We start from the raw sequence: 54371 nt of genomic DNA, 5'->3' as shown, positions 1-54371 counted from the left end.
TGGAATTCTTCCTAAGATTTAATAATTTCTGACGCAGCAAATCATTAAATCTTAGTTGCTTCACAAATTAGAGAGATCAAACAATTACAGATTTGATATCTAACCCAGCAGTAAATTGCAACGAATAATAAACTTGTAGGCCTTATAGTAATTAAACGAGACAATCATAAAAATAGACACAGAAGAATATCTGATACTCAAAGCATAAATTAAATAATAAAAACAAATTAGATCTCATAATTTTATTGATTCCGAGGCTTTTGTTTCCTTTGACCAATTATGAAAGTTTAGCCGCACAGGGCTATGATTAAAACTAAAATGAGAAGTTAGAGAAGAGGGAAGAGAATGATTTCTAGTCTGATGATTCTCCCACTTTATGCACATTCATCCCTCATATTAGAAGCCTACAAAATCTTCTAAAAATATGCTAAAGCTTATCCCTTATCTTCTAAAGATATTATAAAGCTTATCTCTTATCTTCTAATGATATTCTAAAACTTATCCTAAAATAACAATATCCAAATCTGACTAATTAAGAAAAATATTAAAAATAAAATAAAGTCCTAATATAACTAGGAATGTGGTATTTTCAGCTGAACTTTCGTGAACAAGATCTGAAAACTTCCACACATAGATCGTGTATTAGAATGTCAACTTTAAGCCCAATTTCTACCTTGATGCAATCAGTATCTCTCAAAAATTAAAACATGAAAGTTGTATATCTTTTTCTTGGTGTTCCATATCATCTTGAATCATCTCAATCGGAGCTCGGATGAGAGAGTTATGCCCAGATTACAAAGTGATGTTGAAACTGTCAAAAATCACCCAATAAGCTTTGTTTTGCATTTAACGCATCCATTTTCATCCTAAATCAAAATATAAGAATAATGAGTACATTTAGGAACCAAATAAGGATAAAAGACTAAACATTAAGGGAGAAAAATATGACATTTTGAATTCTCATCAAGAGTGCAATGTCTGAACGAGAGATTGTATGTCATAGTTTTAGGTTTAATGAAGTGGCCTTTCAATTAGTATTTCACCGTAGTAGGTCGCCCTTAAACATTTGTGTTGTATCCAGCATTAGTTATGTGAACTAAACTTTTGTGTGTTGTAGTTAATGCGATTTCTTTCTTTCAAATTCAGCTCACTTTTTCTAGATGTAGTTACTTTTATTGAGCCAATTCAATGCCTTTCTTTTTCTTTGTTGCTCATATGCATTATTTGGTGTCTTTTTTAATGCATTTTCTAAAATGTGCTTTCTTTCCCTAGAAGTCATAACACAAAACACAGCAGAGAAAATATAAAATGAAAACAAGTGAAATGATTCACTAATCTTCCATTCCCTCCTTGACATTTTCTCATGCTAACTCAGTAGCATATACTTTGCATTATATGTTGCAGTTCCATTGTCACTGAATACCATTTTTGAAGAGGCAATGAAGAGTGAAGAAGGGCGTGGTATGACCTTAGACCGCGTCAGAGCTTCCCTTGTCCAGTTGGGTTGTTCATCCTCTGCAAGAGGGACAGACGAATCATATAGTATTAGTAACCTATTCCCTGTTTAATTTTAGTCTTTATATCTTTGTATTATAAGGTGTTGCCATATTAATGAGTTCACTCAATCTTTATCTTTAGTTGATTTTTGTATTATTTGGTTTCTATTGACTCATTCATATTTCGTCTACAAATTTGAATAAAATTGTCGAATTAGCACAGAATGATGAGGTTTCTTGACAAGTGTTGTTTCAATAGGTGAAATCCATGTTTTGGTCACTAAAAGATGTCTTAAACTTTCTAAACTACAGGTGGAGTCAATTGTGTTGAAAAGATATGGAAAGGACGCTTATAAAATGTTCAGATTACTATCAAAAATTGGTTGCCTTGTTGAGACCAATAAGGTAATTGTGAATTTGTATTGATAAATTTTCTTTGAGTTCTGTACAAGTGTCCCAAAATTACTAATCTTATGTTGGCTATCACTCCACATGAATTCCTATGTTGACAATGTGTTATCTTAGTGATGGACATGGTTACAATTTTTTCCCCTATGCATTGAGATGTTGGATATGCATGATATACATTTATTGAACAAAAGAAAGCAGAGACTTGGCAGATTTGTAATTCCTTTTTCCTAAGATTAGGTTGTTATTTACCTCAGTATGATTTTGTTGCCTAGCAATTTTTATGTTTCGCTTTTCATACTAGAAGCCAGCTTACACATACCTTTAACTTATCAAAAAGTCATTGCTCTCTGCTTTGCACAATCTGATCTTTTTTTTTTTTTTTTTTATAAGTAATAAGCTTGTCTTACTAAAAGGGTAAGGCGGTCCTAAGTACACTAAAAGAGTACAAGAGAGCACCTAACTAGAAAGCGAAAAACGAAACAGTCCACAAAAAGAAAGAAACCCAACAAACCCAAAAAAACCAAAAGTCCTCAAACCCTCAAGAAGCACACCATTCTATAACACATGAGCCCTTCTACAACACGTTAGCCTTAACTTTCCTATGCTAAGAGGACGTGCTTGCAACACCAATCTGCAAAACTCCCATCAGGCAGGAGGGAAAGTCGATCCACGAGACTGCCAGATTCTCTAGCTCTCGTAAAACCGGGACCTCCGACACAACCAACTCGGCAGAAGGAGACTCGACAACTGGATCGAAAACACACCCACCGGCGAAGGGTGGGTGTGAATACAATGGACCCAGATCCACCCTAGAAACAGCCACTGAGAACGAAAGAAACGAATCTAGAATTGAACAGGGTCCAACCATCAGAGAACCTAGATCCAGCCTCACCCTCGATAGCCTCAGTAGCTGCTTTCCTAGTTGTGTCACTCATTTTTTGATCGTTTGCTGCAATGTTTGTCTATATCCAGTGAATTTGCGGTGAAATTTAGGTGATTATCAGTAGTTTCATGGCATTCCGACGACTTTGTATTGTTTTCCAACGCTGTCTGGTTGTCTCTGTTATGTGCCTGGGCATTTGAGAATGTAATTTCTAAGGATACCATGATAAAAGACAATAAAAATAATATCTTTAGCACTTCGAGGGGCTAAATCCTCCTTTTCACTCTAACACGCGGTTAAGAGATGAACCTTTTGATAATTTTCTGGTTACTTTCATCGATAACAAAGCTGAATTAAATACAAGAGACAATAGAAGTTGACTAACTACCCACTAACCCATAACACTGAAAAGGATAACCGCTAACCATCCACTAACCCATTACATAACTAGCCAATGATAACTACCCATTAACCCCATTACATAACTGACCACTAACAATTAAAGGCACATACTAAACACTTACTAATAAATCACAATAATAATATTAGGCCCATAACAAACTCATATGCTTTAGAAGACCTTGCCCACAAGGTCGGTAAATTAAAATTTGCAAGCACACCCCTTAGCAGTCCCAATCTGCCAAATAGCTTCTGGAAGTATTCTACTGGGACATAGAAAAGAAATTGATGATCGGCAGTCACACACAAAGCAACCCTTGAGCTGTTGGTAACATCACGGCAGATGTGGAATCCCTACTCATGTCTGAGTTGACAGTAACACCAGATGGCTTTCGCTCAAACAAGTCCCATATTCTTTCAATCTCTTGTTCACCAATTGTGATAAAATGAATTGCAGAGGACCCACTTGTTTTCTTCCCACTTTGCTCATAGAATGAAGCCACTAATGAAGTAAAAGAGCTCCCAAAATGAATTAAATACAAAGCTTCAAGTACCTCATATGATGGTACAATTTTTGTGAAACCATAATCATAAAGGTCCCACAAGTGCACAGCCTTGTCTCTTCCAGCATTAAGCAAAATTTGTCCATCTTTAGATATAGCCATAAATTTGTCCACTCTTATTAAGGTGTCAGCAGCTGCCAACACGTAACCCCAGCATGCACGAGGCCCGTGTCTCCCATCAACAAATAGGGAGCACATATTGTGGAGCACATTTTTGTCTTTTACAAAGAATAAACATCTTTTCATGGAGTAGGTGGCTAGAATCTGTAACTCTCCCTTCCTCACATGTGTTCCTCTGTCCAAGACCCTCGTGCTGGCAGAGAGCAGCTCCCTCATGCTTAAAGTCTGGTTTTTCTTGTCTTGACCTGCAACAGAACCTCCTCTCCGATAAAGAGGGCGATACCATAACACACATGCTCCAGGGACTTTTGATAAGAAGTAGATGATAACTAGAAGCCAATTTCTCGAGCCTTTTCCTATGATCCAGGATATGGTCATGCAAAGGCCACGATATTCCACAAAAGACACAAAAGAAAACCCAAATAAGTTGTAAAAGTAACATACTGAATTCTTTCATAACAAATCCAAAATCCATCAACTGCATAAGTCTCTTCACAAGCCCAGCAACATCTGTCTCCATGCTCCTTATCATCTTCCTCTTCTAAACCTTCCTCATTCTCATCAAAGAAAACTATAAGAGCTACAGAAGTAGCAGAGGACACATTCAACGAATCAATCCTCTTGAAAGCACAAAGTGGAACAAGAAATAGCACCAACACAACCAAAATCATCAGTTGACTCCAATCCCCATTTCCCAACCACTGATCGGATACCTCCACATGGTGAACCAACCCCAACATGACATCCCCCAATACAATTAAATACACTACCGTCACACCTACATTGTTAACAGTCAGGCAGTTTTCTGATAACAACGTCGCTGGCCTTCCCATTGCATATTGCACAACCTCACTGTACACAGCGGCCTTACATAACACCGAAAGCCTCACCAACAAGTTGGCACTAATATCCATTGAAATTATCAAAACAAACTCCAGAACCAATCCAAGAACCTTCATTGCAACCGGGAGGGCCTTAATCTCAGGCCCAATAATTGAAGTGCTTAAATTAAACACAGCCCCAGAATTTTCAGACCCAGTTTTAGACCCCCCATCACTAAGAGGATAACAGAGACTCTTAGCAAGACAGGGACTCTTACCTCTCGGAACTAACGACATGGTCCATCGGTCTTGTGTGCCGCTGTGGTTCCAAGGACCCACCGACGCAGCGACGACAGCTGACTGGAGTACGGGGTTCTGGGTTAGTTCCCGGGATGGAGGCATAGGCCTGGGCTTCTCTTTGTCGCAGAATTGAGGTGGAATCTGCTGATGAGTGTTTTGGCGGTGCTTCTGCGCCAACTGCGCAGCCTGGGTTGTAGCTACTATGGTTAGCTCACCTCCCATTTCAAGATCGTGCAGGTAACACAAAATCTTCCCAAGATCCGAGGTCGGAGTGGCCAATACTCGAATCCCTTTGTCCGCCATTGTCAACACCCCAACTGTGCTCTCCGGGGTAAACTGGGTTTCAGCACCGCAGAGGGGACCAACGGCGTCAGAGCCACCATGCCTTAAGAGCGGTTTTTCCTCTACGTTTCCTATTTTCTTCGCAGCTTCGCCCATTGGGTCCTTCACACATCCCTCTGTAATCCCTTCCTTCTCCCTATATTGATTGAGCACCGCAAGAATACCTTCCACCTTTTGCTCCAACCCATTGTCCACGAGCACAAGCCACTCCCTCGTGAAAGGAAAATATATTTTGTTCGCTGAAATGTTGACACTCAAGCTTTGGTACTGGTTGCGTCTCTTGACCATGCGGTTTCCGCCATTCACTGAATTGATACCCACTGGAAAGTTAAAGCCAATCAAGCCTTCAACGTTCAGGACATAGTCTCCCAATGAGATAATTTTCCAACGCCATCTGTGCTTTGAGGTTCCAAAAAATTGCATTAGCTTCGGCGCTACAGACACGCTTGCGAAGGGGCATAGATCAAATTTCCGGTGCTTATGAACAAATTGTTCATTATGCTCTAATTGGTCCTCCGATACTTTAATATTTGTTTTCACCCCAATTGCATCTTCATCAAGTACCGTAACAAGCTGGAACTCTCCAATCTGCAGGGCTTTTTCTCTAGACACTTCAATAATTTCTGTAGGACGAACATCTGAGCGGGGATCGGTTGCGAGGGCTGCTTCTAACTCTTGGACCTCGTCAATTTGTGGTTGCTCTTGCTCTTCTTCTTCTTTAAGGGCTTCTTCCACATTAGTGAGCAAAATTTCCTGCCTCTCCATACTCTCCGTCATTTGCTCTGTACTCTCCTTTAATTTTGCAAGAGTAATCTTAATCATCTCCAATTGTTTCCTGATTTCTTCCTCTATTACTTGATTCTGATTGTTTGCGGCTGCAAGAACGTGGTTCATGGTCGCAGGAACGCGGCTCTGATACCACTTGTTATGTGCCTGGGCATTTGAGAATGTAATTTCTAAAGATACCATGATAAAAGACAATAAAAATAATATCTTTAGCACTTCGAGGGGCTAAATCCTCCTTTTCACTCTAACACGCGGTTAAGAGATGAACCTTTTGATAATTTTCTTGTTACTTCCATCGATAACAAAGTTGAATTAAATACAAGAGACAATAGAAGTTAACTAACTACCCACTAACCCATTACACTGAAAAGGATAACTGCTAACCATCCACTAACCCATTACATAACTAGCCAATGATAACTACCCATTAACCCCATTACATAACTGACCACTAACAATTAAAGGCACATACTAAACACTTACTAATAAATCACAATAATAATATTAGGCCCATAACAGTCTCCGACTACTTTTCAACGACTTGTGGTGTTTTTCGGTGCTATCTAGTCATCTCCGAGGTGTTTACCGGCGACATCTAGCAATTAACAGTGGTTTTTGTGGTTTCCACGGCTGTTGTGGTGTTTTCCGACGGATTTGTGGCATTTAATGGTGTTTTTTGAGTTATCCGGTGACTTTTATGGTGTTTTAAAGTGTTTCCGGAAAGTTGGTTGGAGAAGGCGACATGTTTGGTTACTGGTTGCTCCTGATCTGAAACAGGGATAAGGCTATTCTCTTCCAGATTGAGAATATCTTAATCCTGGTTTTCTTTTGGATCTGATTCAGGCGGTTCAGCACATTCCACAGCTGGTTCTTGGTTATTTTGGAATGTTTTCTTCCTGTTCAGTCCGATTTTTGCTGTTTTGTGACCGGTTCAGCTTGTTTTCTTACCGGGTCAGTATATTTTAAGACTGGTTCAGTGTGTTTTAATACCGGTTTAGTGCTTTCCAGGTCCGGTTTTCAATGTGTTTTTCACTCGGTTTAATGGTTTTCTTTCTGGTTCAACACAATCTTTGGCTAGTTCTTGCTATTTCTTGACTGGTTCAGTGCATTTTCAGCCAATTCAATTGTTTTTCGGCCCGTTCAAGTACTTTCTTCATCGGTTCAAGTGGTTTATCTCTCGATTGGGCTAAATGGAGAACCCATTGAGTTTGTTGCTCAGGCGGATAGTTCCCATTCAAGTGTTCGTTCTTGTTGGTTGATCATGAGAAACGTGATCATTCTTGGTTATCGAGATCCGATTAGCCCTAGTGTTTTGTGGTAAGATCCGACCGGCCTAGGTGTTTTGCGGTGGCTTCCAAGTGATTAGTTGTTTTCCGGTGAGATTCTATCGACCTTGGTGTTCAGCGGTGCGATCCGATCTACTCTTGGTGTTTTATGGCGAGATCCTATTGATCTTGGTGTTTTTTAGCAAGATCCGACTGCCCATTGCTGTTTTCCGGCAAGTTTTCAATTGGCGTTGAAGCTTTTTTAGCAAATTTACCTGTTATTTTTATTTTTAATCAGTCTTTGTATAGTTTGCTTCAAGCTGTTCGAGCTTTAAGGGGACTGTTATAGTATGGTTTTCCAAGTGTTTTTGGTTGGTTGTTTCTTCCAAGTTGAGCTAATATGATACATATGATCCAACTTGAGTGGGAGTGTTAGAAGAGTTATTAGGGTTTGTGAGTCATTAGGGTTTGGGGGTATTTTGGTCATTGTAATGTTCCCCTAAACCTATGTAATAAGATGTGTGGTAGGCTACTGTAACAGAACAATAGCCTCCACCTTTTTAGTCTAACCCGTTTATGCAAACTACAACAAATATTAACAATAATATAACTAGGAGAGGAAATAAAGAATGCAAAGGCCATGAAATTTCTGCCTAGAGGTTGATTGCTGCTTATAAGGGTGTTTCTACCTACATCTTTACTGCTTATAGGAATTCTTGCAGAGGTTGAGCCATTCAAATCCTTCACTTATTAAGCTGAGTCATGTTGGATGTGACAAACTTTATCTCAAAATTGCGTAATAGAATTGAGAAACCATTTCTGGAGAAGAGTGCACTTGACAAAATAGTTTTCTGCATTCTCAATTCAAAAAATCTGATCTTAGCTTACAATGTTGATATTGTAGGAGATTGGTGTCTACACTCAAAACTACATTTGATGCACATTTTGCTTTTTAACTTCATTTGTCCAAGGCTCCCACTGCATGAGATTAAGAGTGGGATAGCAGGAAACGTACTGAGATTGATTCATATTACTTGCTTAATATGATTTGATCTCTATTCCATATGTGGTGCACTTTCTGTTTTCACTCTTTGCTTGAAACAATTTTTCTTTTCCAGTCATCTTTATTTTCTCCATGGCCTTTGTTGGAGCAATTACTTTTCAGAGAAACTTGTTCAGGTCAGAATATGTTTGGTATGATATTCAGTCAAATCATTTTTTTAATGTAGATTTCAGATACCACATTTGTTGAAAAGAAGGATGCACCCATGATTCTTTATAAGATGTGGAATGATGAGTACTTGCAAATGGAGGCAAGCAACTGTCATATTTTGCGTGCAGACACACATATTAATATTATATTATAAATAGTAAAATTATCTAAAAGTCCTGAATGCTTGACTTTCCAAAGGCTTGACTTATTTATTTATTTTTTTTATTTTTTAAATTTTAATGTGAGTTGCCCTTATCAGGATTTCTTTTTTGCGAAGTCATCATTCTAACAAACTTGGATTGCTACAAGCATTTCTCCAGCTGAATCTTCATGGCATGCACATTCTTTTTTTCTTACACCTACTCTTACTTAAATTTGGAATTCTTTAGTTGAATTACACTTGACTCTCCGAAATTGATACCTCTTTTGCAAAGACACCTTCAAACTTCAATTTTCAGCATTTGCTTCTTCAATTTACCATTTCGTTGCAATTTATACCATCCGTTAGATTTTGGTGTTAAAATTGATGTAAAGTTGCACATGCAAAATTTTGACTTGAAATGCCCAAATTGTCCTTCTAACAAAAAAAATCAAATAAAAAAAGTGCAGGTAACAAAAGGGTAATATAGGTATTTCAAGTAAAAAAATAGCACATTCGGGTCACATGTGCAACTTTTTGTGCATTTTAACGCCAAAATCTAATGGAGGGTGTAAAATGCAACAAAATGATATTTTGAATAAGGTAAGTATCATAAATGATAATTTGGAGGTGTCTTTGCCAAAGGAGTGTCAGTTTGGGAGGGTTAAGTAGAATTTCCTTCCCCTTTTTCTTATTTATTTTTTAAAATATTATCATGTAGGTGCTTCTTACTAGGGTTTTTCCAAAAAGGTATTGCTTCTTTATTCTTTTCGATTACCTTTTTCTCACTATCTCTTGGCATCCACATTCTCAAAATAATATCATGGGTACACACTCGTATGGTGTTTGGTTTGCAAAATCGAACATTCCTTTTGGCATCCATATTCTCTAGATTGTTGCCTCGGAATCTAGATTCTCTAGAATGTGATCATTATCACGTTTGGGAATGATTAGAAATATGGTAGGATTCCTGTTGGAGTTATTTATTCTTCCTAAAATATCCCTATGTCCATCACATTTGATCTATCTTTCTCACCTTCCTCACAGTATCCAAAAGGTGGCCTCCATTATGCTGCTTGCAAGAAAAATGTTTGCCTATACATCCTCTATAGGAAGTTTTTCTCGTAGGCCTTCTTGTCCTAGTGTTATAGTACTTCTCATGTAAATATTTATTGCACGATTATATTTCATTAGAAAAAAAGGATAAAAGTTTTCAAAACTAGATGAAGCCATGTAAGACCCAATCCTCAAAAAAGTGCCACGATGATAATCAAATATCATATCATGTTTCATTGTAGAAATTTCTACAATGATGATGGCTTTTAGTTAATTAGGCCCCACGTAACCCCCCTTATAGACATTCTAAACGATTCCCATTACATAAAAAGATATTACACACAGAAACATTGGCACACACGCATTACATTTTCCTACTTATAATGATAATTTGCTTTAGCTAATTCCTTATGAAAGGTTTGCCAGATATTGATCCCTTAATTAATATTTACTTTCAAGCTCTTTTAATATCATATTCCTTTTGCTCTTAATTAGCATTAACGAAAACGTATGTCATTTAAGAGAAAGAAAACATTCATACGGCCAAGGAAATGTGGATTCACAACTCTCCAGAAAGGAATCCACATTTCTTCCAAAAGGGGGTTGGGAGGGAACCACATTCTCTTGGGTATATGGATTCCTTACACTTAAGTGCAACCAAACAGTGTAGTCTTTTAAAGAAGATTACCTCCATTCAAATGCCCCACTAGCTATAAAGAATTTTGGCTTCTCTAGTTTTTGCTGGGGTTGGATTCAAAGTAATTACGTAGTTATATAAATTATTACCCCCTTCTCTCTCTCTCTCTCTCTCTCTCTCTCTCTCTCTCTCTCTCTCTCTCTCTCTCTCGTTTATTACTTAACAAAGAACCCTAATTATTTTTTAACTAAAGCTTATTTAAAAAGGAAAATCTGTAGCTTTAATGGAAAGCTTAAAACCGTAGTTCAATTATTCTCAAGGGCAACGCATGTAGAGAAAACACAACTATATGTGTTTTTGGATGCAATATGAGTTTAGGAAACATTTGTCCTGGAATCATCGTTGCGGGAGCTTGACGATGCTCTCATGCTTTTCCATGATTTTGAAGAACCATCACTGCTAAAGCTTGATGATTTATGAATGTAAGTCACATTTCTTAAAGTAAAAGAGGAATGCTGTATGGACATAGGTTGTTTGTCCCTCATCATATTATCATTTTTATCCGTAACTCATTCTCTTATTTCCTTCATTTGGACACAAAGCAAGAGTTATAGAACTTTCTTGTAAAGTATCTATAGAATTGATGAAGAGATAAATTGTTTAGCTTTGCAAAGTGTAAGTGTTGATCAAGGCTCCCCTCCCATGCCGAATCATACATGGATTGCCATTTTCCTCTCTTTTTCAATGGCTAGGTTGCATTTTCTTTTCAATTTTCCGTTACTAGGCTTCATGAAAAATGACTTCTAATTTAAACAAGTGTGCGCAAAATTGTGTGGAACAAAATATCAAAATGCGGAATTAAAGGAGACAGATATTTTGTTGACGAAGTGGAAACTCAGTTAAGAGAAAAACCACTCCGGGGCAGCCAAACCCAGGATATCCACTATTCAGAAGACAAGACTAGTTACTAAGTAGTAGCACTCATATACCCCTAATGCAGTGGTCGTACCTTGAACTCTAACGTGTAACCCAACACAAACGCCTCCCAACCAAGTCTCCTACTTGAAGGGGACTTCAATGAAATCCTTTACCCTAGGGCCAACTCTTAAGATAGACTTCAAATCAGCGCAGCAACAGCACACACAACAATGACTTAAGAGAGATTAACTCAGCATAATAACTCTAAAATATAACTCTCTAAGCACTAAGGAATTCAATACCGAATTCTTGCAGTTCTCAAGCCTAGGGACCTCTATTTATAGGTTGCAGGTTCAAATGAGCATCTGGCTTGAAAAACCTACGCCCTGTCCGAACGGTAGACAGAAGGCGTCCGAATTGACAATTGTGCGATCAGCTTTCCAAAATTTCGCTGAAATTCTTCCCTGATTTGAGCCGCGTCTAGACGGTGTTGCCCTGTCGTCCGGACGGTCGCACTTCCGCTGCACACAATTTCTATATCAAGGCTTCGCACTTCTGGACCAAGGGAATTGTCGTCCGGACGGTTGATCAAATGCACACAATTTCCATATAACTAGCTCGCGCGTCCGGACCATGAAGGCTGACGTCCGGACATCAGAATTTTGAATGTGATACTTGCCTTATGGATGAGCGCGTCCGGAGGGGAATCCACATTGTCTAAACGGTTGCAGTGATCTTCCTATATCTATGTTCTGGAAAGAAATCTCTTAGTTGGTCAAACATTAAGTGTCGTCCAGACGTGCTGCTGAAAAGTCCGGACGGATTCAAGGTAGAGTAGTTTGAAGCTTCTTGACACAGAGAAGGGTACAGACAGAAAGTTCTCATCGTCCAGACGAATGATGCATTGGACAGTTGGGCGTCCGGACGGTATATCATGTCGTCTGGAAGGCTGCAAGGGATCCGATTTCTCTGACTTGTAGACTGTGCAGAATCTTCTAGAAGAACCCTGATTAGCTGAATCCCTATTTAAATGCATCATTACAAAGAAGAGATTTTGTCCAACAAAATGTAGCCAATTACAAACTAACACTTTTGTTTTATACTCTTTGGTGAATTTTCCATGATGATAAAAGGCGTTTAAATTTGAAGGGGAAAAAGATTTAGATGGATTTTCTTTTCCTTGGTAAAACCAACGGAAGCAGTGAGGAAAGAATTATTGTAGGGAGTGTTGTGAAATTGTATATTTCAAAATTTGCAATTATTTTAGAGTTAAAGAGGTTTTTTTTTCCACCCCACAATATTCATAATTTTCTTACTACTTTTTCACTCATTCCTCTATGCGAAACCAAATAAAATAAAAAGCGTCTTTCAAAACCCACCGACAGAGGAAGAAAGAAAAAAAGTTGAAGTTAAAGAAGCAATTTTATGAGAAATGTTGCAAACAATTTCTACTCTGAAAGAAACAAATGCTGCACACTTTTTTTTTTTTTTTTGGAATAGGATCTCTTCATTTCATGGATGTTATCCATTTCAAATGGAATGTCAGGATTTAAAATTGATGTATCTAATGGTGTATATGACGTCAATGTTGGCACATCTTTTAAAAATTTAAATAATTTGAAATATGTATACTATTAGATGCATTAATTTTAAATCCTGACCATAAAATGGATAATAATAATTTCATTTGAAATGGACAGAATCCTATTCCATTTTTTTTTTATCTCTTCTTTTTGACATGACTTTTAAAATTATTATTGGATTGAAATTTAATAATACTTTATTATAAATTTAATAGTGATTTTCAAAGTCACATTAGGGAGGAAGTGTTGAAAAAATAATAATAATAATAAAAAAACAAAAAGAGTTTACTCGTAATAAACATATGTATACATCCAAAAGTTAACCAATAGATCAATAAAGAACGATGGACAGATGCAATTGAAGAAGAAGAATGAGGGAGCCATTCTCTACACAATGTTAGGGCCAAAACGAAAGACTGAAATCATAAAAATCGTTGTCGGACTATGATCATGTAAAATTGTCCCATCATCATCTTGGTCATCAAATAGCCGATAACAGTGGGTCTAATCTTTTTAGAATGGTGATTTCTAGGCATAGGATTCTACCTTAATTACATGCTTATTTAGTATACTTGGATCCTTCCATCTTCTTACATTGAAAATTAACCATTGGATCTGTAGAATTCACACAAGACTCACATTTGGATCCTACAGATCCAATGATCGATTTTCAAAATGGAAAGATAGGAAAAGGATATGACAATACAAGACAACATTTCTCAAAAAAGTAATAGCCAAGCTACAGTATAATCTAGTTATTTATGAAAAGTGTTTAATAGGAGGTTAACCATTACATTGTTCCAACCTCCATTTGATATACTTTTGATCACCTAGGAAAATAAATTCGGATAATGAAGATAAATCTTGAATTATTTTCTTTTCTTTCTCTTTTTTCTTATGGCAAACCAAGCTGAAAAACGAAACTGACTTCTAAAAATAAAGTGTGTGCATAAGTGTCAACAAAAATTGAAACACAGCGGAAAGTAAATGACACACAGATTTTTGTTGACGAAGTGGAAACTCAATTAAGAGAAAAAGCACTCCGGGGCAGCCAAACCCAGGAATTCCACTATTCAGAAGACATAGCTAGATATAAGACAGTAACACTCACATATACCCGATGCAGTGGTCGTATCTTGATCTCTGACGTGTAACCCAACACGAACGCTTCCCAACCAGGTTCTCCTACCTGAAGGGGTCTTCAATGGAACTCCTTACCTTAGAGCCGACCTCTAAGATAGACTTTAGTTGTAGCACAGCAACAGCACACTTTAAAAAGGGCTTCAAAGGAAATATCACGTCTCTGAGCAGTTGTGGAATTCAATACCGAATTTTTGCAGTTCTCACTGCCCATGGGCCTCTATTTATAGGCTAGGGGCTCAAATGAGCGTCAGGCAAAATATACTTGGGCACCGTCCGGACGGTGGACATGGGCCGTCCGGACGGACAACTGTGCGACAAGATTTTCTGAAAATTTCACGGGGAAATCTTTCCTGTTTAAGAGCCTCATCCGGACGTGATGACACATCGTCCGGATGGTCCTACGTCCACTGCAAGTAATTTCCTTATAAGGCTTTCGAGCGTCCGGACTAGGGGGGATGAGCGTACGGACGGCTATTCTTCAATACTCAATTTCCATATCTGCAATGCGCGCGTCCGGACCATGATAGTCGTCCAGACGGTCATATTTGAATTGCGATTCTTGCCTTAAGGAGACGCGCGTCCGGACGGGATACCACATCGTCCGGACGGTTGACTGATCTTCCCTTTCTTGGAACTTTGGAAAGAAATCAAAAACTGATCGAATACTGGGAGGCGTCTGGACGTGCAGCTGAAACCTTCGGACGGATGCAAGCTGGCACATAAATACATATGGGGTCCGGACGGAATGAACACTTTGTTCGGACGGATGATGCTGATCTGTCTTGGAGGTCTGGACGGTAGACACGTCGTCCGGTCGGAATAGTGGACAGATGGGCGTCCAGACGGGATGGCTCGATCGTCCGGACGGTTGACAGGGAACTTGAATTCTTCTGACTTGCAGACTCTGAATAGTGGAATCCCTGTTTGAAGCATCTTTACACATAAATGATTTTGTCCAAACACAGAATGAGGCCAAAATACTAACACAAGCGCATCAATATTAAAAGAGATTAACTTCTATAGGGTCCTGGCATAAACCATGTCTTTCATGTCTTCCAATAAGAGAATGACACGTCAACGTAGAACACTAAAACTGAAAAAAAAAAAAAAATAATAATAATAATAATAATAAATAAAAAATAAAAATTAAGAACACCATATTATTTGCTATTGTCTTCCACAGTGGTCTTCTAAACTCAAAAATCCCCCTTCTCCAAATTCTAACACTACCTCCCTCCCAATCTTCACCAAGATAAAACGGGTTGCCCAAGACATGCTTCAAAGAACTCCGTCAAAAGTGAGCTAAAATTTAATTGGAAATTACGAAAGTGATTTATAAAGAGATCTCTCTCATTTCCCATTCGTCTTGGAGCTCGAAAAGCAACCATGAAAATTGGAGACAAGAACTAATCCAACAAACTCTATTAATTCAATCCCTTTTCTTCTCTCTCTTCGGTCATGCCCAATAAGCAATTAACGAACCTATAAACTTGAGTTTATAGTCAAAATTACGAGTAATTCTAGACATTATATCCATGTCCCTCTAATAATGATGTGTCTTTTAAAATCACAATTTGATCAAAATTTAATAATAGTCAATCACAAGTCCAATGTTAATTTTAAATGCTCTGTTTGTTTCGATGTAAAATGTTTTTCATCGTAAAATATTTTCAACGAAATCATTTTTCAAAAAAAATGACTTCTCTAAAAATATTTTTTGGTATTTGGCTCATACGAAAAAATCACCAACGGCATAAAACGAAATCCGGCAACTGCTGCCGAAATCAGGCGATGTCTGGCCGCCTTCACCAGAATAGCCTAGTACGGCTAGATTTCAGCTAGTTTCGCCGGAATTTGGCATAGTTTGGCTGAAATCCGGTAGAAATTTCTGGATTCTAGCGGCCATCGTCGGAATCCGGTCAGTGCCGCCTGATTCTGACAATTAGATACCAAAATTTGGAGATCCCTGCCAGTACAATCGGGCTACCAACAAATTTCAATGTCCAATAATGGCGGATTCCCACAAACGTGCGTTCAAGAATGAAGAATTTAAATCTATAAAACGATTTACGGTTTTTAAAATCGTAAATAATTTCTATTGACCATTATTTTCGCCTCTATCAAACATCGAAAATACCAAAAACATTTTCTAGAAAAATTTTTACGTGGAAAAAAAACGGAGCATAAAATTAGACTAAAATTGCAGCAAATTTTTATTTGTTTGGATTAGAAGACGACTGTAGAAGAGAATAAAAAATAAAGTTTTTTCTTTTTCACGTTGACCTGTTTTCCTTTTTATTAGAAGGCACAAGCCTATAGAAGTTATTGTCAACCTAAAATCACGGCATCCCTAATTGGGAGATAGTAAGTTGGAGCCAATCCAAAATTTAATTGGGCTCACTTCAAATACTATGTTCAATAGCCTCATCTGGTCCATCAATCATTCTAGAGAAGCCCAGCCGTGTAGCAGCCCATCCAATTTTGCAACTCCATTGAATGACTAGAGCGTGAGCTTCACATGAAAAATTCTTTATCCACAAAAAAAAAAAAAAAAAAAAAAGAAAAAGAAATTTCCCCCGGCCTGTTCCTAATTTAGATATGTCCACACAAGAGGCAGCCCATCCAATTTTGCAACTCTATTGAATGACTAGAGCGTGAGCTTCACATGAAAAATTCTTTATACACAAAAGAAAGAAAGAAAACATTTGTCCCGTTCCTAATTTAGATATTAAAAAGATTTTTTTTTTTTTTTTTACATGTCCACACAAGAGAAGAGAAGGAGGATTTGAATTAGTGACATCTGCTTCATGAGACATAGTCCACAGCCGATTGAGCTACCTTTTTGAAACAATATTAACAAGAGATAATTCTGAATTGATATAACATATATTTGAATAATGAAATTCTTATTTTACTAGGATAATGTGGCAGTACCAATCATTTTTTTAAATGTTTTTATTTTTTTTAAACAAAAGATTGATTAAAGGGTTGATGTATACTCCCACATCACTCCAGTGTAGTATGTAGCAATACTTAATTTTTTATTTTTTGTTCGAATATATTATATTATATTATTCTATGTTTATTGTCTTTCCTATTAGGGTTTATTCCCTACCTTATGTGGTCTTAAGTTTCTTGTCTACTACTCATAACCTCTTTATATATAGAGGTCTCTTGTAATACAATAAGATCAAGACTCAATACAATGTTCTCTTTAAAAAAAAAAAAAAAAAAGAGAGGGGGGGGGGGGGGATGTTAGACAAGAAACCCTAGAATACATTAGGAAGGAAATAATACTAAAAAGAAAAACCCTAATAGGAAAGACAATAAACATAGAATAATATAATATAATACATAATAAAATGAAATGAAAATATAATAGGTTGCATTATTATAAATATATATATTAAAAAAATACTATATATTATAATTGGGATAAGTACACAAATTGGGATAAGTACACATATCCCTTCAAACTACCACACAATTGTTAATGTACCATCCAAACTACAAATTGTGTCAATGTCCCCCTCCCCAATACCAATAAAAAGACAAAAATAACCATAAAAATTTTTGAATAAAACAAAAATTTCTTTATAAATTTGAAAAAAAATAAATAAATATTAAAAAATTATTTTTTAAAAAAAAAAAAATTAATAAAAAACGACAAAGAAAAAGAAAAAAAAAACAAATGAAAAAATAACTGAAAATTATAAAAACAATTCTTTAAAAAACAAAAAAGGAAAAAAAAATTAGCTTTTAATTTTATATTTTGGTATAAATTTTTGTTATTTTAATTTTTTTAATAATTTTTTTAGTTTTTATTTTATTTTAATAATTTTATGAAGAGTATTGATCTCATTAAAGAGACATAGATATATATATTTTTTTAATAATTTAGGAAGAAATATTAACACAATTAATAATTTAAAAAAGACATTACTAATTATATTTAAGAAAATTATGTGTAATTTTTTATTATTATTATAATTCTATCCACCATTCCTTGAATAAAACTGACGCGGCGGCACTACTCATATTTTATAATAATGGTGGGGAGGATTGCGGCGCTCAGTCCACATGATAATTATTGGGCCTTTATGGCATAAAAGCACAGAGAAATGTGGTCCAATTAAACACGTAGTGAGATATACCCAACCTTCTGAATCTTGCCTTTCACGTGCTTTGCCCAAAAACTCATTTTATTTCCTTACCCATTTTTTTTTATTAACAATTTAACATGCCTGTGTTTCCAACGTGTTATAATTAGTTGTTGGTGTAAATTTCACCTAGATGAGACATTTAAGGAAACTAAAAATCTTCCCTTTTTTTGGGTCTTGATTAGTATTAGTAAATTGAGTTCTTTTTTGTTTCAATGGGTGAATCTATTCATTGACGGGGAAATATCAGAACTCTTTCTAGTGTCTTTCTATACTGACATGTCAGCTTGATTTTTCTATTATGTTTTTATTAAAAAAAATAAAGTGTCATGTCAGCATAGAAAGACTCTAAAAAAACACTAAAGAGGAGCTCTTGCATTATCCTTTTTCTTTTATTTAACGTGGTGAAAGTTTATTAGAAAATCAATGACATGAGATGGACACCGTCCAATTCATATCACCTAATCTGGAAAGGTAAATCTAAATTGGCTTACTACTTACAATGGACCAAAAGAAGAATTCAACTTTTCTTTCACTTCATTTAACATTTAACATTATATTTTAGAGATTGATACGTAAGGTTTTTGAAATATTTTCTCCAATGATTTTAGTTTAACGATTGATCTCTTCCCTATTTTGTGGTATATAGTATTACTCTTAAAGTATTGAACAGTACATAAGTACTCATTCTCATTCTGAAGCTTCTTGAAAAGGGCCTTGGCTTAATCGCATGCCTCAAATGTTTTCCTGAGGAGCATTACTCAAGTGAATCTTGACTAGTCATCCACCACCACCATAATGTATCTCTATTTTTCTATGGACCCATCAAGTCTATGTGAAGCAGTTCAAGAGGTTTGGAGGTGTGGATGAAATTTGTCTTCCTATGCTGAGATTTCATTTGCTTTCCCATCTGGGACCGGCCACAGCCTTTTAAATTTTCTCAATTTGGGCAACTTAACAATCTCTTGAATTTTCTTTCATTATTATTTAACAATGATTGATTTAAGAATTAGTTGAGACTGTTACATCAGCATTGTGAAATAAAAATGTAGTTTCTAACATTATTCATAATATAATAAGAAGAGTAATACTAGAAATTATATTTTTATTTCATAATTTTTCATAATGCTAATATGACAGTCTTATTCAACCATTGATTTATTATTATTTATTTTTTTAATAAGAACTGATTCAAAGATTGGGTTTGAAACTGTCACAATATTATTATAGAATAAAAATATAATTTCTAGCATTACTCTAATAAGAATGATTAATTGATTTCATAAATCACTTTTTCTTTAATTATGCATTGTTTGCTAACTTCCAACCCCAAATTCCACCACACATCGCTAACTTCCAACCATTGTTCGCTAACTTCCAACCCCAAATTCCACCACACACACACATATCCCCACAAATTTGAAGTCTAAATTCCACCACACACAAATTTGAAGTCCAAATTCCACCGCACACACACATATCCCCACAAAGTTGAAGTCAACGGCCACAATTCTTCCTATCCGAGTGTTTGACTGATCAAACGCTAAGAATCTTAGCCGCTGACTAGGGGTGTAAATCCGGGCCGGTTATAACCGGGCCGGAACCGGATCTGGGCACTAACCGGGCGCGGAAAACCGGAATCCGAGTAGGTACCCGGTTTTAAATAACCGGGTACCCGGGGTACCCGGTTCCGGTCCCAGGTATATGTTTTCAAAATACCCGGTTAAACCGGGTACCCGGACCGGTTGTTAATTATTTAAAAAAAAAAAAATACCCTCCCCTGGCAGCCTCGACAAAGTTGCTCCTTTCTAACAACCAGCTCTTTGGAATTATTCCAAAGTCAAATCCATGGCTTACGTTTGATGCAAATGGAAATAAGGATCTTATTAACGCTACAACATCAAACACTTCACCAAAATCAGCCAAGGGAAAATCGGTTACTGCAGATGTGGTTATTGGGTTTGCAGCTGCTCTTTTCGCCGTTGGGGTAGTCATTGGCGTTGCTATATCAATCTCAAGGCGCTATTACAGGGTTAATGATGAACAATCGCAATCAGAAGAAGATCTCCCCCCTCCTCGGGTCCTCCAAGGCAATCTATTAACTGCCAATGCGATCCACCAATCGAATATCGACTTCACCAAAGCTATGGAAGCAGTTGTTGACCCATCAAACATCACGCCAAAGACAAAGCTATTGCACGTTAAAAATACACTATGGTCTGATATGCTTTTCGCAAGTCAAATTTTTTTTTTTTTAATATTATTATTATTTTTTTAAAACCCGGGTCTAGTCCCGGTTTAACCGGGTTACCCGAGTAACCGGGATTCCCGGTTACCCGGGGTACCCTGGTCCGGTCCCGGTTATTGAAAATCCAATAACCGGGACCCAGGTTCCGGTTCTCGGTTTTGGCCAATAACCGAGAACTGGGACTGAATTTTCACCCCTACCGCTGACTGAATATTCCGACAAATCGATCGGTCAAAAATTCCCACGGATGAGCATGAGCTGCTGCATGTGAAAGTTTCGTTATTTCAATATTCTACGTACACTGCCATATATGACTCACTGAAAGGAGTGAAAACGGATCTTTTCTGAATTTAAAGTTGGTTTATAAATTTAATATTATCACGTCTTTTAAAAATATTTAAATAATATGAAATTATTTATACTGTATTAAATATACTAACTTTAAAATCTGATTATAATATAAAGCCTATTCATTTCGAATTGGTCGGAGGAGTTGGGAGGTTGGCATTTATTCCATGCAATTAACCAGCTTGTGTAGCTAGACGTGGCACTTGTGCTGGCTGCAGTCAAAAGGTGCATCCATATTGATGTTAGATTAATTTCAAACAATTTGGTGGAGTAAATTAACTGCTAGCTAGGAGATTTGACACGTCTCTGAGTTGTTTCAGACCCTCATGATTCACGTATATTCTCCTCATTTTCAACCCCCCGAACACAAAGAACATCCAACAACAGATCGATCCAGATACCGAACATATATAGATATATACACGTACAACAGATTACCAAACAAGACAACGATATTTCACGCCCATAAATAAGAATTTTGGTCTCGATCGGCCGGCCAAGAAGCAATTGCGATAGTTGTCGGCTTTTGACTTTTAATGATGACTTTTAATCGTTGTTAAAGACTAAAATTCTTATAGTGAGTGAGATAAGAGAGATATATAAGATTATCAAATTCCAAACGGTCGCTGATAGTTTATTTGTTAGTGGTTACAGCTTCATGTCATAGCTGATAAATTTGTACTTTTTTTTTTAATATAAATTTTGGATTTCATTTATATAATTTTTTTGTTAGAATATATAAAAATATATATTATATTTTTTGTATATTGATATGTGGTTGATACTTAAATATTCTTTATTTACAAGTTAATTGTAATTACATATTAGGAATTAATTAATTACCATATTGTATTTTGTATTGTAGACAAACAAGTGAATAAGCACAATGTCGCCACTAATAGCTTCTTGCTACAGCCCGCACATAAAATAATTCCCGCCAAGTTATTAGCGACGATACATTAATGAATACCTTTTTGTTGTTGCTAATAAGAAATATATTTGAAACATTAGCGACAACTATCAGCAACGACTCAAAAGTTGTCGTTGATAAGCATTCATTAGTAACGAGTACAAAAGTCATTGTTGATAAGCACTCATCAGCGACGACTAAGGCTGAGCCACCTCAAATCTCATGTCTTCTCTCCCTGCATATACTTTTCTCACATTTCCTATGTTATTCTATTATTTTAGCAGTGATTATGCAAGGTTGCATATATCCATATGGATTATAATGACAGTTTCTATTCATGAAATAGTAAAAAAATTACTTCAATTTTGAGGTTTTACATAAAATAAATATGTAGAAGGCCTAAGCCTCCTAATATATTTTGGTAAGTACCAAAATCATCCCCAATAGTTGTATGGATCGATCCCAACTTGTGATGCAATGGCTCGGACTGCAGGCGCATGTTCCCGTACAGAAATTTTCAGTGTCTGTACCCCCAACTGGGGGTCCTATATATTGTCCTAAGCGTTATATCTACAACATATTTAATAAAAGTATATAATTAAGGGCTCTAAACAAAAGTCAAAGCTGACTATGGCAGGGTGTGACACATGTCCCATTGTGAGGACAGAGGGAGAGGGTACCATTGGGTCATGGCCTCCCTGCAAAAATTTAGGTTGTTTTTGTTTCGTAATAAAATGATTTATGGGAGAAAATATTCTTAGTCGAAATATATTTGGAGAAAATTACTGATATACTATTGTTTGATTATAACCCTGAAAATAATATAAAAATTATTTTCCATTGTTTGGTTGGTAGGAAAAATACTTTCCTATTACAAGTGAAAACTTGTCAAAATTATCAAACAACAGTAAATACTGCCGCCGACTATATTTAACCAAAAAAAAAAAATTAAAGCATGCACCCTACAAAGAACCCATGGGCGGGGAGAGAGGGAAATACCATGGGGAAAGGGGAGTCTTTTTTTATTATTATTTATTTATTTGAGAAGCATTGAAGCTCATGACTATTCAATTTTAGACTATCGGGATCATTCGATCTTGTGTTTTGATATAGACCATATGATGCTTCTTAGGTAGATCCAATATTTGAATTTATTGAATTATCACTAAAGTAAATTATAAGGTCAAATTAACTTTGATTTAACAGTTAAGATTACATAATTATGATCAAATTGTTATTCTTAAATAATAATAGATAATTATTTGATCTGATAGTCTGAATTAAGTGTTTGTTTATTGTTGAATTAGCAATTTATAACTATTGACAGATTGTTAATGTTAAAATAGCATTTAGTGACGGTTGGATTAACAGTTAATTTTGAAACTAAGTGTCTGTTGGCGAAGACATAAATAACTGTTATTTTTAACACTATACATCTATTGGAGTCCAATTTTTAAAGATAAGAAAAAAAATTTCTCTAATACATTATGTACTTAAATTTTAAGTTTCTGTTTCTTGTTACAATAGAAAATATGAGGGTTTTCTAGTTTAGTATTCTAATTAGTAAGCGACAAGAGAATGTTAGAATATGGAAAATCGCTCTTTTGTGTTTGTGAAAGCTTTATTTATAACCTTTGATCTTTCATCACTTTTGCGAAAATTTACTCAAATTCTGATCAGCTTTTAAATGCTAACAAATTTTTTTTTAGGGGTATTTTGAGAATTTTAATAGGATTTAATGGAAAATTCTAACGAATTGTTGAAATTGAAAAAAAAAATAAAAAATTGAAAGATTGATACCCTAAATTGACACTTTTTAAAATTTTGGTATCTTTTTTCAAAAGTGATAAAAAAAAAATCAAGAGTTATAAGTGAAGTTTTCCTTTTGTATTCATTTTCTGCCGATTTCCACTATTTTCTCTTGTTTTATATGTCATCACAACACTTTCCAGAGAATACACAAATAATCCTTTGAAAATCTAAATAGTAAGTTTCTGATTAAATATTGAGTAAACATTGGTGGGCAATGTTTTCAAATGATAAATGGTCGTTTCCCTCGCGCGTGCTTCAACAATAGAACAAATGCATGCATGGTCCAATCACGTATGAAGAAATAACAACTACCTAGCTCGCAATATATTTTGACAACGATGTCGTCGTTTTCAGAAGCCTAAATGTTTTCCACGATAAAAATAAATCCTTTGCCATTGAAACCTACCCATGCGGATAAACATATTATATGCGAAAATGATCGAATAGTAGTCTATCAATTTTTAATATCATAGTTTATATATTCTTTTATACTTTTTTCTCTTAATTGATGGCGGACCAAGATTTTATCTCAATTTCAAATTTTGAAGGCGGACTAACACGCATGTAATGACAACTTGTCATATGCATGGTGGGATAAGAATTCTCTTGAAATGGAGAGAGCCGATAATGACTTTTTTTTTTTTTTTTTTTTTTTGCCAAAAAAACTAAAATTTCTAATCGTCACATCGTTAACGGTGCGTTTCAAAGAAAAGAAAACGATGAAGTTAACAGATCAAGGTTTCGGACGGAGCGACAACGTAGACGTATGGAGCACCAAGTATTAATTTTAAGATCGAGTTGAATTTTTAATGTGTATGCTTTGCTGAACTTGACGTGGTGCTGAGATCAGTATGACATTGCACAGGACGATCGTCAGATCGAGGCTGCCTGCAAGTGCACCCACAGTACGTCCACAGAAAAAGGCGGGGCATAACGATCGGCCACGTCCTTGGCCACCTCTACCAGCGCCCAAAAGACAACAAAGTAGAGCTTTTTGACACTTTTTTACTCTCCCAATCTATTCACACATTCACCGACATTCCATACTCGTTGTTTACGCTTACGGTTGACCCATGGCCCGTCCATGCCCATCATTTTTAATTCTTTTTTTTTTCTTTTTTTGTATTTCCGCCCACATATATATATGCACATCCTATTAATTGCTACGTAACCGGCCAACCTTTTGGCTCTTTCTCTGCCCGTTAAAATTTTAGAAGTAACAAGTTTTTCTTCACCTAGCTAGTTTCAAGACTACATATGATTTAATCATCTGAGCAGACCTCGCAGGCTAATTCTCAACCAATCTTTTTCTGGTTTGCAAATTTTAAATCCATAGACTTGCCAACCTTTTTCGGGTTCTCACTGTCAGAAGAATAACCTTATGATCGACGCATCACTATTTAGAAATTGTGTAAACAATACTATTACCCAAAAACTTAAACCTAAAAAAAACGTAAAATAATAATAATAATAATAAAAAAGTTTTATTTAAATTTTTAAATAAGAGCATGATCGGGAAGAGGCTTGAGAGTACTATATAGTATAGATAATTACCACGAGAAGATATTCGAGTGGATAACCTAAAAAATTCTCTTTTCAAATATATATTAAAAAAAAAAAGAAAAAAAAAACCTTCCCATAAAAGTAAAACAGAAAACACTGATAAGAGGTGGCACGTTTTCAATTATTTGACCCATATATTCATATTTATATTATATATGCTCACCTTATGACTTTTATGCCTGCACAGATTCAGATGAGCTAATTTTTAATTACAATAAAGTGAGTCAAAGAAGACGGACAATAAACCGCCGGAAGAATAAGCACGTACAGGTATCACTTTTTTTTTTTTTTTTTTTTTTTTTGAGAAAACAGGTATAAACCGCCGGAAGAATAACGTGACTTTGAAATCAGCTTAACGTACAGCTGGAGCAGGCCGGACACTAGCGCTCACTTTCCCATCTGTTTCTGGGCGGTTCTTCGGAAGGCAACCGACAATTGCTATATAATTAGGTTAATGTGGCATTTTTTTTTTCAACAAATATTAATGATTCAATGGCTTAATTTATTATCACACATCATCAAATGTGTTACAAGCCTTTGAGAAGGATCTCGTAACTGAACCTTGGACAGGAAAATCTACAGAATTTCTCAAGGGCGGAGCCAAGAATTAATTGGTGGGAGGCTGAACCTAAATAAATAAATATGTATATATAGTCTTTTTATATGTGCGCCCACTTGTAAAATAAAAGAAAACAAGTATTAAACAGTTAAACTTAACTTCATATTAAAACATAAGTTAAAACTGTATACAAAAGTTACATGTCTATAAAATCATATTTAAAAATAATTTTTCTTTCAAATACAGAAGCGTTCTAGTTTGCTATAGACATTTACAAAAAAAATCCAAAAAAGAACTTCATATCTCTTTCGAATTGTGCTCAACGTCGACGGTCTTTTATGGAATAAAATTCATCCATTATCATCTTTGTCGTGAAATCCTTAGCAATTTCTTTCTCGATATAAACTATCAAATTATCTGCTAGAAACTCATCTTCTATTCTACTACGTAATCTAGTTTTTACAAGTTTCATGGCAGAAAAGGCTCATTCAGTAGTAGCAGTAGAAACAAGGAGAGTCAACACTAGACGAATCAACCTGTCAATCAAATTATAAATCTTCTATTTTCCTGAAATTGCTAATCCTCTGCACAACTCAGATAAATTGGACATATTCTGAAAATCTGAATGTTTTGGCACATCAAGCTTATAATGGTCCAATTGAAATCTCAAAATGATTTTCTCTTGCTCAGTAAAATCTTGAGGATAGAACTTCTCAACTAAGCTGCATATATTATCGATCTTAAATGATTTGTATGCATCTAGAGAACTTAAAGCGGCACTAAGAGGAAGAAGTCCTATTGCATGCTCACTAAATCTATTATCCAGTTCTTGCAATTGGAAGTCTATTGCAGCAATAAACACATCAATTCTAAAATAATGCTCCATTGTCATGGAAGATTCTTCATTTTGGCAACATGATCTACCTCGAGCTCTAGTGTAACAATGATTCATATCAGGAACATCAATTTCATTTTTTGCACAAAATGATTTAACAGTATGAAGGAAAGACTCCCACTCTTCATTTCTCAAATTCTGAAGAAGTGATTTTGTAGTTAAAACCACTTTCATGGCATTTAAAATGTCTTGAGAATTTTGTTGCAAAGCTTGACAAAGACAATTAGTAAATCCCATAATCTCTTTCATCAAATACAATATCAAAACAAATTCAAATTCAAATGATGTTAATACCATATAAGCCGGTTCAGCATCACCGCGTTGAGAATAGTCGATTCCCTCCTTTGAGATAGTGTCAAGAACTAAACAAGTTACACGAAATATTCTTATCATGCTACAAACAGAATTAAAATGAGAAGATCATTGAGTATCTCTAGGTCGCTGTAAAGTACCAATTTGGTTTGCCTCCCTTCCAGTCTCAATTTCATTAGAAGCAATCATACTTTCAATCTCAGCAACTTGGGCAGATTGCAATTCATCATTGCGTTTTGAAGAACCAACAACAATGTTGATAATAAAATTCAAATTCTCAAAGAACTGATGAACAGATTTTGCTTCTCTAGATGCTACAACCAAAGCTAATTGTAGCTTATGAGCAAAGCAATGCACATAATATGCATATGGACCTTCTTTAAGAAATAAAGCTTGTAGATCATTCCATTCACCACGCATATTACTACCTCCATCATATCCCTGACCTCGAATATTCTGAATTTTGAGGTCGTTACAAGAAATGACATCACATATCTTCTTTTTTAAAGTTAATGTAGTCGTATCTTTGACATGGACAATATGAAAGAATCTCTCTCGAATAAAACCATCTTTATCAACAAATCTCAAAATGATTGACATTTGCTCCCTTTTTGACTCATCCCGAGCTTCATCAACAATAATGCAAAATTTAGCATCCCCAATTTCTTTGCGAATCACATCTCGCACTTTAGTTGTAAAGATATGCAAAATTTCTTTTTGAATTTGGGGTGATGTATATTTGGCATTCCGTGGAGCATTTGTCAACACAACTCCATCAACTTTATCATTAAAAGTTGCTAATAACTTTATCAATTCAATAAAGTTACCTTGATTTTTTGAGTCGGAGCTTTCATCATGACCTCTAAATGCACATGCTTGGAATGCTAGCCATCTAACACTATCTATTGTGGTTTTGAGCCGCAATCGATTATTCTCTATTTCCTGTGATGACTGTTTTCAATCAACTTGCCAATATGCCGTGAATAATTCTTCAGATCTTCATAACATTTCATAGCAATTTTATGTGGTGAATTTGGATCTGTCCCCACATGCCCCATTAAAGGACAATTCATTCCATCGTTCACCTTTTTCCAATTCCTAAAACCTTTCACTGTAAATGCATCTGATCCCGGACGGTTTGGTGATTTCTTAGCAAAAATGTAACATGGATGACAAAAGATGGCATCCTTTGATTCTGGATACTCCAACCAACTTGAGTATGTCTGAAACCAAGAAGCTTGAAATCGACGACGATGATTCTCCGATCCTGAAGGTGGATATTCTATAGGTAAAAGAATAGGTTGACATGGGCCAGCTCTAAGATAAGCACGTCGTATTTCATCTTGTAAGTTTACAGGATATTCTCATATTTGCAGACGTTTCCCTGGATCACGTTGCAAAGTGGAGGCATCAATTTCTTCAAGAAGGATTCTTGGACATTTAGAAGGCCGCTCATTAAGATCCGTTGCTAACGGTCTATTTAAAAGTATATCACTATCAACCTCTGAATGACTCGCATTTTTTTCTTAAAGAATGAATCGATTGTTTTTGGTCTGCTCATATTTTTCTAAGCTGTAAAAAAAAATTATAGATTAATAAATTAACCAAAAAGTACCCCTAGAAATATAAGATCTTTGTTAGAATTTTTTAATTATAATAATTCTTATTAGCATTAACAATTGAAAAAGGCAAAAAGTAACGAATAATTAACCAGATCAAATAACCCATCAAAATAGCAAACAAGAAAAAATATAAACTACTTGATAAATAAATTAAGCACAATTAATAGAGTATAAGAAAAATGAGTACCTTTCAGTGAATCAACATTATCTTGAGTTTGAAAGATTTCTTGAAAACAAATTAAAGACAATAATGTGCTAGCTGAACGCTGCAAACCAATAAAAAAATAATAATAAATTAGAAGAATAAGTAATGTAACACAATTAAAAAAAACAAAAATGAAGGCGTACTTAGTTCCTTTTTTTGTGTATTTATTTTGTAAGTTTCTTAAGAATTCAATCTAGACTAAATACTGAAAAAAAAATAAATAAATAAATTAATTAATTAAATTAAATTAAATAAAAAAAACATATAAAAAAAAAATTTATCAATCAAAGACAAATACTAACAAAACATATTTGATTAATTGGTTATTTATCATATTAGTCACATAATCACATTTGAAATTTTAAATAATTTGATTCCTAATCTTTTTTCTTTTTTTTTTTTTTTAAAAAAAGGCCATTGATTAATTTCCTCCCCAATGTACAATATTTAATCTTCAATTACTTTCCTCCCCACCAATGGTTGATGGTCCCCACGACAGCCCCACTCAATGCACTCATCCAAGTGATCCAACAAAATGACAAATTCACAAATACAATTTATCAATTTATCAAAAAGTGGTTTTTTTGAAGCCCAATAACCATTCACTCATGACCCACAGTATTCACTTCTAGTTTCTTAGTTTCTAGGACCTTCTTGGCTTCTCAATTTTTGCCTTTAATATTTTTCCTATCCCCAACGCACTGTCAACGACTCAACACAAAAAGGCACAAGTGCTTCAAGCGAATCAAATTTCATAGAATCACAATCACAACCTTCAGTTTTACAGTTCACTCCTCCTGTCTTCCTTCTCCTCGCTTCCGTTTATCTTCCTCACTTTTCTAGTTTTCTCTACACTCTCTTCTTATTCTTCTTTTTATTCACAGAAAAGCCCCAAATTTTAAAGCAAAAATTGCAAAATACTGAAATAGCCTACGGCCCTACAGAGAAGTGTGATCTAGCAGATAACTCACAATGTGACAAACGAGTAGACAACAGTCGACAGTGGTGGAGGACCGGTGGAGCGTGGACGGTCTGAGTTCTCTCGAGCTTGCGGTATTTTGAAGCTGCGTTTTTTTTTTTCTTTTCTCTTAGGGTTAAATGTGAGAACGAGGTTGAGGAAAATTTGAGTTATTGAAAAGTTAATTTTGCCTTCTTCTTTTTTTCTTTCTTTTTTTCTTTGTGCAGTGCATTTTTTAATTTTTTGATTGACATTGCCAGGTTGGGTTGTCGTGTTAAGGAGGATTTGCTATTTTGCTATTGCTATTTCTTTTTTTCCTTTTAAATCTGATGCGTTTGCTGTGGACTTGCGGGGTTTTATATATATATATATATATATATATATATTGGAAAAAATAATAAAAGGAAAAAATTATATTTTTAATTAGAGTAAAGTTTTTTTAGGGGGGGCCTAATTTTATTTTTGCAGGGGCCAATGGTTAACCAAAAAAAAAAAAAAATTGAGGGCTTTGAAATTTTTTGGGGGGCCAACAACATACGTGCCTCCGCCCCTAGAATTTCTCCTACATGCTTTTTCTGTGGTTAACATTAAGGTCTTTAGAGGGACTTTAAACCTCACAACACAAGTGTTGATTGACTAAATAATTCTCTGCCAACTTTATTGCAAAACTATGCTTAAATAAATATTACAACCGACTTAAAATAAGGTTTGGACTTGTAAACCTATTTTGACTTGGACTAGGAGACGTGAGGCACTATATAAGGAAACCTTTGATAGGGTCCCGCACCAGCAGGAGAAATTAAGTTGGTTATTATCCCATTAGTTAAGGTTTTTATATCAATAAGAGGAATCCTTATCCTCGTAGCTTGTAAGCTTGTTGCATATTTGAATTGTAGGTAGTTGCAGATTTGCTTTTGTTCTTATTGATCCTATTTCTACGTAAGTTGTAAAGGCTATAAAGCCAGTCAAGTTTAATGAATGAGATAAGCAATTGTTCAGCAAACTCACGTTTGTTTTAGGAGGCCCAAGGCACCTCGAATAACCCTAGAAATTATTGCCATAGGTAACCAAAGGAAGTGTGATCCTGCTTCTTTATCAGTTCAACATCGTCAAACACGATCCGAATCCCAAACCTGTAACATTTTGGTATCAGAGCCAGGTTTTAACCATGTCTGAAGAGTTACAAAAAAGGCCAAGAAAAAATGTTATAACAAATGCAGGAAATGTTTGCTACCATTAACGCTCAGGTGCCTAACTCTGGAGGTAGCAAAGGTGGCAAAGGAGAATCCTCTACTCATGACAAAGGGAAGGGTCCATTTCGCCACAAGTCTAGTCAGTCCACAACACCAAAGTTGGCCAAATTGCACTTCCCGAAATATAACGGGGATGATGATCCAACGACTTGGATTTGTCAGGTGGAGCAGTTTTTCAGTTTTCAAAACACCCCTGAAGAGGAGCAAGTTCATTTGGCAGCATATCATTTCGAGGGAGAGGTGCAACTGTGGTATCAACTGTATCGGGAAGCTAATGACAATCTGACGTGGGATTCCTTGAAGGAAGGACTAAACGTTCATTATGGGCCAACCCTTTACGATGATTTTTTTGGCGATCTTACCAAGTAAAAACAGTAGGTGTCGGTTACGGACTATCAAACACAATATGAAAGATTGTTGAGCAGGGCTGGTAAACTATCAGAAATACAACAAATTGGGGGTTTTGTAAGCAGACTGAAGGAGAGCATTCATACCAGTGTGCAAGCATCCAGACCATTGTCGCTCACGGCAGCAGTGGGTCTTGCGAGGCTATTTGAGGCCCAACATACTTCTCAGTGACAGCCCTTCACCGTAGATAACCGAAGAGCTTTGGATTCCCCAAGCTTTCTGCCACTTCCATCACCGTCCCTGTTCAGAGCTCAGAATCCCATCATCGCCTAAATCCTGCGGAGATGAGGGAAAGACGTGCACCCAGACTCTGCATCAACTGTGACGAGAAGTTCACTCAGGGACACAAATGCAAGATGCTTTTTCTGATCGACAGATGCTATGAGGAGGAGTCATCAGATGAAGAACAGTTGGCTGCAATAGAGGAAGAAATTCCAGAAATTTCTCTCCATGCAATGGGGGGAACTCTCAAACAATGCGCATCAAAGGAATTATTCAAGGCAAAAAGGTGGCTGTGCTGATGGACTCAAGCAGCACCCATAATTTTTTGAACAAAGATTTTTTAGAAGAATTGGGCCTCTTACCAACCGAGGCAACCAAGTTTGAGGTGGTCGTAGCTAATGGAGAAAAATTATCCAGCAAGGGAATGTGCAAGGGTGTCCGAATTATACTTCAGGGAGTTGCTATAAAGGTAGATTTTTATCTTTTACCTTTAGGAGGTTATGAAGTAGTGTTGGGTGCGCAATGGTTACGCTTGCTCGGACCCATTCTCTGGGATTTGAGCAAGTTAATCATGAAATTTGCTCTCAGAGGAAGACAAGTGGAGCTACGGGGTGCGGTTGCACCTATCAATCGCATTGTGGGAGAGAATGAGATCAACAAGGAGTTAAACAAATGTAAAAAATGGAGTTCTGCTACAGATTTATTCTATTCATTTGGGTGTATCTCAATAGGCTGAAGAAATTACGAATGAGCCTCTTCAAGCACTATCAGAAAACCATGCTGCTCTTTTTGAGGAGCCCTACTATTTATCACCAACCAAGGACAGGGATCATCATATTCCTCTATTAGTGGGCCAGTCAATGTCAGGCCCTACAGATATCCTCACTACCAAAAGAATGAAATTGAGAGGCTCATCGCGGGTTTGTTGCAGAATGGGGTAATCAAGACCAGTTCCAGCTCTTATTCCTCTCCAGTTTTGTTGGTGAAGAAGCATGATGGTTCATGGAGGCTTTATGTCGACTATAGAGCCCTCTATCGACTCGCCATTTAAGACAAATTTTCAATCCCCATGATTGACGAGCTCCTAGATGAATTGTATGGGGCCCAATACTTTTCAAAATTGGACCTTCGCTCAGGCTATCATCAAATTCGCATGATGTTGAGAAGATTGCATTTCGGACTCATCATGGCCATTTTGAGTTCCTCGTGATGCCCTTCGGCCTCACTAATTCTCCATCCACCTTCCAAGCCTTGATGAATTAAGTATTTCAACAAGTTTTCTGTGAGTTTGTCCTTGTATTTTTTGATGATATATTAATTTATAGTCACACCTAGGATGAGCACCTTTCACACATAGCCCAAGTCTTTCATATTTTACAGACTAATCAATTATTTGTAAGGCATGATAAGTGTAGTTTTGGGCAAGTTAACTACTTGAGGCATATTATTAGTCGTGAGGGTGTGGCCATTGACATTAACAAGGTTGCTGCCATTATGGATTGGCCAACACCAAAATCCCTAAAGGCCTTGCGTGGATTTCTTGGGCTTACTAGTTATTACCGAAAGTTTATCCACAATTACGAATCCATAGCTCGTCCTCTTACTCATCTCTTGAAGAAGGATGGTTTTATATGCTCTAACGTGGCTTACACAACATTCTCAGCTCTAAAAAGGGCCATGACTCAAGCATCGACTTTAACCTTACCAAACTTTACCTAATCATTTGTGGTGGAGTGTGATGCATTAGGAACCGATATTGGAGCTATTTTGATGCAAAGTAGACAGCTCATAGCTTTTTTCAGCAAAGCACTCCATGGCAGGAACTTGGAACTCTATACCTATGAAAAGGAAATGCTCGCTTTGGTGGCTGCAGTCCAAAAATGGTGCCCATATCTATTGGGCTAGAAATTCATTGTCCGTACAGACCCTCGTAGTTTGAAGTTTCTTTGTTCACATATCATTGCCATGAAAGCACAACAAAAGTGGCTAATGAAATTGATGGGCTACAATTTTCTACAGAGTACAAGAAGGGTAGAATAGAGCCGTTGATGCTCTGTCTGGTAAATGCAATGGAGATCTCATGGCTTTATCTCAGCCTACACCCCATTAGGTGGAGCCCATTAGAGAATAAATGGAGGTAGATGAAGGAATGAAGAAGTTAAAAGCCAATATCTTGAATGGAGAGGTTGTGGGACCGTGGAAGGTACACATGGGCTTATTATTCTTCTAAAATAGAATTTTTCTTAAACTAGGTTCCTCCCTTTAAGAGCCTATCTTGGCTGAGTTTCATAATGCCACGCATGAAGGATTCCACAAGATCTTTCAACGTGTTAAAGCTGTTTTTTTTTATAAAGGTTTAAAAAATTAGCTAAAAAATTTTATTAAGAAGTGCGACACTTGTAGTGCAATAAGGCTGAGCACACTACTCCAGCAGGTCTTCTTCAACCTCTACCAATCCCTTCTCAAACATGGGAAGACATTTCCATGGATTTTATAGATGGGTTGCCAAGCTCCAACGGGTTCACCACCATTTTTGTGGTGGTAGACAGACTTTCAAAATATGCCCACTTCATCGCCATCAAGCATCCCTACATTGCACCCTAGGTGGCAAAAGTTTTTTTGGCTAACATTTTTCACTTACATGGAATGCCTTCTTCTATAGTTTGTGATAGGGATCCTTCCTTTACCAGTGTCTTTTGGAGAACACTCTTTCAAATGCAAGGCACCAAATTCAATTACAGCTCAGCCTATCACCCTCAAACGGATGGCCAGACAGAAGTGGTAAACAGAACTTTGGAAATGTACTTGAGGTGCTTTACAGGGGATTATCCAAAGCAGTGGTACAATTTGCTTCCTTGGGTAGAATTCTGCTATAACACTAGCATTCACTTAGCAACACGCCTAACACCTTTTGAAATGGTTTATGGCCGTCCACCACCTACACTTCTCTCTTATGATCGTGGCACCACTCGGGTGGATTCTGTTGATAAAATACTTTGTGACCATGACCTGTTGCTAAAGCAGGTAAAAGCTCACCTCCATGAAGCTCAAAATCGTATGAAGTAGGTATATGACAAGCATCATCATGAGCAGCAATTTCATATAGGAGACTAGATTTATCTTCGCCTTCAACAATACCATCAACACTCTGTCAACCAGTGGTTCAATTCCAAGTTAGCCACCATGTTTTTATGGGCCACTTCAGATTTCAGCCAAGGTGGGACCAATTGCATATCGCCTGGCACTACCCATGTCTGCCCCCATCCATCGAGTATTTCATGTATCTCTACTAAAAAAATGGTATGGTTCATTAGCTCCTGTAGCTGCGATGGAACTCCCTATCGAGCCAGTAGATGACGATTAGCTAATGCCTCAAGCTGTGCTGGATCAAAGAATTATGCATGGTCAACATGAGATACTAATTCATTGGTAGGGCCACTCTCTAGCTAATGCCACGTGGGAATCACTTCCAATGATCTCGAGCCGTTTTCCTCAATTTGTCCTTGAGGACAATGACTCTTCTAAGGGGAAAGGAGTGATAGTGTCCCGCACTAGCTTCAGATTTCAGCCAAGGTGGGACCAATTGCATATCGCCTGGCACTACCCATATCTGCCCCCATCCATCGAGTATTTCATCTATCTCTACTAAAAAAATGGTATGGTTCATCAGCTCCTGTAGTTGCGATGGAACTCCCTATCGAGCTAGTAGATGACGATTAGCTAATGCCTCAAGCTGTGCTAGATCGAAGAATTATGCATGGTCAACATGAGATACTAATTCATTGGTAGGGCCACTCTCTAGCTAATGCCACGTGGGAATCACTTCCAATGATCTCGAGTCGTTTTCCTCAATTTGTCATTGAAGACAATGACTCTTCTAAGGGGAAAGGAGTGATAGTGTCCCGCACTAGCAGGAGAAATTAAGTTGGTTATTATCTCATTAGTTTAGCTTGTTATCAATAAGAGAAATCCTTATCCTCGTAGCTTGTTAGCTTGTTGCAGATTTGAATTGTAGGTAGTTGCAGATTTGATTGTTGCAGATCTGATTTTGTTGTTATTGATCCTTTTTCTACGTAAGTTGTAAAGGCTATAAAGCCAGCCAAGTCTAATGAATGAGATAAGCAATTATTTAGCAAACTCACATTTGTTTTAGGAGGCCCAAGGAACATCGAATAACCTATAAAATTATCACCATAGGTAACCAAAGGAAGCGTGATCCTGCTTCTTTATCGGTTCAACGTCCTCAAACACGATCCCAATCCTAGACCCGTAACAACCTCTTACAACTCCAATTAAGATTAGGACTCTTACTAAAGAAATAAATGATACAACCTTGAATGGAAAGAAATAAACTTGAATGGAAAGAAATAAGATAGATATTTCTCTCGGTAACTTGAGAGAGTTGGGCAGAAAATAACTAACAAACCTAGGGTCCTAAAATTCATTCCCCCTTAAAGACGTCTATAATGTCCAGGACATTATTTAATAATTAAAGTATAAAATTTGAGTAAATAATTGATTAAAGTTAATTTAGTGTCCTTAAAAAAAATGTAAGAGAATATTTTTAGGTCCAAAGAAATTAGAAAAGAAAATTGAAAAAAAAAATAGAAAATTGAAAATTAAATAAGAAAGGAAGTAGAAAATAAAAAAGAAAAGAAAAGAAAGGAAGGGCATTTTCATAATTTTCTCTCCCTTCTTTCTTTTCTCCTTTTCTCCTCACCCCTTGCCTCACGACACTTCCCTCTATTCTCTCCCTTTCCTTTTCTTTCTTTTCATTTTCTTATCTCTTTCTCCCTTCTTCTTTTCTTCACACTCATGCACATACACTCAAGCATAGAGAGTGAGAGAGAGAGGGGGAGAGAACTGCTATGAGGGTGCTGAGAAAGAAGAAGAAAAATGAAGAAAAAGAGGAAAGGAAGAACAGAAGAAAAAGAAGGGGAATCCGGCCATAGGTGATTTGCAAGTGGTACATTACAAGTCATTGGCTAGGAAACCTAGTGAAGCCTAATATCCACGCAGCTAAGGTAAGTATTTTACTCACTGAGAAACCAAAGTATTTTTATGATTAAAGTATTATATGATAATTTATTGAGGCAATGTTATGTTTGGATGAATATATGTGCTTGTACTTGAGTTCAGTATCTTGATGAATGATGAGTTATGCTATAGAAATGTTTTACGTATTGTGAAAGATAATTGTGAATTGATATGGAAACATGGATTATAATATGTGATGGAGCCTTAAGTAAAGTAGAGTTTTCATGATTATGTTGAAATGATGCTTTGAAAAGTAATGAGTTGTTATTTACGTATGAGAATATGTGGATTGTAAAGTGTTTTAATATGATGCATGATTGATGATGATTTATGAAAAGCATGAATTATGAAGAGTTGTATGTGATATAGCATGAACACTGAGCACACATAGTGTTGGCGCACTAGCATAACGAAGTCATATACGAATTACGCAAGTTTTGTGAAAACCTTGCTTATGATTTTAAATGAAAATTTGTTTGATTCTAAGAACCAGCCTTGAATAAACAACAAAGAGATAGCTTGGGTAGTGGATTGGATGCATCATGTCCACTTGAAAAATTGTTGAATTTTACAGATATATTTGTTGTGAAAAAGGAGTCCTACTAGCACTTAGACTACTATACTTAATATCCATATATAAGAGATCTTAGCTTTTGATGTGGATGATTTTTTTTGTGGAAGCCAACCTTAGATGCGGTTGCCATATATGGCACTTTTGTAAATATTGCGGATAATGTTTTGTCTAGAAATATGTAATGACTCTTTTTACATATATGAAGTATATTTAGTGTAGTTCTCTAATTCTCTTGTGTTCAATCACGATTATATATATATATAAAGAGTTTGTATTTTTTTTCTTCCTAAAATTAAAATAAAATAGATAAGCTAGTTTTTGCTATGTTATTGAGGTAAAGTTATAGCACACCGAAGAGCTTTCCTAGCACCCAACAAGACTAGAGCCACTTTTGGTAACCAATGGCCACCGTGACGTGCCACCACACGCTCCCCTAGGCTTAAACGAATCTCACTCAATGGAGCACCACCATGTAGAATATACGAGTATTCTATCAAGCGAATTTAAATTTTTGTCGTCCGCGCGGCCGGGGGGGGGGGGGGGGGGGGCGTTACAAGTTGGTATTAGAGCAATCGGCTCTGAGGATCACTAGAAGGTCATGCTTATATGATTAGAATGTAGAAAGTAATACTCTAATACTATAACATAGGCTCCTGAGTAAAGTATAGGAAGATTTGATAGGAAGGATATAGGAATACACCTTAAGTCACATGCACGAGAGTAGGCAATCAATAAGCTTCAAAGAGACTCTGTTCACGAGCTCTTCATGGTCTAATTTGCCCTCTTCTCAACTATGGCTCTCCGGAGAAAAATGTCATCCAATAACTTTCTGAAGGAGGTGAAGTGGAAATACTCGCGACGAAGGAGTGTGTTGGTACTTAGGGATTGGCCGCCTCTATGTGAACCTAACATGCCAAGCTTTAGACATTAAAAAACTTGAGTGATAGCTACATTCTTGGTCCCGTTTATGGAGGAATCCCCCAATCAAGACAAGGAAGAGGAAGACCATTCCCACCTCGATGTCGAGGAGGAAAAACCTAATCCACTGGATAGGAAGAGGGCATGGGAAGCGAGGGCCCTACTAAAAGAGTGTAGCGCTAGGGCTATTAACCTGGAAAAAAAAAAAAAAAAAAAAAAAAAAAAAAAAAAAAAAAAAAAAAAAAAAAAAACTGAAAAAGGGAGAGACTGACATTAGAAACCTTAGTCGTTGTGGCTTATAGTGTCTAACTAGCTATTACTTATCTCATCCTTTAAATGAAATTTCATGCTTTCCATAAGTCTTAAGACTTGGTAATGAATGAAATATTTGTTGCGCTACCTTTTAGATTTATGAAAGTCAACAAAAAAAAATATAACTGTATGAGTATCATAATAAGCTTAAGACTTAAGAATCAAACGTCTTCCTGCATAATGATGCTACCAAGACAATAGACTAAGAACAGGAGGGACAACAACGATGAAGAGGAGCAGATTCTGGACAATAGAGAGTTTGTTCTGAATAACAGGGACTTCTTGGATGCCACACAAGTGCTGGCAACACCACCTCGTTTGTCCAAGACAATGGGACAGATTCCATATCAAGGGAATCAGGATGAGCAAAGGGTCTGCTCATTCAAGAAGTTTTGCGGGTACATATGAACTACATTAAGTGTGGAGCTCTGGTGTTCAACTGCGGTTATATATAAAAGGTGAGTTAGTAAAAAAAAATTTCCTTTATTTTTTATTTTTTTAAAAAAAGATAAGCTATTTCCGCTTCATTGTTGAGGTAAAGTGGTAGCGCAACCTTGATTTCTTGTGATCCTAAGTTAGAGGCAAAGGGAAGAACGACAAGTTTTTTTTTTAAAAAAAAAAAAGAAAAAGAAATGGATATCATTTATTCAATTATGTCAAAACGAATCTTCTTGCTCAATCTTGCTCAACAAGTACAATACTTAGAATAAAAGAAGGGCATTCATCAATCCAAGTTTGGTTCAAAGATTGGATTAGAGCTGTCTTCACCATCCGATGAGTCACTCCATTGGCCTCCATGCTAATATGGCGAACTGCATAGCATTGGAAACTATGTAACGGCACATGAGTATCCTCTATTGTTAATTTTGTGATTGGCTGCATTCTGTTGGACAAAATCACTTCTATGTAATGATGCTTATCTTACATGGATGTTGTTTTATTCAGAGTCTACACTTGAATTATGAGCTTCAAGAAGACTCTGTGCAGAATTCAAAATAGTTAGTTCAATTCCCTTGCATCAGTCCGGACAACGTGGTATTCCGTCCGGACGCTCATCTGTCAAGCATCATCTGTCCGGACGACGAGAACTTTTTGTCCAGACCTTCCATTTGTATCCAGAAGCTTCGAACTGTTCTCAATTGCATCCGTCCGGACGTCTCAGCAACACGTTCGGACGCCTTTTAGTGTTCGACAAGTAAAACATATTTCTTTCCAAAACATAGATATGGGAGACAGCTGCAACCGTCCGAACGATGTAGTGTTCCCGTCTAGATGCTATCCTTGATAAGGCATGTCGTGCAGAAGAAGTTCAACTGTCCGGACGTCGGACTCCATGGTCCGGACGTTCAGGCCTTAATATGGAAATTGCCTGCAGCAGAAGTGCAACCGTCTGGATGCTAAGGCAACACCATCCGAACCAACCTATTCAGGAAATAATATCAGGGAATTCGGAAAGCCGGTTGCACAGTTGTCTATCCAAACGCTCTCAGCTACCATCCGGACGCCGCCTAGGAAAATCGTTTCAGACTTGGTTTTGGGTTTCTATAGCCTATAAATAGAGGCCCTTAGGCATGTAATTTGTAAGAATTCGGTAGTGAATTTCATTGAGCTTAGAGAGAATATTTTAAGAGTTATTGTGCTAATCTGTCAACTCTCAAGCTGTTGCTGTTGTGCTGAAATTGAAGCCTATCTTAGGGGTTGGCCCTAAGGTAAAGGACTCCATGGAAAACCCCTTCATGTAGGTGACTTGGTTGGGAGGCATTCGTGTTGGGTTACACGTCAGAGTTCAAGGTACGACCACTGCATAAGGTTATGTAAGTGTTACTGCTTTATAACTAGCTTTATCTTCTGAATAGTGGATATCATGAGTTTGGCTACCCCGGGGTGGTTTTTCTCTTAATTGAGTTTCCACTTCGATAACAAAATATTTGTGTCTTTTAAATTTTGCTTTTATAATATTTTGTTATACAATACACACATGCACGTTAATTTAGAAGTCTCTTTATTTTTCAATTTGTATAAAAGCTTGGTACACTGTTTAGATTTAATTCTTGAGTGTTATCTTTCCTATTGACTTCTATTTTTATTTCAATGTCTCAAAATCTTATTTCTATTCCTACCTTTGATGGCACGAACTATGACTATTGGAAAGCTCGTATGCATTTATGTTAGTTTGTGATTGGCTACATTCTGTTGGATAAAATCACTTCTATGTAATGATGCTTATTATACAGGAATGTTATTTTCTTCAGAGTCTACACTTCAGTTATGAGTTTCAAGAAGACTCTATACAAGATTCAAAAACAGTGTAGTTCAGTTTGCTTGCATCCTTCAGGACTGTGTGGTATTCCATTCGGACGTTCATCTATCAAAGCATCATCCATCCAGACGACGAGAACTTTCCGTCCGGATGTCCATTTATGTCCAGAAGCTTCGAACTATTCTCAGTTGCATCCTTCTGGACATCTCAGCAACACGTCCGGACGCCTTTCAATGTTCGATAGATTAAAAGATTTCTTTCCAAAACACAAATATGGGAAGACAGCTACAACCGTCCGGATAATGTGGCTATTCTGTCCAGACGCTATCCTTGATAAGGCAAGTCGTGCAGAAGATGTTCAACCGTCCGAACGTCAGACTCCATGGTTTGGACGCTCAAGCCTTATATGAAAATTGTGTGCAGCGGAAGTGCAACCGTCCAGACGCTAGGGCAACACCCTCCGGAGGCTATCCTATTCAGGAAAGAATATCAAGCAAATTTGAAAAGCCGATTACACAGTTGTCCATCCGGACGCCCTCAGCTACCGTCCGGACGCCGCCTAGGAAAATCGTATCAAGCGAGATTTAGGTTTTTGTAGCCTATAAGTAGAGCCCCTAGGCATGTAATTTGTAAGAATTTCGTATTGAATTCCGTAAAGCTTGGAGAGTTTATTTTAGGAGTTGTAAGAATTCCGCTCACTCTCAAGTTGTTGCCACGTGCGGTTGCTGTGCTGAAACTGAAGTCTATTTTAAAGGTTGGCACTAAGGTAAAGGATTCCATTGAAAACCCCTTCAAGTAGGTGACTTGGTTGGGAAGCGTTCGTGTTGGGTTACACGTCAGAGTTCAAGGTACAACCACTGCATAAGGGTATGTGAGTGCTTCTGTTTTGTAACTAGCTTTGTCATCTGAATGGTGGATATCCTGAGTTTGGCTGCCCCGGAGTGGTTTTTCTCTTAATTGACTTTCAATTTCGTTAACAAAATATTTGTGTTATTTAAATTCCATAATTTAAATATTTTGTTGTACACTATCATACACTTAGTAAAATAGAAATCATTTTTATCTTTCAATTTCTTTTTAAAATTCATTGATTGTTGGAAAACTATTAAAACTGATTGGACTAAGCCAGCGGATACGAATATTGAGCTTACAAACGAAAGAAACGCACGACTTTCCAATGATAAAGCCATGCATGCACTATGTCAAGCACTTTCACTGTCTAAATTTACTAAAATTTCAAACTGTAGAACTGCTGAAGAAGCATGGCAAATCTTAGAAACAACATATGAAGGCACAAAACTTGTTAAATCTACCAAACTTCAAATGTTGATTTCTAGATTTGAAGAGATTAAAATGATGAATGATGAGACATTCTGAGAGTTTTACTCCAAAATGAGGGACCTATGAAACTCAATGGTGAGTCTTGGAAAAACCGTCTTGGATGTAAAACTCATCCGTAAAATTCTAAGATCTTTGCCTGAGCGTTTCAGAATCAAGGTGACTACCATTGAAGAAAGCAAAGACTTAGAAGAGATGAAGATTAAAGAGTTGGTGGGATCTCTTCAAACTTATGAGCTATCCCTGCCCCCGATCAAAAAGGTGAAAAACATTGCCCTCAAGGCTTCCAAGAAGAAAGGCAAAGTCTCATCTAAAGACAACTCTGAGAATGAAGAAGAAGCAGTGGCAATGCTGGCCAAAAATTTCAGAAGATTGATGAGGAACGATAAATTCAAAAAGAAATTCTCCGAAAGATTGAAGAAGTCCCCTAGAGAGTCTGAACCTGAGGAAGCTGAGAAGAAAGATCCAAGAGGTCCCAGATATTTTGAATGCTCAGGCTTTGGGCATATACAAGTTGATTGTGAAAATCTCAAGCAGGGAAAATGAAAGGTTTATAATGTGACTCTCAGTGATGAGTCCGAAGAAGAAGAATCTCCTAATCAAGGCAAATTTCTAGCCTTTGTGGCTCCACATGTAGAAGAGGAGGATTCTTACTGCTCAGAGCAAAGTGATGAAGACGGGGAATAACTCAATAAGGCATATAAAATCCTCTATGTGGAGTTCGAGAAGCTAAGGGAGACTCGCAAGCAACATATCCATGAGCTGAATAACTTACAGACTGAGAAGAGTTCACTGTTGCTCAAGATACAAGACCTAGAGGAGAAGCTACTAGAAACACAGCTTCAGCTAGATAGAGTCACTGATGAGAAGCTGACTCATATGATGTCAATCCAGAATAGCCCAATAGACAAGACTGGACTCGGGTATGTAGCTCCTTCCTCTGACATTCCCTCTACTTCTAGGACTGTCTTCATCATGCCTACAGTTTCTAAGTCTTCACCCACAGTAGTGGACAAAGGAAAGGACATAATCAATGGAGATATTCCGGTCACTCAGAAGCTTCCTACCATTAGACGATCTCCCATATGCCATCACTGCAGCTTAAGCAGGCATGTCCGACCCCAATGTTCCCTTCTCAAGGCTCAAAGATCTAAGGTCAAGAAAGAGTTGCCTAGAAAGAGTTACTGCTTTTTGGCCCAATTCCTTATTAGAAAGATGAAAATTTTCCACTACTTCCAGGGAAGAGAGAGCTACTCTCATAGGAGGCCTGAATTGTCCTCCAAAGACTACCAAGTTTCTGCATAGCCATATTATGTAGGCCACAATGACTACCACCTCAAGGTCTCTTTCATCAAGTTTTCCTATAACTGCTCAACAAGGCACAATCCATCCCTCTCCATAAGAGCTAATTTTTGGATTGATCTGTTATTCCTGCTAGACTGCACTAAAGAGGGACAACTCCATAGGATGTGGCCCATAGATTCTAAACATGTTCCACGTAAAGGGCACAAAGGGTCTTTGACACTGTATCTCTTGAAAAAGTTTTCCTTGGTAGGGAGCATGTTATCGCACGTTTTCCACCAAAAAAATAAAATAAAATTAATAACCCCCAGGACTTTTAACTGCCAGATATGCTTCCAAACCTTATGATAGGTTGTTTTCTTAGAACCTTCATCGTTTTCTTGTATCTAGCTGCCCTTCCCCATATGATAAGCACTATTGACCAAGAAATTACCATTTGGAGTGACGCACCAAGTTGTTATTGTTTGGTATGAGTTACCTAGATGGTAATAATAATGAGTATAGTTTTCGTCTAGTTATAGTACGTAATAAATATTCATTCGCTACTAAGGGATATTAACTGCGGGATTAGGTTGTCGTTGCATACTATATATTATGGGTTGTTGGTTCTATATTATACTGCTTGTTTGCAAAATTTATATGCCCTAATTGTGTTCTTGTTTATTTTTCATATTGAAAATGTTAGTATCTTTTAGTCCTCTTGCCACATTTCTGAATCATAACAAATTGACTTGACCAAATTACATGGGTTTGAGGCGTAATTTGAATATTGTGCTGACGACTCAATGACACAAGTTTGTGCTGACTCAGCCATGTCCTGAGTTTCCAACTCTAGATGTCTCTCAGGAGGACAAGCAACAATATATCGTTGGAATAAGTCCTAAGATGGCCCAAGTGTTACATTTTGGCCTCTTTGTCAAATGTACTTCAGCATCATATGCATGATATGTCACTCACTTCAAACATCATTAATCTAAATGAGATGTTTGGTGATCGGAATCATGCTGCTAGACAGGATACATAAATAGCCATGTTCATGCTCCCCCAATGGGAGGGGAGATGCTCCCAATATTGATAAATTGATTTATGTTAGGAAATATTCCCACTAGTTAGTAAATGGGCCCGAAAGCCCAACTTGGCCCAATCACTACTCACATCCCCAAAGAAGGCCAGCTACATGGCCCATCAACCAAGAGCATATATTCATTGAAAGGGTCGGGCCGCATGATCCATCGCTTGACCAAACCAAACCAGGCTGAAAGTAACCCATGGAAAGCCATGAGAAGACCGAGACCCGAGATATTTGGGACATGTCTCAGACACATTCAGGCCCACGTTCCGGACAATCATGCCCCGGAATGTGGGTGCACACGATCTGGATACAAGAAGACGCGCTAACCCGACACTTGGAAGCCCACGTTCTTAGTGCATGATGCCCCACTATCCAAACATGCAGAAGACCCCACGTTCCGGGTATTGGAAGATCACGATCAGAGGATCAACTCCCCTCATATCCAGGAGAAATTGGTCTTCACCCTTGCTATAAATGCCAAAAGACATCCGAATATAAGCCAACTAAAATTTTTGTGATTAAAGTGTTAAAGTATCCCACATCGCCAAGAGATACATGACCTGAGGACTTTATAAGCCATAGACACTCTTCCTCTCTCAATGCATCTTTTGAGAGTGAGTAAGGCCCATGGACTTTTACATGGTATCAGAGCCAAATGTTCTGAATTCAAATCTTGACTCTGTCATTTACCTCTCATTTCAATTAAATATTACACGTGTTGGGCATCACCTATTAAAAGGAAGTCTGAGCCCACACGTGAGGGGAAGTGTTAATGTATTGATTAGGTAATTAAGTTTACCTCTTTCTATGAGCTTGAGCATTTAGGACAAGTGGTGATATAACATGGTATCAGAGTTTCAAGGCCTTGGACAATGTTGGGCCTTCCCTCCCGTTGTACACGTGTTTCGACAATAGTACCACACGTGAGGGGGCTGTGTTAAGAGTCTCATATTGCCGAGGTATACTTGGGTTGTAGGCTTTATAAGCCTTGAATAAACATCTTCCATTAATGTACCTTTTGTGGAAGAGTAAGGCTCAATGGACTCTATCATGGTATCAGAGCAGGTTCTTTGGACGATGATGGGCATTTCCCTCCCGATCTTGAACACGTGTTTGGCCAAAGTTGCCACATGTGAAGAGGCTTTTTAAAGTGTCCCACATCGCCAAGAGATACATGACCTGAGAACTTTATAAGTCATAGACACCCATAATATCTCAAGACGTCTTTTGAGAGTGAATACGGTTCATGGACTTTTACATAAAGCATTTTACTCAAATTATCTAAAGAACTAACTTAAGCATCAGAGTGGGACCAGCTGGCACTCCCAGCAAGATCGAGCCTTACCGAGCTTATTATTTTGTAGGAAAAGTCTAAAAGAATCTTCCTGAAGTTTGTGCTGCTGGACCGGAAACTGTTTTAACAACATATAATAAGCAATGTTTTATTATTAAGGAAATACTAAAAAGACAAATGAAATGAGATTTATGCTATAATAGCTTTATTGTTAAGGAGAGAGTATGAAAGCGAATTAAATGAGAATGATTTCAAGGTCAACAATGCACTAGTTTGAATATCCTTCTATGCATGCTTGGGGTTTGATATTAATTGGCAACAACCCACGGTTGGTTTGAGGGGTTAGCTCTGTTATTACGTACGTAAAGGGCGCTATATCGTTAATCTCGTGATCTTTTTAAATTTTTATTAAAAAGTCTTAGCTTTTGCATTTGATTAATAATATGCTTCAATTAAAACTTTATTACCTAAAATTATAATTAATATAAATTTATATGTTTCTTTTCTTCTTATTATTTTCAATAAGGCGTGATCTCTCTCTCTCTCTCTCTCCCTCCTTATAGAAAAAAAAATGCAAATCAACTATTTGCAAAGGTCTAAGCTTCATTTGGTATGCTTATATATAAAAGATTATATGAATAGAACAAGCAAGCTAGACTGATCTTTGCTGCCGCATTCGGCCAAAATTATCCACTTTTTCTTTTTTTTTTTTTACTGTTAATCTTGTGTCATAGTTGTTGACGTGACAAAGCATAATGAGAATTTAAAATATGGTATTTAATTGATTATTTTGGTATGGATGTGAAATTAAGTAGATCAGATCATCATAGTGGCCCCAAATTAAGAGTCATGTTGCATCACTGCACATGCAACGTTTGAAGAAAAACGTAAATGACGTTTGCATTATTATTTTAAAAGGATTAATAAATTTGTAATTTTCTTAAACTCATTTATAAAGTTTACTCTCCGTTAGTAAGAAAATAAGTTTAAACTTAGCGCACCCATAAATACATTTATAATCCACCTATTTTATATGGAAAATCATACAAATACACTTTAACACTCCAATTCCACATCAAAAATATGAATAACTTGATTACTTTTTTGTTCTTTTTTTTTTTTTTTTTTCATTTGTACAATTATCAAATGAGCTACTTCACTATATACAAAGTGCATGAAGAGACTAGATGGGTAGATCGTTTTGTAATTAGAAGCATAAGATGTCAGTCTATTAGGGTTTACTTTTAGTTATTACTTATTACCCAATTTATCAACCATATATACTGGATCGGAAAGGAGTAAAATATACTTAATTGGTACGTTGGTTAATTATCTTTCTAACAAATCATTGACATTGGTATATATTTAGATTAATTAAATTAACGGCAATATATTATATTTCCATTGTCTAATTAGTTTAAATTTCCAGGAAATCCCTTTGGCTTTTCTTCTCGTGGTCGTTCGTATGTAATGACGTGTCAAAAAGCAAGAGACAGTCAAAACAAATGACGTGGAGAAGACTCATTCGGAGGCCATGGGAAGAAGGTAGGACGGCTTCCACACAGAATGCAAACTCATCTTTCGCGTGATGGACTTGGCCGTAAGTAGGAACAAAAACCAACGGTTGAAAAAACAAAAATGGAAAAAAAGCAACTTTTTCTTTTCTTTTTTCTTTTTTTTTAAAAAATAGAATTAGAAACCGAAAAGTTTTTCCATCTTAGAAAATGTTCAAACAACGGGGTCAAAGTTCCGACATTCTTGAAACTGAATCTTCTCTTTCTATAAATACTCCACTCGCTAACATTTTTTATACCCACCAACATAAACAATAGCATTAGTGCTTTCATAGAGAGAGAGAGAGAGAGATAATGGATCAGTTTCTTGAGCTATCTCAAGCTTTTTACATAGCCACGGTGGTCCTTCTTCTCTACCTGTCATGGAGAATATTGTATTCTTGTTGGATTTCACCAACTCAGCGATATCAGAAGCTTCGGAGAAACGGATTTAAGGGTCCAACTCCAAGTTTTCCGTTGGGTAATACTAGAGAGATGACTAAGAAGGACGGAAATTCTTCGTTGGGATCTTCGAATGCCTCCCATGATATACACTCGATGGTTTTCCCCTTCTTTGCACGATGGCAAAAGTCGCATGGTGAGAAGATTTTGCAAACTCTTAAAACTCCATCTTATATATATACGCTATCAATTTTGAATCATTATTTTTTTTTTCGGGCTTTATATATATATATATATATATGCATTAGATTTTGTGAAGAGGGCTAGGCAAAGACCATGCACATGGAGTCGACGTTAATATACAAGTGGTTTATGGTGCAGGAAAAGTGTTCATCTACTGGCTAGGAACAGAGCCATTTTTATACATAGCAGAGCCAGAGTTCCTTAAGAAAATGTCTGGAGAGGTCATGGCGAGGAGTTGGGGGAAGCCCACTGTGTTCAAAAATGATAGAGACGCCATGTTTGGCAATGGTTTGATTATGACTGAAGGCGACGACTGGGTTCGCCACCGCCATCTCATCACTCCGGCATTCCACCCAACCAACTTGAAGGTCTCTCTCTCTCTCTCTCTCTCTCTCTCTCGTGCATCAATTAATATATATGGACGGTAAATTGGTCGGCAAATACAGAAAAGGAAAAAAGTACAGTACTTACAATTTTGAACACAATTGCCGTGAAGGTGTTACATTGCATTAACACAATACGGAGAAAGATCCAGTCGATTTTCTAAGAATCTATAATTAAAATTCATTATGGTATGTTTAACCATAAAAGAAACAACAATTGGCCAACAAATGTTTTTTCAAAAAATGAATCGTTAGAATCCATCTTTGCTTATATATAAAGGTTCTAACCCCTAATCTATTATCTTTCGTTGGAGTACTTTACTTTCAATCGAAAAAAAAAAATGCTATTTAGTATGCTGATATTTGTTATACAACTGGTATAATGTAAGAGTAAAAATCAGCTATTAAAATTTTTTTAATAAAAATTTATTTATTAATTCAAATGCTGATTTTTTTTTAAAATTATTTTCTTCCTTTCAGAGCTACATTTCAAGTTTGATCTCTACGGATTTCCTTTCGTTCTTGTTAAATTTCCCACTAAATGGTATTAATTTCTTGTTAATAATTTTCTAGGTTATGGCAACCTCAATGGTAGACTCGACCTCTAGAATGCTTGATAAGTGGTCTACCCTCATCAACTCCGGTAGACCGGAGATTGACATTGAGAGGGAAATCACGGCAACCGCTGGAGAGATCATTGCGAAGACAAGCTGCGGTGTAGGTTACGAAAGCGGCCAGAACGTGTTCCACAAATTAAGAGAGCTGCAAATGACTCTTTTCAAGACCAACCGCTTCGTCGGGGTCCCTTTTAGCAAATTCTTGTACCCTAAGAAAGCCCTAGAGGCCAGAAAGCTTGGAAAAGAAATCGACAGGCTATTTTTGTCGATCATAACTGACAGACAGAAAGCGATGAAAGAGCAACCCGCTTCACACGACTTGCTAGGGTTATTGCTTCAAGGAAGTCACGCGGACGGCCGGCCGGGGAAGCTATTAACGCCACGGGAACTAGTCGACGAGTGCAAGACTTTCTTCTTTGGAGGCCATGAGACGACTGCGTTGGCAATCACGTGGACCATGCTGCTTTTGGCCGTCCATCAAGACTGGCAAAAAACTTTGAGAGATGAGATTAGAGAAGTTGTTCAAGATAAGGAGATCGATGTCAGCATGCTTGCCGGACTAAAGAAGGTAAGATTATACGTTCTATCACACTATATGTTGGTTTTCGCTAGCTGTACATCTCATGATGTGATCATGTGAATTATTTATGCATGCTACTAGATATGGGTGTAAAGATATTGTTTGGCTTAGGGAATCATGAAAATTTAACATATATATATATATATACATACACACACAATCTTTTTGTTGTAGAACAAAGCAAATAATGCATCAGAAAATTCTTCCATTAATTTGTTTAGTTTAAAAAAGATTGAATATTCTTTGACTTGGAAGATTCATCATGAGGAATATTATAAATATTGACCAAATACTTTATTTTACGGAATGGAAATGCACTAGGTCACATATAGTCCCATAGTTGGAAAGAAGAAAAGGTAATAGAATTAATTTTCTATAGTTACAGAAATATTAATTACTATTTTTCTGTTTAGAGTTGTTCTAGGGAAGGAAATGTGATAAAATTCTTTATTTATCCATTAAAATTTTCTTCCTTGGATTTGAACTTGTAAAGAAAGAAAAAAAAACAAATCCAACGGAACTGTTGCTTTGGTGGACGTACGTTACCCTAGTTGGTGTCAACTACCGACCTTTGAAACTTTGAAAATAGGTCATTCATTGGTCAATGCACAAGGATGACCAAAGAAGAGCTAGATAGCCCACGCGTTGAAGCGCGTGATCTAGCAGCACATGAATCATGATAATAATGTCTTGGAATCTAGAAGGAGGGACCGCGTAAGCGTCAATATCTCTGTAAGGAAAATTACTTGAGAGTAGCACTTTAGGATCCTACAAACGCCCTCCCCTGACATTTGTCAACACCCTAATGGTTTCCCCACCAAAAACTCCTACCACCCACATAACCCCAAGGACACTTTGCCTTATCTGGTACGTTGGGCCGTCCACAGCACCAAATATCACTCTATTGATGCCCACCGGCTAGATTTGCTAAATTTTATTAAATTATTAAGAAATCGATAATTGAAATGACATAATAGTGATAATTCAATGACTAATATTTATTATCATATTATCAAATTATATGACAGTCGTATAATGTTTAAAGATTTTATATTAAAATGTTACAAACAATGATGAATTAATTATGCATGTAATTAATGATGATGCAGATGGGATGGGTGATGAATGAGGTTCTTCGACTGTACCCATCAGCACCAAACGTACAAAGGCAAGCAAGAGGAGACATCAGAGTCGATGAGGTAACAATTCCCAACGGAACCAACATGTGGATCGATGTGGTGGCCATGCATCACGACAAGGCGCTGTGGGGCGACGACGTGAATGAATTCCGGCCGGAGAGGTTCAAGGACGACAGCATCTACGGCGGGTGCAAGCACAAGATGGGGTATATGCCTTTTGGGTTTGGTGGGAGAATGTGCATCGGCAGGAACTTGACGTTCATGGAGTATAAGATTGTCTTAACCCTAATTCTCTCTAGGTTTTCCTTCACCGTCTCCCCAGCTTATAATCATTCTCCTTCTATTTTGCTCTCTCTAAGGCCTCAGTATGGGCTGCCTCTCATTCTTCAACCTCTTCACACCAACTAGTGATGTATTTGTTTCCTTTTTTTTCTTTTTCTTTTTTTTTGGAAGTGAATTAGTAATTTTTTTTTTTTTATTCAGAATTAGTAATTTGTTAGTTCTATTGTACTAGCTACTAGGATTTAATTAGCTATATATCTTTCATTTAATTCTATTGTGCTCCTTTACCATTAAAATTCAGGCTACTCTCTATTATTGCTCCAAAATCATCTCAGTTTGTTAACTGCTTGGACTTTTGTCATTTGATCTCGTACGTATCGATGGAAAATAAAGATGTGGAATTACATAAATTAATAAAAATAAAATAAAAATTGTATGAAAAATTATTGAACTCTTGAACATGCAGTAAGGCGAATATTAATCTGTCTCTTAGACAAATATTGTCTCCCACTTATACAACAAGTATTGCAAAAGGGAATATAACAATTATGTCATCAGGATACAATATTCTCCGAATGTAGTGTGCAGATAACAAATTCTGAACACTACTCTAAATAAGAAATTACGTAGCAGCAGGGAAGAAGAGAAGAAAAAAGATCACATAAAATATGCAGGAAAGATATATTTTATAAATTAGAGAAGCAGTTTATTACAGTTTCTAACTGTTGAAGTTAGAATATGTAATTTCTGACCGTTGAAAAATAGTTAATTATTTAAAAATATGATTGTTGTTAGAATAGCAGTTGTACACATCAGAAAAATACAAATGTAAATAATAAGCTCTTGGCTCGTGTGCGACAATGCGCGCGTGCTAAGTGCGCCCGTCTAAAGTGTCAAAGTGACACGCGTGTGCGACAGGACACAACTAGCATGTGTGTACACAAAATCCAATCTAGTATAATAGCAACATAAATTCTTATAGAGCATACAAAAAACTCATACATTTTCAATGTAAGACAAAGAATAATTAAAAAAGCAGAGAGAGAGTTGAAATATTGAAATTTAAGTGAACCTTAAATTTTCATGAAATAATTTTCAGTAGGTATTCGAGAAGACAGTGCCGGCTCAATCTTTAGGCAATTTAAGCATTGTTTAAGGTAAATTAAGGCTTTCAATTAATAATTGTATAATTAAAGTCTTTTCTTTTAAAAAAAAAAAAAAAAAAAAAAAAAAAATTGTAATAGCTAGTCTGCCTTCATATTCGTCCATCTTTGCGTCATGCGTTAGTTGAAGTTTTAACTGAGAGTGTTAAAAATGGGTATTCCACTTTGGTGAAAATAAAATAAACAAAAATTATCTATCACTACTCTGTAGGCCGGTGACATTAATGGTCGTTTCACGAATCACGATCGAAACATGGGTAAGAAGGAAAACTCACATACGTACGTACCCTTAGATCGAACCTTTCGAATATTCACGGATTTTGCAATGTTCTCATTAAATTATAACAAAGTCATAATGTGGGTATTTTATTTTTTGGTCATTTTTAATTGTTTGTTAAATCCTAACAGAGAATGTTAAAATGACCAAAATAATATTCCAATTTCTTTTAAAAAAAAAAAATCCTGGTGCAGGACCATTAAATGTTAGAATAATATTGCATTACAAATTGAGAAATGATATAAATGCATTTTTTTAGGCATTTCATTTTTCAAACTTACTATTAGATTTATGGGACCCACATTAAATCCTACAAATTCAATAGTTAATTTGAAGATGTATACGTAAGATGTATAGGGAATGTATCATATGTGTATATTTCAGTACAATTAAAGATCCAATGATCACCTGGCCGGCAACAAAGCCAGTTAGTAATTGGATTATTTTCGGATACACATTAATTTTTAATAATTAATCAGGAACAAATTAATAACAAGTTGTGATTCAATCAAATTCCAAAGAGTAATGATTGAATACCACCTAAATATACAACTTTTCACCACATAGGCAAGGTGGTCCCTACCTTAATTTATTTTTAAAAAATAAAAAAATTCAAAAAATAGTGGGGGGACCACCTTGCCACATAAGCAAGGTGGTAAAAAATTGTGTCTTTGGATGGTGTTCAATCATTACTCAATTCGAAATCCATAAAAATATCAAAAAGTAGTAATTCAATTAATGGATAGATCGAAAGTCAGACCCAGCGTGGATCGCGATCTTCTTCCTATGACGAGCCTTTTGAATATTGTAAAAGGAATACCAAAAAGTAATTAACCTGAGAAGGCCATGCATCCAATAGAAATAGAAAACTCAGAATCCTTTTTGTTTTTTTACACAAAGATATAAACCGCAAAGTCGTAGATATCATCAGAACAAAGAATTTTGATATCTACAAAGAAAAATCGCAATTATTTCAGACTAGCTTCTTCACATTAATTATTGCACCAAAAAGGTAATTAATTATTAGAGAAATGATCCCTACACTCATTTTTCACAACAGTCCCACAACAAGCTGATGTGGCTGGTAATATTTTATTACTTTTTTTGTTTTGTTTTCTTTTCTTTTTGTAAAAAAATAATAAAATCCTACCAGCCACGTGAGCTTGTCGTGGGACTGTTGTGATAAATAAGTGTAGGAATCATTTCTCTAATTATTAAGGTCCCGGCCTGCCTAATCTCCTAATCACAATGTATTTAATTACCGGTTTTCGTTTAGCTATGGTCCATCACAAATTGGCCTTATATATATATTTAATACACTACCACCATACACTACAACCAACCATATATATATATATATAAAGTAAAAGAAAGCAGAAAGTTATGGTTTAAGCAAGGAATATTTTGAAAAGCAACTTTATTAGTTTTCTCTTCCGTTGTCATGGCCCTTTTTGATATCCAAAGGGCGGCATAATATATGTCCAGATTAAGTTCCTGGATGGCACTCGATCCTCTTCCTCTCAGAAAAGTAAACCTCTTTGAAAAGCCCTCATCTCCATATTTTTGACCATATATCGCTCTGTTCCTCTCTTTCACATTTCTTTTAATTAGTACTTTTTCTTTTTGAAAGTTTTGCTTTTGAAAGTCAAATCTACGTACCGCGCTGACTCATCTCTCTCTAGCCACGCAGCCCTCCATCCTCTTCCAGTTTTTTGCCTCCACGGACCCGCAGCTGTAGCGTGTGTGGGCGGTCGCCATTTTTGCTGTTCTACACCCAATGTCACTCACATGCAACTCCACCAATAAGACCACTGTAACCAATTTTGCTGGCAACAGTTTCTCTCACTTGCTCCATTGGCTGTGGATAAGACCTGCATTGCAATGTACGTTGCTAGGGACTATATACTTGTGGTTGGTTTGTTTATGTAATTAGGTGTTTTGCTTACTAGCTTATTTCCCTGTTCAGGTTTCTCTCTTCTGTTTCTAGTTGGTTTGTGCACCTGGTTGTATTTTCAGCTCATCTATAAAATAATTTTTTTTTTTTAAAAAAAAAAAAAAAAAGGGTTCCTGGTCGA

The 54371-nt window shown here is 36.6% G+C and overlaps 2 protein-coding genes across 2 annotated transcripts; one reads left to right on the top strand and one right to left on the bottom strand.

The window, feature by feature from the left end:
• Positions 1-26234: 26234 nt before the first annotated feature.
• Positions 26235-27940, bottom strand: LOC133860366 (uncharacterized). The gene is made up of 3 exons (XM_062295988.1): positions 27853-27940; positions 27023-27661; positions 26235-26932 (listed from the first exon to the last, which is right to left on the bottom strand). The coding sequence occupies exons 1-3, from the start codon at positions 27938-27940 to the stop codon at positions 26235-26237; spliced, it is 1425 nt and encodes a 474-aa protein (XP_062151972.1).
• Positions 27941-47483: 19543 nt separating this feature from the next.
• LOC133861500 (cytokinin hydroxylase) lies at positions 47484-51152 on the top strand. Its single transcript, XM_062297286.1, has 4 exons — positions 47484-47808; positions 47994-48223; positions 48812-49423; positions 50545-51152. Exons 1-4 carry the CDS (start codon positions 47526-47528, stop codon positions 50980-50982), a joined length of 1563 nt encoding a protein of 520 aa, XP_062153270.1. The 5' UTR covers positions 47484-47525; the 3' UTR covers positions 50983-51152.
• Positions 51153-54371: the final 3219 nt, after the last annotated feature.

Source organism: Alnus glutinosa, chromosome 2 (genome assembly GCF_958979055.1).
Source record: "Alnus glutinosa chromosome 2, dhAlnGlut1.1, whole genome shotgun sequence".
In the NCBI taxonomy this organism is placed as follows: Eukaryota; Viridiplantae; Streptophyta; class Magnoliopsida; order Fagales; family Betulaceae; genus Alnus; species Alnus glutinosa.
The sequence above is the reverse complement of the archived record's forward strand: the minus strand, read 5'-3'. Positions and strand labels throughout refer to the sequence as shown.

Coding starts and splice junctions, on each gene's coding strand:
- LOC133860366 (XM_062295988.1), bottom strand. CDS start 27,940: ATGGGGCATGTGGGGACAGATCCAAATTCACCACATAAAATTGCTATG. Junction 27,662..27,852: donor GAATTATTCACGGCATATTG/GCAAGTTGATTG, acceptor TTAATGATAAAG/TTGATGGAGTTGTGTTGACA. Junction 26,933..27,022: donor AAGGGAGGCAAACCAAATTG/GTACTTTACAGC, acceptor TAACTTGTTTAG/TTCTTGACACTATCTCAAAG.
- LOC133861500 (XM_062297286.1), top strand. CDS start 47,526: ATGGATCAGTTTCTTGAGCTATCTCAAGCTTTTTACATAGCCACGGTG. Junction 47,809..47,993: donor ACGATGGCAAAAGTCGCATG/GTGAGAAGATTT, acceptor TTTATGGTGCAG/GAAAAGTGTTCATCTACTGG. Junction 49,424..50,544: donor TGCTTGCCGGACTAAAGAAG/GTAAGATTATAC, acceptor ATGATGATGCAG/ATGGGATGGGTGATGAATGA.